The sequence below is a fragment of the Malania oleifera genome, chromosome 12 (assembly GCF_029873635.1).
Source record: "Malania oleifera isolate guangnan ecotype guangnan chromosome 12, ASM2987363v1, whole genome shotgun sequence".
Taxonomy (NCBI): Eukaryota; Viridiplantae; Streptophyta; class Magnoliopsida; order Santalales; family Ximeniaceae; genus Malania; species Malania oleifera.
The window spans coordinates 63,653,782-63,725,870 of NC_080428.1; the positions used below are offsets into that span (position 1 = coordinate 63,653,782).

At 36.2% G+C, this 72,089-nt stretch overlaps 3 protein-coding genes across 6 annotated transcripts; 1 reads left to right on the plus strand and 2 right to left on the minus strand.

The window, feature by feature from the left end:
- Positions 1-1,582: 1,582 nt before the first annotated feature.
- On the minus strand, positions 1,583-2,963 carry LOC131145083 (probable xyloglucan endotransglucosylase/hydrolase protein 23). The gene is made up of 3 exons (XM_058094152.1): positions 2,563-2,963; positions 2,266-2,459; positions 1,583-2,141 (listed from the first exon to the last, which is right to left on the minus strand). The coding sequence occupies exons 1-3, from the start codon at positions 2,857-2,859 to the stop codon at positions 1,739-1,741; spliced, it is 894 nt and encodes a 297-aa protein (XP_057950135.1). The 5' UTR covers positions 2,860-2,963; the 3' UTR covers positions 1,583-1,738.
- A 13,310-nt stretch (positions 2,964-16,273) lies between these two features.
- On the plus strand, positions 16,274-27,761 carry LOC131145070 (uncharacterized). Of its 3 annotated transcripts, none has more exons than XM_058094125.1 (6): positions 16,274-16,571; positions 16,678-16,750; positions 20,465-20,516; positions 20,610-20,679; positions 21,766-21,872; positions 27,567-27,761. In XM_058094125.1, the coding sequence occupies exons 1-5, from the start codon at positions 16,479-16,481 to the stop codon at positions 21,850-21,852; spliced, it is 375 nt and encodes a 124-aa protein (XP_057950108.1). In that variant the 5' UTR covers positions 16,274-16,478; the 3' UTR covers positions 21,853-21,872; positions 27,567-27,761. The 3 variants fall into 3 exon arrangements, with proteins under 3 accessions (XP_057950108.1, XP_057950109.1, XP_057950107.1); XM_058094126.1 differs by having other exon boundaries at positions 16,282-16,571; positions 16,684-16,750; XM_058094124.1 differs by lacking the exon at positions 27,567-27,761 and having other exon boundaries at positions 16,319-16,571; positions 16,684-16,750; positions 20,610-22,212.
- A 16,265-nt stretch (positions 27,762-44,026) lies between these two features.
- LOC131144286 (14-3-3-like protein GF14 iota) lies at positions 44,027-48,091 on the minus strand. 2 transcript variants are annotated; one of them, XM_058092837.1, is made up of 7 exons: positions 47,679-48,091; positions 46,171-46,477; positions 45,474-45,561; positions 45,238-45,347; positions 44,985-45,133; positions 44,447-44,493; positions 44,027-44,348 (listed from the first exon to the last, which is right to left on the minus strand). In XM_058092837.1, exons 1-7 carry the CDS (start codon positions 47,749-47,751, stop codon positions 44,343-44,345), a joined length of 780 nt encoding a protein of 259 aa, XP_057948820.1. In that variant the 5' UTR covers positions 47,752-48,091; the 3' UTR covers positions 44,027-44,342. The 2 variants fall into 2 exon arrangements, with proteins under 2 accessions (XP_057948820.1, XP_057948819.1); XM_058092836.1 differs by having other exon boundaries at positions 44,027-44,493; positions 47,679-48,076.
- Between the last annotated feature and the right edge of the window lie 23,998 nt (positions 48,092-72,089).

Here is a 72,089-nt window from a genome sequence, read left to right on the forward strand (position 1 = left end):
GAGGCCTGTAGAGGAATGTAGCTCCAGCGAGGGTATATGATTTAACGTCGGGAGATAGGGAGGTCATAGACGACATTGTGACAGGTTCCTGTACTACTTTATCATATCAAGTTATTGTTTTATTTGGTACAGGTGTCACCCACTCTTTTATGTTAGCGAGGTAAGTTAAATTGGCTGGTATGGAGACATAATTAATAGATGTTGAACTGTCAGTAGCAGCACCGAAGGGGTTAGTGATGAGGTGTTGTAGGGTGCTCAGGGGTTACCCAATAGAAATTCAATGGAAAGTATTACCAGCTGACCTAATTGTGTTACATTTACATGGATTCGATGTAATACTGGGTATGGACTGGTTGGCTACTAACCATGCAAGTATCGACTGTCATCTAAAAGGCGTGATTTTCAAACCACCAAAAAAGCTAGAATTTAGATTTTTGGGATCGCGGGTGCAATCCCCACCTCAGTCAATGTTAGTCATGCAGGTGAGAAGACTACTTCTTGATGGATGTTAGGGGTTTATGACTTATGTAAAGGAGGTGACAGAAAATGAATTGAAGCTTGTCAGTACACTAGTGGTTAAGAAGTTTCTAGACGTATTTCTAGAAGAATTATCTAGGTTGCCTCCCAACCGAGAGATAGATTTTACTATCGACTTACTTCCAAGGACAGCACTGATTTCCAAAGCTCCTTACCGAATGACTCCAATAAAATTGGGAGAATTAAAGGATTAGTTGCAGGATTTATTGATAAAGGGTTTATCAGACTTAGTGTATCGTCATAGGGAGCTCCAGTACTATTTATGAAAAAGAAGGACGAGTTTGTGAGGATGTGCATAGATTACAGAGTAATAAACAAAGTAACAATTGAATATGTATCCTCTACTCCATATTGACGACTTATTTGATTAGCTTCAGGGTACATGAGTCTATTCCAAGATTGACCTCAGGTCAGGTTATCATAAGGTGAAAATTAAAACTGAAGATATTTCAAAGACATGTTTTAGGATCAGGTATGGGCATTATGAATTTCTAGTTATGTCATTTGATCTGACGAATGCTCCTACTGTATTCATGAATTTGATGAATAGAATCTTTCACCAGTATTTAAACCAGTTCGTTGTGGTTTTCATTGATGACATACTAGTCTACTCGAGGAATTTTGAAGAGCATGAGACACACCTAAGGCTAATAATTCAGATGCTCTGGGAAAAGAAATTATATGTCAAGTTTAGTAAATTTGAATTCTAGTTGAAGAAAGTTGTGTTTTTGGGGCATGTTATATCAGGGGATGGAATTTCAATAGATCCCAATAAAATAGAGGCAGTAATGGGCTCGGTCAGGCCAAGGATAATATAGGAAGTCGAGAGTTTTTTGAGACTAGCGGGATATTATCGTCGGTTTGTAAAAGGCTTTTCAACATTTTCGGGCCATTGACATCACGTTGGATAATTTTGTAATATTTGCAGCTAATTGAAAGCATATTTCATTCGTACAAAACATTAGTCTATTAAATAATATAAATTCTATGGTGCCCAAAGTAAATAGCGACCAAAGGAAGCAAAATTTTTGCGTTGCACACCATGAAATGAAAAGAAATATTGTATTTGGATATTCCAAAAGCAAATCAATTAATAAGATGAAAGAATACAAAAGGCGAAACTAATGAATCAATGAATGAATGTATTGATAAAAAGGCAAAATGAAAAGAAATAATTGACTGATTAGCTAGTGTATTCCTTTTAAGACTTGTTGGTGAGAGTGCATTCTGCCGGGAAGCCCTGAGGAAATCGCTTTGTATCCGTGCAGTAATTATATATCATGTAATTTTGCTGAACCCATGTTAGCCTTCCTTGACTTGTATAATCCAACTCCTCGTTGAGCCATGAATTCGTAGAACTAGAAGAAGTTGAACTGCATGTTGATACTCCAGACGACATCACACAAGCATCAGCACTGTAATTCCTGTAGGAGGCTGTGAAGGGCGCTTGGGTCCAATCTGCCTTCACCAGCCCACCTCTCGTGGCCCAATCATCTGCATTCCAAAGGCTCGAGTATAATCTCATCAGCTGGTTCTTAGGGAACGGAACACCCATTGATTCCATGTTCTTGAATTCCCTAATAGGTATGCCATCCACAGAGAAGCTGAAATAGAGACGGTAAAAATGTCAAAAACATAAATGTGGTATGTGGAATTGGTTTAGCTTTCCAATTATGTTTGTCACTTAGGGAGTCATTTAATATTTTAGATAAGAAAAGAAATGCTTACATTATGGCTTGAGGATTCCAGAGGATGGAATAGGTGTGAAAGTCAGCAGTGGGATCAAACCACAAATAGAATTGCTGCTCCCGATTGCCTTTGCCTTGGCTGAAAACATTAGTATGAAGAATGTAGGGATCTCCGCTCAAGTTCCCCAAGAATTCAAAATCAATCTCATCGTGAGCAGACCCTTGCGAGGACAGCTGTCAAGCATAAGACACTCATTAGTTGAAATATAGTTAATTTTTATTCCCAAATGTTAGTTAAAATGCTGATTATATTTAACAATGAGGTAGGACTACTTACATAGTAGGCAGTAACAGTGCCGGCGGAGTTGCCGGGGACGAGCTTCAGCTGCATGTCGATTTTGCCAAAGAGGTACTCCTGCTTGGATTGAAAACCAGAGCCGGAGGCTCTGTCAAGGGAAAGAGTGAGGAGGTCGCCGTTGTTGAGAATTTTAGCACGGCCGTCTCCCCAAGTGATGTCGAAGTTCTCGTAGAAATTGCTGCTTGCGTACGAGGGTAGTGCTATTAAAGAAGTAACCATAAGAGAGAATAGCAGCATCTTCACAACATGTGAAGGAGAAAGCAGAGACGAAGCCATATGTATTATTCTGAGCACAAGGAGATCGAGAACGGCAGAGAAGGAGGGATCGAGGTCGTTGGTGTTGTGCTGGGGATGGGAATTTGGGCTTTTATAGTGCAGAGAGAAGTGGGAAGGAAGGTGAAAATGAAGTTTCTGGTTTATTGGTTTAGAGCTGGGGACAGTTGGCATGGAAGCAATGGGAAGTAGCTGTCAAACTCGAGGCCATACACATACACCTGCTCGATCGCTGCATTCCCCTCATATATGATATAGCCCCCAGCACAGCCGTGGGCCATGGGGCATGGGCCATGGGCCCATGGCCCACTCGCGATCGCGTTCATCCAAAAGCAAAGAAATTAAAACCTTGATTCAGGACAGCTGGCCGCCTGGCCGGGTTCTAGTTGTTTTGAGGAATCCAGGTTGTCACAGGCTCTGGTGGTCAGCGCGCCTTTTCTTAATTGTGCTTGTTGGGCGGGTTTGTGTTTTGACTGTCTATATATAATTGCTTCTTAAATTATAAATATATTAAGAATTTTTCTTTTTATATGTTTTATATTAACAGATATAAGAATTAATTTATCACACATTTAGTATTTAAAATTTGACGCATAAAGGGACAAGTTTTCCATTGTGAGTGTCTAGGATACATTCCAAATAGTCGGGCAAGAATTATATCCGTAACATACAGTATATGATCATATATTTATTAATATCATTTATGTAAAAAGAAAGATATATTTCTAATATATTTAAATTTTTAAAAAATAGGCACAACAACGTGTCGAGTGTTACTTGTATAATTTTCCCAAAATGGCTATAATTCTCCAATTAGTCATGGTTGAAAATAAATAAAAGCTTATTGAGACTTTTATAGTCACGATCTCAAACATCTTGAAATTGATTAGTTAGGAATAAAAAGGTGTAACGCCCTGAATGTAGTAACTCGGAAAAAAAAATATTAATTAATTAATTAATTAGTTATTTCTTAAAAAAAACGAATTAATTAAATGAGTAGAATGATGTGTATATATATATATATAATGCTAATATATTATTATTATTATTATTATTAAGTTATATATATATATATATATATATATATATAAAGGAAACTTTCTGTTGGAATTAGTGTATTCCCAAGAGGGGGGTGAATTAGAATTTTAAAATTTATTCCTAGGTATGTCCAAATATCGGTAATACACAACCTATGGTCTTTGTAATTATATACCAATTGCGCAGATAATGATATGCAAAAATTAAATCATGCGCAACATTCATAATCTAATGAAAATAACGTACATGTGTCGTAAATAAATTGCAGTATTATAAAGTAGACACACAATATATAATCAAGACTTTGTCAATACTACCTACGTCCCCGCCTCAGCTCGCAAGCCCGAGAATTACCACTATTACTCACTTAACGGATGGAGCGGGCACCGGTTATAATTAGGTCAAATTCTCAGGGCTGACTTTAACATTTACAAGTTCTCCTTACAGGGGGAAGAAGGCCCTATCGATCCTTACGGGCTGGATCAATGCCCTCTTAGGCCATGCCTGGAATACAATTAGATAAACTTTTTACTTCTAACACAAACAGATTTATATAACAATTCAGCGTAGTATAATCAATGCACACCAATCATGTAAAAACAATAAACTCAGTGTTTTAAGTGTGCAATCAACACTCAAAGTAATGTCTATATTCAATCAAGTACAATGAGTGTATCAACAAGCTAATCTTTGAAACTAGGTAAGATGTATATCTCAATCACAGTTTAGGTTTTTAAAGATTTTCATCAAGTGTAATCAAAATATTTTAAAAATATTTTCTTAATATTCAAGCACAAAGATATATTCAAAAGTAAGCTTGTGAAGAAATTTTTGCACATTCAAAAATACAAGTTCAATGAGTCTTGCAATGAAGATGCAAAGAATCACTAACTATAAGATTTTTCCCACACATAGATTTATTAAATAAAATCGGGGAAAAAATCTTTGCTCAACTCTCAATATGAAAATCAAACAATAACAATGCAATGAGAGTTTCTAGCAATGCATAATCACTCAAATAATTCTCACGAGATTTGGTTTAACAGAGGAATGAGTGTATGAGAGAGTATAGGCTTTTATGAAAAATAGGTGTTGGCTCTATGAGTCCAATCTTGTTTTGATAATGACAAATCACTTGGTATTTGATATTTACATTGAGATTGTGAATAGGAACAATATTTAGCATCCACGGAAGGTTAGAAAGTCATGGAAGCCATGAGAATTAAAGTATATACAACTTGACACAATCCATAGAACTAAAAGAGTAGAAAAATGAAGATGCAAGCATCAAGTTTAAGATCGTCATGAGAATGAATATTTAGTGTAATAACCTGAAAAAAAAAAAGAATTAATTAAAATTATTAATCAATTAATTAGTTAAACATTATTAAATTAATTTATTAAATAAACAAATAAAAATAGTATGAAAAAAATAAAATAAAATAATTATTATTAACTAATTAATTATTATTATTAAATTAAATTAATTAACTAATTAAACAAATAAAAGGTATAGTGTGGAAAAGAAAAAAATTGAAATAAAGATATATATAAATACAAATATAAGGTTATTATATAATATAAGTTAAAGTATATATTAAATGTAATTGGATGGATTGAATTTCAATTTGAAATCCAATCCATCTTCTTCAAAGCCACCTCTCTGCATCTCTCTTAGCTTCTCTGTGTCTGTCCACTCCTCCGTTTCCGTCTCTCTCTCTCCTCAATTTCGTCGACCTAATGAGCATCGATCGAAAAACAAAAGGTACTGTTGGGTTCCTAACTCCGTCACCAACATTTCTATTGGAGGGGATTTATTGTGGGAGCAGTGTAGGCACCACTCCTGGGGAAAGATATATTTCCACTAAATCCTTAATTTCTCCTTAAATCTACCGTTAAATCGACGATCAGGCACCACCACGGGGTCCTAGTCGTGATCGTCGTCATTTTGGTTGGAGTAAATTTCCAATTGGGGTTTTCTAGACCCCACTCCAAAGCAAGAGTAAAATTTGAAAAAAATTAGTAAATTGGCTATATTTAAGGGTATAATTATTTATTTGGAATTTATGAGCTTAGAAAATATTAAAATAATATTTTATTTAGGGTTGATTTAATGGAACTAGGATTTAATGGAATTAGCACACTGAGGCACGAAGAAGCTAAGGAGGGGCATCTCTCCCAGACCCAAACCTGTAGTAAGCATAGTGGGCCAGATATCTCCCGCCTCAACAAGTGTGCGGCGCGGCACATCTCCTTATACAGCCATGCCAAAGTCACGGACCCCCAACTGTACGACCGAATCTACATGAGGTCCTTTAGAAGTGGAAGGAACATTAGATGCACAAAATTCCCCAATAGGTCACGAAACAACATCCCACATATTAAGCGTAAAATGTGGGCTCATGCGTGGCATGCTACAGTATCCACATCTACATTTGCTCATAGTTGATGAAAATGCCCCTCGAGAAACTACATACGGATGCGGGCACCCACCAACTCGATGTCAAGTGGCATGACCCCTAACAAACGCTCGCATATACAGCACAGTTCGAGTCCTCCCTGACGGTCTACAAAACTGTCTACTGGTCTAGCAGTACGACCAGTGACGAGCCCCCCATCAATGGGCAGCCCGAAAAAAATTGCAACATCATGGAGTGTGATAGTTGCCACCCGTTATGGTAGGTGGAACGTATGCATCTCTAGTCTCCATCGATCCATGAAAGCGGTCACCAAATGTCAATCCAACTGGATATGGGCAATCCGATATATCTTGTATAATCCTGCATCACGGATCTATTTGCTTTACTGTGATCCCAAGAGGGGGGGTGAATAGGTATTTTTAAATTTAATCCCTAGGTGAATGTTCTAACACTAGTATGTTCACAACCTTAAGGACAATCTAGTGCAAGTAAAGTAAATATACCAGAATTTAATCAAAGCAATTTATTTAACGCCACATGCACCAGAAAGCACCAAAGTAAAAGTGACACACAGAGATGTTATTGAGGTTCGGCCAATTGCCTACGTTCCCGCCTTGGCTAACTAGCACAAGGATTACCACTATAACTTGCTCACTTAAACGGGTGGAGTGGCACCTATACAAACCAGGTCAATTCAAGGGTTGACCTCAACCAGTACATACAAACCTTACTGGGCTGGATCACCGCCCCTTCAGGCCATGCCTGCAAACACTTAGATTTTACAATCAAATGGTACAATAGATAAGTACTTTCACGTAAAGCAGATTTGTACCCAAATAATACACTCAATAAAATACGCATCAATAGCATGGATATAGTGTAGGCTCAGTGATGTAAGATTTGTTCTATCAATACTTAACACAGTATAGTCAATATAAAGCTCAAGAGTATTCAACACAATATGATCAGTATGCTGCTCAAGAATAATCAACACAAGCAGTGACTTGGAATCTAAACAGAATATTTCAACAAAACATCAATATTCCAAGTATACTAGCTAGATAATCAAACTAGTTTTAGAATGGTTTTCTTCAGTGAAATAAGCACAAAGCTAGTTTGAAAAGATTGCTTGCTTGTTTGAAAATTTCTTTGCACACCAAAAACAAAGCTCTTGGACACTTGCAATGAAATGCAAATATCTTAAGCTTTCTTAGTTTAATCCCACACGAGATTTACAAAGGAGAGATTCGTGGGATAAACCTAAGCTATGCTCCCAATAAAATGAATTTCAAGCACACACAATAATGGGAGTATTAGCACAGAGCAACAATCACATAAATAAAGATGGAACTCTCACACTCTCGGATTTTATCAAAGGGATGCAAGTTTGAAAGTGTTAGGGCACAAAATGGATTTTCAAGAGAGAGAAAATTTTTACTAATCACTTTTCTAAATCATGTGTTAATTGAGCAAATGGACTCATATTTATAGCCAGGTAAAAAATTATTACCGTTTGGGATATAATGGGCATTATTAAAAAGTTTCAAAAGATTAAAATTCAATTAGCCCGAAATAACCCTGTTTTACCGCAGTTAATTTATTTTAACTGGCTGCAGTTCAGGTGGCTGAACCGAGGTTCGGTCGCCCAAACAAACACAGCGATAAAAGTATTCTAGGCTAATTCGGTCGCCCGTGTCTTGGTTCGACAGCCTGAACCAAAGTCAATAGCAAAGCTACGTAACTTCGGGTGCCCGGTCCTAGGTTCGGGTACCTAAACTCCTGTATTCGGTCACCCGGAACTGATTTGAATTGAAATCCTCGGTTTCCCGAGTTGGTGAACAGTCCCTTTTCAAAGGGTTCGGGCACCTGGAGAAGATACATGCATTTATGGTTTGGTCGTCCAAGGGCTGGTCAACTTGTTGACTTTGTCTAAGTTCGGGCGCCCGAGGAGTTTTGTACTCCAAAGGTTTGGTCGCTCGAGCCCTCTTAACTTGCTTAGATTTGTTTTATTCAGAGCACAATTAAGACACACTTATATATTTTATGCTATGTGTGTGAGTGTTGGAGACTAGGGTTTTGCTATGGTCTTAGTTGAGCTTACACTATATCTTATGTTCATGATGTGCATGTGATAAGTATACATCCACATGCCTAAGTTACTATTACAGACCCATATTATTACAGACCGATATGAATATGAATTTCAATTACAAGTTACAAATCTTCACGGTCTTCTTGTTTCCTTAAGTGTCCTTTATTGGAATATTAATTTGAACCTGCATGAGCACTTGTCAATCATCAAATATCAGTATTTGTCATTATCAAAACCGAGTGCAACCTATAAGGTCAACAAGATCCATTTAACGATGCAGTCGTTCACATCAAACTGGAACTCCACAAACTGCATGCCCCCTCAGCGTGACCATCAGCCCATGCTTGGCTGGACCTATGCTCATTAGCTATCGTTAACACAGTGCGATCAATTGGCCTTGGATCGATTCTGCAAAAGGTGCCAGTGAAATATAGTAAATATAAAAATGAAATTATATGTAGTAACAATCCTATAAGAGCATAATAAGTCAATGTGAAGGGCCAACTGCATCCCTAGGTTGCGTCCTTCTCGGACACCTTGTGCGGTTATATCCTTCTTGATGACATATATTGCACATGTTCTTATTCCTACCTTCCCTTGTGTCCATCTCATTTCATAGACGTAAGCTTCTAGGGTTACCTCTATGCTGAGCATATGCAGGATTTGCATGCAAAGTCAGCAATGAGGATGCTAGCCAATACGTCTCGTACCTAATCGGGTTAAAATTGACTACGTATGTCGCATAGTGCTCGACAGTGCTTCAGCATGACTCAACATACTTGATAGCATTCAGTCATATCTCAGCATATGCAGCGAGAAGGTGATAGTAGAGAAAGTGTAAAACTTGTCATTTCCCACATGAGTATTCGCATCCATTTATGATCAAAGTTTGGACATTGTTTCCTTTATGTGACCCTTGTTGCACGATTGTGATGCTAAAGGTACCATTGGACTGATTGAACATCATGACTCGATGTCTAGTCGCCTTGAGCCTCCCTTTTTCCATCGCTAGCAATATATTTGAAGTAAATGCATGCCCTCTAGCTATTGCCTTATGAGTAGCCTCCCGTCAGCAATTGAAATAATTTGCAATGTGATAGATTGTTAGTTGCACAAGAGCCGTTATTAGGAGTCTACGAGCACCTTTCAGGATGGCGTTGAAACATTCCACAAGGTTTGTGGTCATGTTCCCATACCTTTATCCACCGTCGTGACACTGAGTCCACATATGAGGAGGGATCTACTCGAAAAATGACTTTGCTGGTTCTCCGCCTTCATCAAATATCATCTCCATCCACTTGTCAAATTTTCTTACTTGATGCTCCCTTCCCGCTTGCTCAGCCATAGGCTTTAGATTGACACTTTGTACTTTAGTATTGAAGTTGTTGACCATGTATCGAAGGCAGAATCAGTGGTAGGCATGTGGTGGTTGCCAATTAGGATTTTGTTGCACTGTAGCAAGAATTCCTAGATGTCTATCTGATATCAGGCAAATGTTGTCTCTATCGGTGATGGAACAAAGACAACACAGAAACCAATTTCATGTGTCCAGGCTTTCCTCTTGAACAATAGCAAATGCAAAGGGAAAGATTTGCCTATTTGCATCCAGGCATGTTGCAATTAGGAGTTTACCTTTGTACTTACTGTACATATGTATCCCTTCTACACATATAACGAGAGGGAAATGAAAAAACCCTGAATGGATGCTGCAAACGACCAAAATAAAGATACAAACGTTACGGTGTTTTCGCATCCCAGAACAAGAGTCCACCTCCACTTGACTACAGTACCAAGATTGTATGCGCACATCGCTTCCATCCACTTCGACAAAATTTGATATGACTTCTCCCAATCTTCGAAGACTTGGGCAATTGCCTTCTGGTTTTCCAACTAGACCTTCTTATACGAGATCAAATAGCCGAAGCGACAATTTATGAGCTCTTTCAACGTGGCAATTAATGTAGATGCATCTCCCTTTATCATATTCATTATCTCCCCAACAATTAGGGACGATGTTATTTGGTTATGGTCTTATGAGAGAAGTTCATTCAAACACGTGTACGGACCACCATATTGGGGGATTTCGAGAAAATTGTGTTTCTTCTAAAACATTGCACGTACTCTCCAGTTGCAATCAAGATCCTTACACTTAACAACTCGTAACACTGGGTTAGACTGCATGACATAGAAGTCATGGTGGGTTCAAGCGTGATAAATTTGCACTGTCGCGATCAACTGATCCTTTAACCAAATAGCATCCACTTACCCAGCTCGGACAATTCATCCCAGCGAGTCGCTTATATAGGAAGCTCCTCTTCACATGACAAATTAGCAACTTCTACATCAAATTGAGCATACATTGGAGGTTCGTTCATAAACTGGGCGTTGTAGGTGGCATCATTTGTTTCACGAGGGGTGGGTTCATATCATCGGTGAACTCATTTAATCCTTCACCGATTTCCTGCTCATATATTTCTTCATCTTCTAAATTAACATCGTTCGTAATATTCATCCCCTCGTCTAACGCAACGTTCGCAATGGCGAACAATGATCCTAGACCTTCAGCGGGAACTTCTTCCCAACCTCCCTATTTATCTGTGCGAAAAACAAGTATTTCATATGTTGGTGGCTCGAATGATGATCCCACACCTTCATTGAAATTCATAACAAGTGTCCCACCAACCTCCGCACTCATGTATGTTTCAATACCTTCGTCCATAGTAATTTCATAATGATGTGTTTGTTTAGTGTCTTCCTCCACTTCAATCATATGTTCGGCAGGCATACCTGTCTGCCTATGTGTGGCGACACCCATTTAAGGAATGGTTTCCACATATAACTCCACAGTTATATATGTTGGACCTATGCAGTGTGCATCCAACACAATGTGCAGACCATAATCATCTGTTACAGGAACAGTCTCATAGAGGACTGTATCATTAAACCCTCGTATAGGGTATCTTGCGATCACCCACAATGCATATTGGTTTGGATCAATATGCAAATATTTGTTTATCTTAGCATACAATTTAATTAATTTAGTCCTATAGCCAATTCGAATTGGTCAAACTGGTTTAGTACAATAACTAACACCTTCTACTCCGGTGATAATTCCTCCCCCCCCCCCCCCTCCCCTCCTCCTCCTCCCCCATATACAATAACACCATTACTGGAACACTGCTTGAGTTTCCTGCCATTTTAATCGATCCTCAAGAAATAGTAAAAACCTACGAAAAATAAAATTATATATATAAGCACGTGGCATAACACCTCTTTTCGAGATTTTAGAGATTCAAGGCTTTCTTCTTCTTCTTCAAAGAATCAAGGTTTGAATATAATTTTATTATAATTTAAAAAATCAAATTTAGTTTTCTAACAACACCGTTGCAAAAGAAATACTTTGAAATTTTAAGAAGTAAAACTACTGTGACAAGTAAAACTACTGCACTACTTAAATTTTAACATTTATGGCAACTTTGTTTTCAATCAATATTCTTACTTGATAATTCCAAAAATAATTTATTAACTCTATTATTTAATTTTTTAAAAAATCAAAGTCGTTCATTAGCATAAATTGTTGTTAGGATGACTCCGTGCTAATAGAGATTTTAATTTTTTACATGCTGCCATTGATTGTATTATTCGTCATAAAATTTGTAATTTTAATTCATAATTTATGACAAGTCCATCTATGTCACTCTAAAAATCTATTTACCATTCACATGCCCAAAGCCTCAAGCATTTTTCAATATTAAGAATATGATATTTGGAGCATAAATTTTATGGTTACCATTTAAATTCATATGGATTTTGAGGGAAAATACAAGCATGTATTAAGTATAAAATAAATATCTGTGTGAAAATTTCAATATATCCAAATTCAATATAAATCCAAATCCAATCCCTTTTCAAATATAAGGTGAATCTTTTTTCAAATCCAAAAATATTCATATTCAATGATTAACACAGTAAATTAGAGCATACATTAATTTTTTGTCAATAACAATTTTAAATACAATATACAAGGTGAATCTTTTTTCAAATTCGAAATATTCATATTCAACGATTACGGCATACCTTAATTTTTTTCATTAACAATTTTTTTTTCAATAGCAATTACATGTATAATATATATTAATTAAACAATTTTTTTTATTTCGATAACAATTACACATACACAATATAGTATAAAATACAGTACATACTAATTACAGCATACCTTAATTTTTTTTCAATAGCAGTTTTTTTTTTTCAATAACAATTACACATACAGTATATATTAATTAAACAATTTTTTTCTTACAATAACAAGTACACACACACAATACAATATAAAATAATTCTTTTACAATAACAATTACACATAAAGTATATACACATTTGCATGAAACACATTACAAGAAACACAATATCAAATTCAAGGAAATAAAATACAAAAATAGAATAACTCTAACCTCAATATTGGCGATTTCCAACAAATGCTTCCAAATCGGCAAATTAAATGTGTTATGTACTAATTTATTAAACACACTAACGAATATTTGGATCAAACAAACAAATCCTTCAACCAAACTAACAATTTTGAATTCAATAATATGGGCATAAGGTTAAAGAAGTTACATATCTCATCTCCCCCTTTTATACCTTCCTCCCCAATATTCGACGAGCAACGTTCGGCTCTCCTCTCCAACGGTCACCTGCTCAAGCGTCCAATCGTCAGCCCTTAGTCAGCAGCTATGCCCTCTGCTTTGCAACGCCGCCTCCTCTCTGCTCGGTCTGCAATTCGCGAGCAAATGAAGGAGGAAGAAGATTTTCAAAATTCGAGCAAAACTTGCTGAATGGTTCAACGAGATTTAAGTGTCACGCGTTAATACACGAATGGCCCTGCCGTTCAAAACTTGTTAGATAGACCAACGAGTTTTTCTTAAAATCTCGCTAGACCGTGCAACGAGACTTGGGATGCATCAAATTGGGAAAATTTGTTCCAATCAAACTGTTTTTTAATATTTTATTTAAAAATAAAATTGAAAATGAAAAAAAAACTCCACAAGTACGGGTAATATTTTTCCATTTTTAAACCACTTTAGTAACAAATCTATGATTGGTTGAGTTTTGTTAATGATAGACGGTGGGTTTATGTTGAACTCATTGAACACCTGTCACATGAGCCCATATCACCCATTGCATGCATGGCATAGCACTACTTAAGCATAAACTCTTTCTTAGCTATTAGTAGTAAGCACGTGGTGGAGAAATTTTTATTTTTATTTTATATGAAAATAAAAATAAAAATAATATTGATATATATAACCTAAATTTAATATTATTATAAAAAGAATCATATTCCTTACAAACTATCTAATATTATTATTAGCACAAGGTGCAAAATTTATCTATCATTGTAAGTTATAAAATAAAATTATACAAATATGTATTTGGCAAAAACATTGCCTCACTTTATTTACCAGAAAGTGAAAAACCCAGCACCGCCCGCCGGGTCGTAGATCCTAATTGGTGGGTAATGAGTATGTCTGGGTCTATTCAAACTTGAGCACAAATCAAGATTAAGTACGTGCTCTTTATTTATTTTGACTCTACCAACTATTGTGCTGCTCATTTTATTTTATTTTTAGATTTTAGGGTTTACTGACCTGTACTTAAATCCAAGTGGGTTCATTTTTAAAGGTCCATCCTTTTACAAATGAGAAAGGCTAGTAATGATTTCAATGTAAGATTTAGAACTCTCTAATGACAAGATATTATATTAATGTATGGATCCGTTAAAGTGATTTTAAGTCCACATTATCCAAATAATGTTTCTTACTTATATGAGTTTAAATACTAACATGACATTTTATGGTTGGAGGATTTCAAATCCTATAGGAAGGATCGAGTCCATTCGAGGGAATACTGTATACGGGACCTACAACATGTAATGTGTCCGTTTCTTAAATCTTACACATGTTAAAAAAGAATTTTCCTTTTATATGTATGATGTTAATGACTATAGGACTTATTTATCACATGTTTAATATTTAAAATATAAATGTATAGACACATAAAAAGGTAGGTCCTCAATATAATTTTTCCGTTTCAAGTATTCCTCTTTAATGATATCATATTTTGCTTTCAAGAAATCAATATACATGATTAAATTATGGGCGTGGTTAGCGGTTTCAAAACTTTTATTTTAAAATATTTAAGGAAATTGTATAATTTTTTTTTTATTTTATACCTTTTATTTTACAAAAAAAAAAAAAAATGATTAGTTCAAAAAGCATTTTTAAGTAACTTGAAAAATCAAGATTAATGATCAAGAATCGTCACAATTGTTAAATGAAAAATGCCCTCCCGATAGTAGCACATAATTATCATTTAATAACTTGTTATTTATGTAAATATTCTTCCAAGTATTATATCTATAGACCATATAATACCTTTAACTCTATTTTAACATAACATTTTCAAGTCAATAAGTCTCGTGCAACTCCTTAATATACTAGTACAGAGGACGTTTATTGTACGTGGTGCCATGTTTTAGGTTCTACCTTCTACTAAGCACACAAAACCAATTCAAACTCATGAAAAAAAAAAAACTTATAATTTTATTTTCCTAATAAAATTTATGAATTAAGTTAACATATATTCCATATATAATTTCAATTTCAAATAAAAACAGTATATGATAGAAAGTATTATTCCAACATAGGACAAGCAGTTTTGTTTTCATTCTTATTTGATTCCTTTCAGGTGGTCATGATCGAATGACGTTTCAATAACAACTATTCAATTCTTGACAGCAACAAGTCCAATGAATTGGATGAAAAATTTTCTCTCTTAAGCAGTAGATGAAGCTTAGATTTAGTGAGTCAGATTAGCAGTAATTAATTGATCTTAATTAAATTGGCTGATTTTGCACATCATATTTCCATCAAATATCCACAACTCTTCATAGACCATTTAAAAGGATTTATTCAATGATGCAAAGAATACAGAATACAGAATTGGAACCGCATATATATATATATGGACCAAACTTAAGCATTAGAAACTCAAATTTGCAATTTACGCTTAGTCATTGTGCCTCCTAAAGTTTGGAACATACCTTATCTGAAAAGTACACGATAAAGTTTAGCATGTTTAGATTTCAAATTTAAAAATACTCAATATTTATTAATATGCATTGGCAAGAACTCTAAATTTGTTCCAAAACACTATTAAGAAACCTTTATTATCATAAAACCAACAAACCACTAAATTATAAGCAAGAAAATTCCTATCCATTAAAATAGAAAATTTGCAACAATATATCTAAATCAAAATGACCTTTAAAGCAATTCTATGATCTTTAAAGCAATCATGTGAGCACAACTTGTCTCCATCTTAAGACTAAAAGCATGACCCAGTCCCAATAGATGATCAACAAATTTTCTATAGTTACCTTGACTTGTCTAATTAAATATGGGAGGAAGAGACATAGTGAAACTTCCATTTAGTAGACTTAATTGACATTAATTCAAATATTAAATAGTTGTCTTTTGTTAGTAAATAGCATCTGCAAGTTGTATATTATTGGTATTATTTTGCTACATTGTCTAATATGTATGTTAAAAGAAAAAATGCTAATGTATATCAGATTTCTGTTATGAAGCTTCATTGGAAGCTATTTAAAGAAAAAAAAAATAAGATGTCTTAAATCACGTAGCTCTAACTAAATAGCGTACGAAAATCTATGATTTCAGTTCGGTTTCAGTCCGATTTTCGATTTTTGGATAATTTTTGTATACTACTATTTGGGAGATCTAAAAGAGTCATTAATTGGGCCACCGGTAGGCCCACATAGCGAAGAAGAAAGGAAGTTGTAAAAATGGTGAGTTCAGTTTACTGGCCCAAAAGCCCAACAGCACAAAAACCTTGGGTCGGGGTCACCCCAAGGATCAAAGGCTGAAACCCTAGCGAAACGAAATGCTTTTTTTCTATCATATCGAATGAGTTTGACAAATTTTTGCCGAACGCATTGAAGCGCAGAAGAAGAAAACGGGCAGAGAAAGGATTTGGAAACGACATAAGAGATGAATGGTGCAGGCAAGGAAGAGGAGCAGGACGGCATGTCCGTGCATTCTCCATGCAAGGCTCCCCCTTCTTCAGCTTCTTCTCTCCCCAAGGTCTCTCTCTCTCTCTCTCTCTATATATATATATATATTGTAATTTAATGTGAGAGAGTAAAATTGCGTCATTTTATCGGGTTTTCACGCTTTCTGTTTGCTTTAGGAGCAGTCGCAGGTTGAATTGGAGCTTAGATTGTTGGAAGCCCTTGAAATTTATCCTCCAATCAAATTACGAGGTAAGTTTGTCGGTTACAGTAGAATTTCATTTTTGTTTGTGTGCGTTTGTTGCACATAGAGTCTCCATTTCTTCTACTCCTTGTTATTTGTTTCCCGTGTGAACTCGCGGATTCTTCAATGTCTTGTATATTTATGTATATATATTCTTATGTATTCGCATGTTTACTTATTGATTTTTTATTCACAAATTTATTCATTATTTAAAAAAAAAAAAATAGTATTGAATTTGTGGGATAAGGACTTTATAGAATAATATGGGGAGAAAGGTAGAAGGAAATCTGCGTCAGCTTTTTTTTTTGAAACTGCCTCAGCTTTCGTTTTATAATAGTAGGTATGAATAGATATACAGGCTTGAATGTGTGAATTTGTTTATGTGAGCACATTCAAAAAAAGGAAAGGATATTTGACAAGAAGCCTCTCTTATCTTATTGAGGAATTGGAAAGTTTTAGTTAGAACAATGCCCTCCGTTAATGATAGATATTTTAGCAATGTCCTTCCCAGATTCAAAATTTTGCTGGAAATTGCATAATGCCACACCATGTCTGACTGGAAATTGCTTTCATGTGAGGCTAATTATGCCTGTTAATGGTGCAGGCTGATTTTAGACAATTTTGTTCAAACTCAGCCCAAATAAGAAAAGATCAAACTCAAGATCACTCATTGTTCATGAATGAATTCAGGCCGAGTTTGAGCTGCTCAAAATTAACAATATAATGGGCGTATAATTGAGTAAAAACCTATCTCAAGCTTAATTTAAAAGTACATATTAGATATGTCAGAGAAGAGAACCAATGATATCGAGAATTTGAATTAAGATGTTAACTAGATTATTAATTGTCTGAGCTTTATTTATTAAAACAGCTTTTGTAAATATATTACACACGTATAAAACATATTCATATAATGCTTTGCCCATGCTTGAGCTTGGGGTCATATTTTTGTCCAAGCTCATAATGTTTCAGGCTGAATAGACTGGCTTTCTGGTAGCTTAACCCAATTACCAGTCCTAAGAATAATGCATTAAAGGACCAAAATGCCACTGTAACACATGAGATGCATTTTTTATGTCATCTCGTTTTTAGGTTTTAAATGTTGAAGGCATGAATTTTAGATTTTGTTTAGTTTGTTTTTGCATTTTAAAGCCAATTTATAAGCCACATTTTGGTTACTTCGTTCTATTATTTTTGTTTTAAAACAATTTTTGGATTGACAGTGCAACTTTTGGTGGCTTTTGAATCTAGGGGAATTTGTTCTAGCAAGAATTATAATGGGTAACATTATTCCAAATAAAATGTGTGGTTTTTTTTTTTTCTTTTGCATTTGAAAATTCCCAATAGAATAAAATGAATTTTTTAAAAAACTGGGCCTTTTGACACAAAGTTTCCAGTATGTTATCAGGGAATTGTGAAAAAGGACCTTATGTCTTAATATGAACAATATCCCCATCCCCCCAAATTTCTGTTGGAGCAATGCTTCCCTTGAATCAAAAAGTTTCTGGCTCATGATGTATATGTCATGTGATGTGCATAAGATTTGTGTATGTTGCATCTGTTGCCCTATCTCCAGTCAACAATGTGTTTTGGTAAGAGCGATAAATTGCAGTGACCAAAGAGCCCGTACAAGAGAGCCTTAAAAGGCCTCCTCTCTCTCTCTCTCTCTCAGTCATGGTGTAAATACAATAGTTCTTTCCACTACAGAAAAGACAAAGTTTCCATTCTCTGTAGCAGCAGTCCCCTCTCTGTCCATATTAGAGGAGCAGATTCCCTCTCTCCTTTACCTAATTGCTCTAGGGTGTTGTCTATTTGCTTGCAGTTTTTTGCCCAACAAAACTAGGCCAAATCAAATTTATGTAGAAATCAAACCAGAATTTTGTTATTTGATTTGGCTTGGTTTCAGCTTGTGCAAAAATATGAAGTAGATTAAAAAAAACAAAAACTTATACAGAAACAGGCAGCAAAAATATTATTTATGTATTTTATACATAATAAAAATATAAAATTTGTAATTTGTTTTTTATCTTTTTTTGGTTGAAATAATCAAACTGAACCAATCCAAATTGTGTTTCAAATCTTACTAAACTAAGGACTTTGGTTTGGCTTCAGTTGGTGAAAAAAATAGTGTTTGCAAAAAGAAATTATATAGGACTAGAGGGCAAAAATATTATTTGTAAACTTTATATGTGATAAAAATATATTACATCTACACATAATACAATTTGTGATTTGGTTTGATTTGTTCATGTAATTAAACTAAGCCAAACCAAATTTTGTTACAAACCCAACCAAATTAAATTCTCCAATCAGACAAGGGTAGCTTCTTGTCAAAGGACCTATTGATAAATAAAAGAATTTAACTATTAAAAAGAAAAAGAAAAGGTAAAACTCTATGCATCTAACAATGAAACAAATAGTAAAAAATAAATAAGTCAAATAACATTGTTTTTGTGGTTGGTAATTTAAGAGCAATTGCATATTGCGTGTCATGTATAGAACAGTGGCTTAAATGCCAGTTTAACTGGTGGGCATCAATCTAATATTGCAATATATGGCATATCTTAAGGATATTTCATTTCATGCAGTAGTGTTGAATCAAATGTATGTTGAAGAATATGTGGATCTATCTTTCCAAACATGGATTGATGTAGCATGTGAAAATGCTCTGTAATTGGCATGTGATGGATTACTTTCTCACCCCCTTATCGGAATATTATCCTATTATCTTGTTTGAAATTGTTTGCAAATGTAAGAAGAAAGTGGTTAATTAAGGTGAAATATTGGCCAGTTGGAACTCAAAATCACTTTTTAATTAAACTATAACTCATCATAAATGGAAGAAAAAAAATTCATTTGAAGAATGCAATATTAATCTGCAAATTTCTTTTATATGGAAATTAGTTGAATGAGAAAAACATGGTGACATACTGGTTAAATAGAGTTTGTTATTTTAAGTGTTAACAAATTTCAAAGATTACTAGCCATGTTGAAGTTTCTGTACTACAAATTGAATTAAATTGGAAAAAAAATAAAGTGAAAAGATGTTATATAGTCTTCCTAATTTGTTTCCTTTTCATGTCAAGCCGTAAAATGCTCCATCTGCACTGTACACATCTTTATTGTGCTCCAGTGATATGGGATGTATTCTTCTAATTTGCATAGAAATGATGTGGCATGGAAATGGTCTTCCATAAGGTATTTAGTATTCAAAAGCAGTATTGAGAAATTGATTGATACATACATATGATTATGTATGTTAGTTTTATAGGTCATATTTGCTTCATAACAAATTGGTCCTGATTGCCAAAAGCAGTTTTGAGAAATTGATTGATACATACATATGATTATGTATGTTAGTTTTATAGGTCGTATTTGCTTCATAACAAATTGGCCCTGATTGCATTTATGAGTTTTTACCCACTAGAACAATATTAATGTCTTGCATCAAAGAAGTCACTAGTTGAGATGTTCCATTAAATGTTGTCAACAAGAACTCTGCTGTGGCTTAATGCTGGTAAAAACAACATGAGCCTTTGTTTCCTTTTGTCCAAGTCCAATTTCATACAGGAACCGCCAATTATCAATTTACATTAATACATGGATTATCTCATTGCTCAAATCTTGACATATGGAGCAATTGTAAGCACTAAAGTCTCTAAAATGAATGTTGATATCTTTCATTGGCAAGGAGAGTTAATCAAAAATTTGTTTACCTGCAGGTATACATCGCCACTTTGTGCTTTATGGTCTAATGGAATTTTTGCGTAGAAGGTTTACTTTGTCTTTTGCTTTTGTCTTTTACCACCAGTTTCACCAAGTTAAATAAAACCTTAAATATTGTTACATATTTACTTCTTGTGACAGCTTTGATCGGCACTTCTCTCCTGATGAGGTTTTGCAGTTGCTGGATCGATTCTACAACTTGGAAATGCTGGTATGTAATTACACTAAATCATGTGTTATTGTCGTCGCTTGTAGACTTGTAGTTGTGGTGAACCATGGAGACACCACCATAATCACCAATGAAGTGGGAAGTATTTGATTTGACATGAAATGCTCAGAAAAGCAGCATGGCTTGCTGATTGTTATTAAGAGTACAGCAGATTCTTTTCCCATGCTAATTAAAGCAGACTCGATTCCCATTTATTTGATGAATGTCCCTATTAACTTGGTGGCAACTACATTTGATCACAGAGTTCTTAAAGTTAATTTCTCATTTCATAAAAATATGAACTTATAATCTCCTGGTACGGCGGGAACTGCATCCAAATTTTTTGGGTATATTATATGTGGTATTGCATAATTTTGGGTATGTATGTGTGTGTGCACTCTCATGCCATTGCAAACTTGCAATATTAGGTGATCAATAATTTGTTTAGTATAGCTGATATATGAATATTGCAATTCATAGCTGGAAAGGGTAATAAAAAACATGATGGAAAATGAGTACATTTAGTAAAACCTAGTTGTGGCTGTGGTTCATTGATTATAAGACATTGTGACCTGGTAATGTAGGAAGAATGCCAAATGAACTGGTGAAATAATGAAAATTGATTCGATTATAAGGTTGTCGATTTGTCATATGAAGACTAAAATAGCTAGTAAAGAGATTGTGTGCAAGTGTTTTCATTTATGAAAAATAGTGTGTATTACTTCTTTTTCCTCTGCATCAGATTGTTTTGAATGTTTCATCTAGTTTTACCACTTGAGCATAGAGAATACTGTCTATGTTATTTCAATTGATTGCTCATGCTCCAATGCTCGTTAGTTTTGAAAGTGTATTGCTTAATTTTCCACTGTATCATATTGGTTAAATGTTATGTTTGGTTTCCAAAATAGAATGGGATGGAAATAGAATGGTATGAAAATTTGAATGGGGAAGTTGAAGAAATCACATCATAAATTCAATTCAATTCCATTCCACTCGATTTCATTCTATTCTCATGCGCCAAACCAGTTGTAAATGTTTATCCTCTTTTAACACTAATGGGTGCCCTGCTGATGTTTTGGTAAATTTCAGAAACCAGATCACGAGGAGACAGAATTCTTGAATCAAGAGGAAGAGTTCTGCTTGCCCCAAAGTTACTTTGTGAAGGAAGAATCATAAATCTAACCAAGTGAATTCAGGTGTACAGAAATATCTTCGTTGTGACTTTTTTTGTTCATTTGCATATAATAGTCACCCTTGGTATTATGCTTTTAGGATTGTTCTGTTTCTATTACACATTTTATCATAGTTAAGAAAATTTCAGTTGTATACACGAGGGAAGTGTTACTACATCATCTCTGGAAGAAGCTAGTCTTAAGCAATCCTTTTAACTGATGTTCTGTGGTTTTCCTCATGTTTATCTTCTATCAACACACGCATGCATATAGAAAAAGGATTTTCCAGCTTAGTGGACACTTTATTACTGTGCAAGAATTTTTGTAAATCCATGATATGCAATATACAAGGAATTCATTGAAAGAGTGTCTATTTCTATTCTATTTCACTGGTGGTTTTTTCGGATTGAGGATTTTGTTTAGGGAAAGGAGAGGAAAGAAAAATAAGAATGAAATTTGTTTTCCATTTTATTTTTTCTCTATAACAAATGCTATTAAAAATTGTTCCACTATGAGTAAAAATTAAGAAAAATCAAATGTTAATGATGTCTAAAACTAGATTTTTGTTTGGTATGGCTTTTTTTTTAATTTTCCCCTTGATAATTGAACATGAAAAAATTGACTCTTGTATTTTTCTCCTCTTAATATTTTTCAAGTTTCAAAGGAAGCCTAGAAGAATATATATTTTTATTCTATTTTATGTTGGATGGAATATCATAAACATGGGTGACTTTTTTTCTTTCATTTCTTTTTTTTTTTTGGGGGGGGGGGGGGGTTGTGGGGGTGTTGGTTTGGTTAGAGAATAAATGGCATATATTACTAAAATTTTGGGAATGTACAAATAAGTACAAGAGAAAATGGCAAAGTAACCAAACCAGTTGAAATTAGCCTATGAAATCAAAACCTTACAAATTTAGGCATCTTGTTTTTACATCTTTGAAAGCTTGCTGAGAAGTCTGCTCCAAATTAGCATTAGCATCCTTAAACATTACTGTATTACTCACTTTCCAGATATGGTAAACTGCAGCAGACCTGCCAATCTAACATCTTTTTTAAAAATAAAAAAAAAGGTTTTCCAAGTCCAGATAACCAATCTAGATTTATGCTCCAATCCACTTAATATCCTTTGCACCTTGAATTCAAAACAAATTCTATTATAGATTTGTTGGGTGACATTGCAATTAAAGAAAAAGTAGCTTCTAGTTTCAATAGCAGAATCACACAATCTGCAAATAGGATTATTTACTTTCTTCCATGTCATGGCTTATCAATTGTAGATAGCCTATCTTGAATGCCTAACCAGCAAATAAAAGAGTGCCTTGGTATAGAATATTTTGTCCAAATCAAATTTGCCCAGGTAACAGTGTAGTTGTGTAAAACCTCCAAATATGCACAGCAGAATATATATATTTGTGTAAAAAATCAAATACGCAATGTAGCAATCTAAATGGTGAATATAGAATAATTTCACAACCACAACAAGTAAATAAAGTAATAACAATAACAATGACACCACGAATTACGTGACTCGGCGATGCCTACATCCATGGGAGCAAATGGTAAGGATTCATTATCTTCTTGTTCAAATTACAATAACAATACAAAAATCCCCTCAATAATACTTTTAACCACACTTGACTCACCATATACAACGTATACTATGTATATATAAGCCTCCTTGGAGGTTTTCCCCCGGAATTCAACCGTATTAACGTCCATTTATTCAAAATTTGAAATCTGCATTGGGCATCATAAGTTAAACCATCAATGGTCTTAGGCAAAATAGAACATTGCCCCTAAACTGTCAACGGTTACAAGGAAATCGTTGACAGTTTGCCTTGCTGCATTGCTACACCCTGATTTCCTTCATGCTTTCCTTTATAATGTAAGTCATATTTCACAACAATCTCCACCTAGGCGAACATACGCCCCTTAAGAGAAACCGAAAATATGAACTCGCTGCTCCACCTTGAACTTGAGACATTAGGTTAGGACTGCCTCCTATCTAACAACTGGAGACAAACACCAAGTCCAAGCATGTAACGACTCGAAGAATAATGGTATTTAAATAATAAAGATGGAGAGAAATAGAAACAGGAACAAAAGGAGGCAGCAGACGAAGCGTTCATCAACGACGTTGCATTTTGAATGTGATAATCCCAAGAAATTTTCCAAACCTCGTCGATAAACACAAGGGTTTCGTCAACGAGGGTTCTTCAGGATCTCGTCGATGAGGTCTCATCTCGTCAACGAGAAGATACTGAGAAAGGATTTTTGGAAAGTCTGAAATTCGTCAACGAGGGTGCAGGTTTGCCAACGAACCTTCTACAGGACTCGTCGACAAGGTGACGTGGTTCGTCAACAAATCCCACAGTATAAATAGCCTAAATCTGAATTAAATGCATAATTTTCAACGAAATTCTCTCATTTTCTCTTTCCTACGACCTCTCCCTTCTCTCTCTTCGATTTCGGCCCTATTAGTCGCCGGATCGACGATCTGAGGCCACCACGACGCTCCTAGGGAAGTTCTCTCCAAGTCTGCTGGAGCAGATCGTCGGAGGGACGAAGTTGTATTTCATCCTAGATTCAGGGTAAGGTCTTTTGTTAAAATTTGGTTTTTCAGTAGTTGTAGGAAATGCAATAGACGTAGAAATAATGATGTTTCGTTCTGAGATATTTGATTTTCAAGGTGTTGAGTGGAGAACCCTGCGGGTGTAGGACCCATCATAGTAGGGGATCTTTAACAGAAAATAGTTCAGGGAAATATGCTATACTAGACAGTTTTAAAATGATTTTCAATATGAAATGTATATTTTTACTAGATTAATATTGACAGCAGAACTTTATACAGTTTATCAATTATGAATAATATGTTTTAAATTACTATGTGACTTAAGAATATGGATATAGTATAGAAATATGTTTTACAGTATTTTTCAGAGATATGTTTTACAGAATATACAGACAGTGAATATGTTTTATAGCAATTACAGAATACCATGATTATACAGTTTACAGTACCATGACATACAGTTTTACAGTTCATTTCAGAAATACAGTTGATACAGATACAGTTTATCATAGCGTCATGGTTAATACAATTATTACGGAATCATGGTAAAACAGATAATTATATACAGAAATGTATTATATAGTATCAGACCCTGTTGGACCATTACTGTAACAACTTGCTATTTAACTAGGTTTTTTTTTATATACACTATAACATTTATAATACTCTGATACCAAACTGAATTAAACCCAACCATCAACCTAAGTAGCAAGAAGCGAAAATCAAATGAACATAACCATATATAATTATATAAAATACCAGAGTGCTAAAATGTTTCCCAAAATATACATATATGACTGTTTCCCAAAAAATACCCTCAACTGGCTAGGGCTATGCAAAATACTCCCAAAAATACTCACTCTATTATCAGGGCAATACTGATGCCCCTCTATCTGCGAGCCTGGTTTGCTCGCCTACCTGGATTACCTGAAAAATGTTAAAGTCATGGAGTGAGTCAACGCTCAGTAAGACGAAATATGCTATTGCTAGTATGTGACAATTGAACTACAATACTGTGAAAATCTATAACTATATAATCATGTATTACAGAATCTGTAAAAATAATACCAGTAATATAAACCAACACCTTTTCCCGGCTGTTTATCATATATGTACTTTAGGTTTCTACTCAAAATACTTCTAATATATATATATATTTTCTATCTCTGTAAATCTGTATAAACATAGTAATAACTGAAAACTTCCCTATGGATAACTGTGTATCATGATTTAACCCCTCATGATAAGGTTGTGCGGCCCATAGGGGGGATCTACCCTGGCTGGCCAACCAGGAATAAATCACTATACTCTAAAGGTCTAATCGGCCATTCTCAACCCATATCTGATGGGGAGTCTGTCCACTCGTGAGCTCTATACGATCGACCTTTATACCACGTATTATCTGAATAAGTGGTTGCACTCTATATACTGTATGTAGCTACAGTACCGTGCTCTGTAAACTGTAACGGTCCAACAGGGTCTGATACTATATAATACATTTCTATATACAACTATCTATTTTACCATGATTTTGTAATAACTGTATAAATCATGACGTTGTAGAAAACTGTATCTATATCAACTGTGTTTATATAATTAACTGTAAATCTGTATGTCATGGTACTATAAAACTGTATAATCATGGTATTTCTGTAATTGCTGTAAAATATATTCACTGTCTCTATATTTTATAAAACATATCTCTAAAAAAAACTGTAAAGCATGTCTCTGTACTTTATTTATATTTTCAAGCCACACAGTAATTTAAAACATATTATACATAATGGATAAACTGTAAAACTGTATTAATGTCTGCTGTGAATAATAATCTGGTATTAATATATATACTATACTGAAAATCATACTAAATTTGCCTAGCATAGCATATTTTCCTTACCTGACTATTAAAAGCTCTTATCGTATACTAGTCCTACCCCTGCAGGGCTCTCCACTCAACACCCTGAAAATAACATTCGCCGGAACAAAATATCAATATTTCTTTACTTACATCATTTCCTACAACTGACAGAAGGCCAAAAATTGACTAAAAGGTCTTATCCTGATTCTAGAAAGAAATTCAACTTGATCCCACTGACGATCCGCCCCAGTAGACTTGAAGAGAACTTCGCCAGGAGCGTCATGGTGGCCTCAGATTATCGTTCTGGCGAATGACGGGGCCGGAATCGAAGAGAGAAGAGGGAGAGGCCGTAGGAGAGAAGAGAGAGAGAGTATGTGCTGAAATTCTGGGTAAAAACTGAGTTTAAACACTATTTATACTGCGGGATTCGTCGATAAGCCACGTCACCTCGTCGACGAGTCTTGTAGAAAGTTCGTCAATGAACCTGCATCCTCATTGATGAATTCCAGACTTTTCAAAGTCCTCTCTCGGTATCTTCTCGTCCACGAAATCCTAAAAAAACCTCGTCGACGAAACCCCTATGTTTGTCGACGAGGCTTGGGAAATTTTCTTGGAATTATCACCTCCAAAATGCAATGTCGTCGATGAACCCAAAGCATTCGTCGACGAAGTCGGCTGCCTCCTTCTGTTACTGATTCCATTTCCCTCCCTCTTTATTATTTAAATACCATTATTTTCGGGTCGTTACAATTACAGTTTACAGAGTACGGTACCGTAGTTACATATAGTATAGAGTGCAACCACCTATTCAGATAATACGTGGTATATAAATCAATCATATAGAGTCCACGAGTGGATAGGCTCCCCATCATATATGGGTTGAGGAGGGCTAATCGGACTGATGGAGTATAGTGGTTTATCCTGGTCGGCCAACCAAGATAGATCCCACCTACGAGCCGCATAATCCTATCATGAGGGGTTAAATCATGACATACAGTTATCCACAAAGAAGTTTTCAGTTATTATTATGTATATACAGATTTACAGAGACAGAAAATATACTTATATATATTAGAAGTATTTTGAGTAGAAACCTAAAATACATATATGTTAAGCAACAGGAAAAAGGTGATGGTTTATATTACTGGTATTGTATTTACAGATTCAGTGATACTTGATTATATAGTAATAGATTTTCATAGTATTGTAACTCATTTGCCACACACTAGTAATAGCATATTTCATATTACTGAGCGTTGACTCATCCCATTACTTTAATATTTTTTAGGTGATCCAACTAGGCGAGCAGATCAGGCTCGAAGATAAAGAGATTTCTTGATAACCCTGGTTTTAAGGTGAGTTTGTGACGGAGTTTTGTATTTTTGGGATAGGTGATACTGGAGGGAGTTGTTTTATATGACTATGGTTTGAATGTATTGAACTCTGGTATTGTATAGTATGTATGGATGTATGGTTTATGTTTCCACTGCGTAGGTATGAATATTGTATATAGGCCTAAGTTTAATAGCAGAGGATATCAGAATAGTTAATGTATATATAATACGAAGAAAGGAAAAAAATAAAATATAAATTTTAAGGTGGTTACAAAGCAACTCTGCGTGAACTTGCATATGACAGCTTCGACTTCTATCATCAACCCCAATTCAGTTGTAGATGCAACAATCTAAGACTTCGCCCTAGGCTTCGTACAAGGCCTTCCCACAATAGTAAATACAAACGTTGTTGCAGGTTTTCTATCACCAAAGCCCTCTGCATAGTATTCAACAAATCTCACAACTGACGATCCACTCTGTTGTCTGCCGAAACACCTCATTACACCATCATGGGGAACCATTGACATACTTCGAACATCACAACCCGTCCTTGGGTACCGAGCGGTAGACATTCCATGGCGATTCTCCATGAAACCCTCTTGAGATGACAAACGAAGTCTCCCTACAGTTCTGTTCACAAAGTTACCCTAAGATAACACCAATCTCCTTGCAACTCTGACCATGCGAATCATTCAACCAAGACCCTTCTTGGTCATACCCAACACATTCCTGCCAAAAACTTTCAATAGAGTTCCCAATTGATAAGCCTCAGTCAAAGCCTTTCCAGTCAATAATATATCATTCACACACAACAAATTATCGTCTTCTTCCACACTGGAAGCCTCACCAACTCCCACACCTGGTTCTTATGCAATACCTTCATTTCATCCACCACTTGAAAAATAGTAGAAACGTTGCTGCTAATAGTAATAAATGCATATAACACCTGAATGTCATATTTATACCTAAATGGTGGTTTGATAGTTGCACATGAGCCCACGTGATCCTTCTGGTCTCTCGAGCTGAAACTCTCTGCAATATGAATAACATCATCTCTGCCTTGAGTTTGTAGCTCCACCTGCATCATATACTCATTCATACTGTGATACTATTGACCTGAGATAGAACTCGTTGCATTTTTGCCTTGAGAGTATTTAACTCCACCTAAATTACATGTTTACTGTTGCCGCGGTTTTCTGGAATTTGTTTCTTTTCCTTTACCTGAGTACGTTGCCTCATGGCTGGCTTTATTACCAATAGTCATGTCCTCGATCACTCCTTTGTTTGTCACAGGATCACTCAGATTGCACCCACCTTTCTTATACTCCAGAAAGATATACTGTTCAAACATAACACCAAGCCTTGATCTTTCATCACTAGAATAGTGCACTAGTGGACATTCACCCATACCCAAGTAGTCTACTGCAAAACCTACCCACAATTGACATACAACTCTCCCATTTAGTGATACCTTTAGCAATCAATCACATGAGAAATGCATTATACTCACTAACTTCACCAAGAATTACCCTACAAACCTTGCATATAACATGCTGTGCTCACAAAATTTTTTGAATAAAATCAACGTACTTATTCCCAATGTCTAACCTGAGGGTCTCTCTCTCGGACTGGTTCTCCACGTCAACCACAAGTTAAACTTGGTAAACACCTTAGGCTTGTGCCACATAAAATAAACCAAGACCTTGCATGATACACCAACGAAAAACATTTGTCTGCCCCGTGATACTATCCTCACCGGTCCCCAAACATGTGAATACATGTAGTCACCATATGTCTTAACCGCATATGCCACAGAACATCTAACTCAGATTCTACAGCTATAGCTCCACCTACAACTATTATACCTACAATGCATAGATATTTCCCGCTACCTTTTCTCCTTTCATCACTATCGAGTCGCCTTCACACACTTTTATTTCCCCACTTTCAGACTTGTAACTATATCTGTTACAATTTAAAGTTCCAAATGAAATAACATTCTTCCTTAGACCCGGTACATACCTTACATCACATATGGTTCTTACAACACCATCATACATTTAGATTTTAACATTTTCAATACCAAGTATTTTGCATGAAATATCATTTCCCATCAAAACACAACTAGTATTAACTGACCTGTAGATGTCAAACTATTTTCTATTTGTTATCATGTGATAAAAGCATCCGGTATATAGGATCCAAGAATCATCCGTGAGGCACTCCAAACCCGATGAAACACATAGCATATCACCATCACTACTCCCTGAGTCTCCTTCCACTGCATTTGCAGATTTTGACGAACCCTTAGACATATATCGGCTTTCCAGTTTTTGCCAAACTAATGCCGGAGAATCCTCATCCACGACGTGATACAACATGTCATTAGTCAAACAAAGTCGGATGGTTAATACTATCGTTGCCCCCAATTCATTCCAAGTTGTTTCATCCATGTGTTTCGGTTGAATTTTGTATAAGGCCTTCACAATGCCTTGCTGCGCCAAAAGATTTTTCACTCTTCTCTGCTACAAACTAAAATTCCCGGTTCCATCAAACTTGACAATGTCAAATTTTGTAGATGAAGATCCAAAAGTCATTAAAACAATGCTCTGATACCAATTGTTGTGCAAAACCCCCAAATGTACACAGCGGAATATATGCTTTTGTGTAAAGAATCAAACATACAATGCAACAATCTAAATGGTGAATATAGAACAATTCCACAACCACAACAAGTAAATAATGCAATAACAATAACAATGACCCCAGGAATTACATGGTTCGGCAATGCCCTACATTCACGAGAGCAAACGACAAAAATTCACTATCTTCTTGTCCAAATTATAAGAACAATATAAGAACTCTCTCAATAATACTCTTAACCACACTTGACTCACCATAGACAACGTATACTATGTATATATAAGCCTCATCGGAGGTTTTCCCCCGAAACCCCATCATATTAACATCCATTTATTCAAAATTTGAAATCTGTGTTGGGCATCCCGAGTCAAACCTTTGACGGTTACAGGGAAACCATCGATGGTTTTCCCTACTGCACCCTAATTTCCTTCATGCTTTCCTTTAGAATGTGAGTCATATTTCACAACAGGTATGAATTTTGTCTCTTAGTGGTTCCCAAACTAAAGATCTTGACACAATCTGTCAATAAATTTTTAGTCCCATTTAGTGATGTCATCCTTTCTAGCACTTGGAACAAAAATTGTGGTATTCTTTATTGACAGCACATATGAGATGGGCTTCTAAGGCCAAGTCTATTCCTGATTGTTGATTAATACTTCAGCAAATTTTGTAATGATCAGTTCTATCTGCAAATGAGGACCATAATGATCTAACAGGAGACTAAATGGGTGTCAATTATCATGTAGTATGCATATATTCTTTCCATTACCAACTATAAACATAATGAAAGAGTAAGCCAAAGGTATAATTTTCAAAATCTTCCTTCAATTCAAGAGACGATGTTTGATTTACTCAATGCCCAGAAGTTATTTTCTTTTATTTTGTAAGAATGAATTCAAATAACCCATAAGAATTCCTTTGAAGTGAACAACTACCAAATTAGCTCTACAACAACATTGTTGCATTATGAAAGAAGTTTAATCCCAAGACCACCTTCTTTGACTAGTTTATATACTACCACTTTAATTTGCAACAATTTGTAATCCATTCATTGCCTTTTCAAAGAAAACACTTGAATTTTCTTTCTAGATCATGAATGACTGCTTGAGAAGAAAAATTGAAGAAGCCCAATAAGCTTGAATGTTGTGTAGAATAGACTTAATTAACTGCCATCTCTTAGCATAGGAATAATTTCGTGAGTGCATGCGTTGATTCTCAATGATATTTTCTCCAACTGCATTTCACAATCCATTTTCCTAAGCCTCTTCGATACCAGGGGAAGCTAAAGATACTTAATAGGAAGTTTTCCAACTGAGAACCCTAAAATCTAAAGCAATTTGATTTGCTTTGTCCAATGAAAGGCCATAATAAAATAATTCAGGTTTGGCAGGATTACATGTTAGACCCGTCACCTTGTGTTTGGTTTCTGAGATCATTAGCAAAACAAACAATCAATAGATTTAGATAAGCAAACTTTCCTTCCAAAGCTAGAGCTTTTTTAGAAGCATGGCTTCGTCATCCTAACAAAGATAAAGGGTGACAGAGGATCCCCGTCTTATATTATATACCTTTTTCCCGTTGGAAAAACTTGTAATGTGCTTTTTAACCCATCCAATAATGTTCATTGGAGTGCCAATGCATTCTAATTATTGAAAATTTGCATCCCAATGAATAAGGTCAAAAATCTTCTTCAAATCTACGGTTAAAGCAATCATTGAGGGCTTGCTATTTAAGTGATATTTTTTTAGAAGCACTTTAGCAAGCGAAAAACTGTCTTGTATACTCCTTTCTTTTATGAATGTTGTTTGATTATGATTATTTTTTTAGTCTATTTGCAACTGTCTATTTGTAAATTATATTACAACATGCAATTGGTCTGAAATTCTTTGCATGATCAATATTCTTAGTCTTGGAAATTAGTGTAAGGAAAGCAACATTTACCTGCTTTAGCAATTTGGTATCTTTAAAGAAGGAAAGAACAACTGCTATAATGTCGTCGCTTATGATACTATGTCGGCACATCATATTGTCCATGATAACATAAAGAAATTCAAAATAAAAATTCCAATTAGAAAAAAAAAATACAAAATGAAATGGAAATCATACAAAAAATTTTGGAACATGGGCTCACATGTTGCACATGACTTCCCATGCACAAGCATGCGTGCACACATTCTTGACAAAATGATATTGTTTTGAAATAGAGAAAAGTCAAATAATAATAGGCGCGTGGATGCACATGCTCATTTACAAGCTAGCCTACATTTCTGTGGATGCATGGTGAGAGTGTAAGCATCTTGTTGTAGGAAATGCATGAGCATGTATGTGTATATCTGTAAGCATATTTAGATGAAAGTATGCATGTGTATATATGCATAGATGCATGAATAAGCATGTTTACATGCATGTCTGGATCTATGTATAGGGGTATGCATTATAGGCGGAGTATTTCAGACCTTGTGATGGGTTGTGTGGTACTAGTTAAAGCATTCTTGCTTAACTAGTCAGCCAAAGATTACTATGCTTTACCACAAAAACACATTCACATTAGTTGAATGAAAAGTAAGTAGAAGTAATAAGCAATTCCTGAAACAAATGGTAAGTAAGTGGTAAACATTGAAGCAACTTAATTCATTATTAACATCACTATAAGAAATGTGTGTTTAGCAAGGGAAGCAAGTAGATTAAACACAATTAACAAATTCTAGTGAGTTTTACAAAATTGATTAACATTCACCTTTCCTTAAAGAGTTTTATATACTATTTAACTATGACACTAGGAAATATCAAATTATTCAATGAGTCACACTCTCACTATACCAAAAAACAAAACAAAACAACAAACCATAAGCCCCACTAGGTGGGATTGGCTACATGAATCCTTTTCCCCCAATTCATTTGATTGGGAGTGTTTTCCTCTATTAGATTAAGGGCTATTAAATCCTTCCTTACTCCCTCATTCCATGTTATTTTAGATATACCCCTATCGCTTTTTTATGTTAGAAATAATAACTAACTTCTCCTTACAAGTATTTTATTAGGTCTGTGTTTCAAATGTCCAAACCATTTAAGTCACGCATCTCTTATCTTATTATCAACATGTGTTATACCTAAATTATTGTGTTTATACTCATTTCTTACTTTATCTTTTAATGTTAAACCACTCAACCACCTTAACACTTGCCTTTCAGCAACTGTAACTTTTTGTACAAGTTGTTGCTTAATTATTCAACATTCTAATTCATAAGGCATAATTGACCTTATAGCCATCTTATAAATTCCTTTTAATTTTAAGGGTATTTTATGATCACACAATACACCCGACACACTCCTCCATTCCACCCAACCTGTTTAATTCTATGTACTACATTTTCTTCAATTTCTTTTTCAACTTGCATAATAGATCCAAGATATCTAAATTTATTAGTGTTATTAATCTCTTGATTATCAAGTTTAATCTTCTCTCTGTTGCTACTCCTTACATTATTAAAATTACATTTTATATATTCTATCTTATTTTTACTTATTCTAAACCCTTTAGACTCTAATGTGGCTCTCCGAAATTTTAGCTTAAATTCCACTCCGCTCCTACCATCACTCATCAACACAATATCATTTACAAACAACGTACACCAAGAGATCTTATTTTGGATATTCCTAGTAGCTTCATCAATCATTAAAGCAAAAAGGTAAGGACTCAAAATAGAACCTTGATGTACACCTATTGTGATAGGAAAATCTCCAAATTCTCTTCTTACAATCCTAACGCTAGTCATTGCTCTATCATACATATCCTTAATGACCTCAACATATCTATTGCAAACGCCTTTCTTTTTTTAAGACCCACCAAAGGACTTCTTTAGGTACTTTATCATATGCTTTCTCTGTCAATAAAAATCATATGCAAATTCCTATTCTTTTTTTCTAAACTTTTTCATTGAACTTCTTAAAAAATAAATAGTTTCTGTTGTTGATCTCCTAAGCATAAAACCAAATTGATTATCTGAAATCTTCGTTTCTAGTCTTACTATATGCTCAATTACCCTTTCTCATAATTTTATCGTATGACTCATAATTTTAATTCCAGGATACTTATTACAATTTTGAATTTCGCCTTTGTTTTTATACAAAGGTACTAACATATTTTTCCTCTATTCTTCTGACTTTTTTTTTTTTTTGGTTTTTATACTAGTGTTGAATAGATTAGTTTACCAAATGATTCCTTTATTCTCTAAACATTTCCAAACTTCAATTTGGTCCTATAGATTTCTCACTTTTCATCTTTTTCTAATGTCATTTTAACTTCAAGAATTCTAATTTTGCAAATAAATCTCCTATTTTTAATCTTCTCCACATTTGTCACTTCCAAGTTCAATCTCTCATTTTGATTTTCATTAAACAACTTATCAAAGTATCTTTGCCACTTTTCATTTATATCTTCTTCTTTAATCAAGACATTATCATTCTCGTTCTTTACACATTTTACATCACTTAAATCTTTACATTTTCTTTCTCTAACTCTAACAAGTTTATAAATGTCTCTTTCTCCTTCTTTTGTATCTAGTTTAGCATATAAAGTATCATAAGCTCTATGTTTAGCTTCACTAATAGTCTTTTTAATATTTTTTTCAGTTGTGTTTTGGAAAAGTAATGTTTTTTTTGCATAAAATTTTGCATCATCTTTTAAGACCCATACGCATGACTTGTATTTAAAAAAAATATTTTTCTTAAGGTTTCATATGGATATTAATGTGCAGTCTTGCATGCTCTTACTTTTCATGAAATCCATGCATCGTTTTAATCCTTATATTTACTTTTACATTTTTCCTTTCTTTAGACCATTTTTTAAGAAAATGGATTAATTTGCTTTGAAAGAATTTGCAACCTCTTTGAAATCAAGGGTTTTCCTTTCAAACAAATCCAAATCATATTTCCTTATTGGTATGGCTAATCCAAAATCGACACGATTGGTTTCAATTGTTAAGGAAGTAACGGGATCCTCATGGGATTGATTTCCCCACATAGGTCTCACGAAATCTCCTGAATTCATTCCCTTGATTTCAAAATTGGAAAATTTTCGTACTACTTTTTTAGGAAATTTCCTATTGTCAAGGAACTAATGGGGCTCTTGTGGGATTAGTTTTCCCACATAGATCCCATGAAATCCTCCGAATTCGTTCCCTTGATTTCAAAATTATAAATTTTGGCACCATTTTTTTAATAAATTTCCTATTGTTGACTAAGTAATGGGACCCTCCTAGGATTAATTTTCCCGCATAGGTCCCACAAAATCCCCCAAATTCTTTTCCCTAATTTCGAAATTGAAAATTTTGGTACCATTTTTAAGAAATTTTATATTGTCAAGGAAGTAATGGGGCCCTCGTAAGATTAATTTCCCACGCATAGGTCCTACGAAATCCCCCGAATTCATTCCCCTAGTTTTAAAATTGAAAATTTTGGTACCACTTTTTTTTAAGTAGTTTCCTATTGTTGAGGAAGTAATGGGGCCCGGTGGGATTAATTTCCCCACATGGGTCCTAAAAATCCCTCGAATTCATTCCTCTAATTTCAAAATTAAAAAATATGGTACCATTTTTTAAGAAGTTTCCTATTGTCGATGAAGTAATGAGACTCCGTTGGGATTGATTTCCCTGCATATGGATCCCCACGAAATCCTCCAAACTCATTCCTGAGTCCTTTTTGAAATAAAAAAAGAGTATCGTTTCTAAAAAATTTGTCCTTGAGGAAGTAATGGAAACCCTATGGAATTTTTTTCCCTGCATGGGCCCTATGGATCAATTTTTGCCTCATTGGTGAAAACAAATCTTTGTTTTGTTTCCCCAAGATTGGATTTCATCCCAAAATGCTCTTTTGACTTTGAAAGCCTTTTGGATTCTCCCAATTGGGTTTTCTCAAATTATTTCAAAAAAATGAGGTTATCCCCTTTCCTTTAAAATAAAATAAAAATAAAAATAAAAATAAAAGTAAAAACCCAATGTCATTTCCTAATTTTCAAAGATCTATTTTAGGGATGGCCACCCTGACTTCAAAATCCCGGATTTCTCTCACCTTTTAAAATTTATTGTTTCTCTTTTCAAATATTAACCCTTATGGGGGGAATTCCTTTCAAAATAACCAAACTCAACTTTTTCTTGAACTACATCAGCTTGATCCCAGACATCAGGTACGTCGGGTATGTAGGTAGCTTACCCCCCAAAAGGGTTAGGTTTAGGCCAAATTTTTTCTTTCCCTTTTTTTTGAAATCATTTTTTTTTAGGACAAGTAATGGAGCTTCCATGAGGTTCAGTCCTCCATATAGATTTCACCAAATGTCAACTTTTTGGGATACACACTGATATACCCCAAATATATCACTTACCATAAATCCAAAGGAGACTAGAGTCCTGCATTGATGAGGGAAATTACCACCTAAGTCAACTGCTCAGGCAGAGCAATTGACGTCAGCTCCATGATGACTAGAGCAATCTACGCGAACGTTATAAAAACCGAAGCGATTCACGTTTGCGCCATAATTCGCTAATAAATGGCACATCACCCTTGGGTCAAACTCCATCACTATAAATGGGGATTCAGAGAAGAGGCTAAGGTATCTCATTCTAAACTCTACTTTACTGTTGCATAAAAAACCTCTCAAGTCAATCCCTGACTTAGGCATCAGAGTGATCCCCCGGAGTACACCCCGGGTCCTCCAAGCCTTGCTTATTTATCTCTTTTCAGGTGGTCGTGATCAGGGATCGTGAAGGTCGTTCAATTTTTGGCTGCAACAGTTGGCGCCGTCTGTGGGAACTTCTTGAGAGGTTTTCTCTTTCAATCCTTGATCATGACTACATCTAATAATTGAAGGTCAATGCATTGGCTCAATTAAGATTGTCCGAAATACCACCGTCCGACACCTAGACGTACTCGATGCCGTCTGATCCATCACCAATTGGGACCCTACCTAGTGCAAACTCTTCATTCACGGAATTGGATGGGACACTACCATCAAGAACCTCCACAATCTCTTCTCCACCTATGGTGACCTCGAAGAAGCCATCGTGATACTTGGCAAGGTCACCGGGAAAAGTAAAGGCTACGGGTTTATTACGTTCAAGCTCATCAATGACGCTTTACTTGCATTGAAAAAGTCAAGTAATAAAATTAACAGACGAATAACCGGGACCCAGCTTGCGATATTAGGAAATTCTAGATCTAATACGAATCCGACTACAATTGATGTTTCTATGCGCAAGATTTATGTAGCCAACGTGCCTATTCTCAAGGTACGATTTTTTCTCCATCATACAATAATAATTCTTAAAAAAAAAAAAACAAATAGATGTCATAGTTTCAACCCTTGAAAAGCTCCATCTTAATGGCTAATAATAATTAATAGGATGTTCAAGTTATTTAATTATTTGAACAATGACCTATGCACCAAATGCATAGTGGGGTCATGATAGCTGCACTGCAAGTCAAATAAACAAAGCCAAACTTTGAAATTCCAATGGGTTGGCCGAATGCACCATGGGTTTGGCAATAATGACTTTTGCACATTTATGTGCGTTGAACAGTGCTCTGAATAGTGAATTTGAAATTACTATTGGGAATTTGAGTTGAAATTACAACGCACATTGAAATTGCACAATTGTAGCAACTACAATCGGCAAAACCTCAAACAGAAAAATCAAGCTCCTTAGTGACATTCAATCGAGCACCTGGAACCCAATCAGCTGAACAATCCACACCATAATCAAAACAAACAGTAACAAAATCACCATCATCAATGGTAGATATCTCGCAGATCTCAATCTCAAACTTCAATCTACCATTGCACTCACAACCCCATCCAACATGGGACTCACGAATCAACTGGGATACAATTGAATAATCTGAGTTTATAGACCCCACATATGACACAGACAACACAAAAATAGTCTGCGAAATCTATAACATTGTATGCTTACTTGCAGTTCCCTTTGCCATAAATGATCGAACACTTGGTGCATACACATCCAAACCCTTTGAAACAAATCCATCTCGAACCGATTAAGAATCCTAACTGATATTGAAAATACCATAACTCACATCTTTAACCCCAATGAAATCAAAACTGCAAAAACGTGTTGAATTGAACAACCATCCCAGCATCATAAATTATCAAAATGTTACTGAAGATATAACCCAAAAAATGAGCACAGCTCATTAGGTAAGGAAGAATCGGCCCAACTGATAAGCAACGCTCGTGAGGCCAGAAGACTGCCCAAAAAATGAGCACGACTCATTAGGCAAAGAAGAATCAGCCCAACTGATGAGCAACGCTTGTGAGGCTAGAAGACTGCCCAAAAAATGAGCACGACTCATTAGGCAAAGAAGAATCGGCCCAACTGACGAGCAACGCTCGTGAGGCCAGAAGACTGCCCAAAAATTGAGGACAACTCATTAGGCAAAGAAGAATCGGCCCAACTGACGAGCAACGCTCCTGAGGCCTAAAAACAGCCCAAAATATGAGCACAACTCATTAGGCCATAAATGACAAAGAAGAAGAGCACGACTCATGAAACCACAAGCAGCCCAAAATGCCTCAAGAAGAGTTGCTCGATTAAAAAAAAAAAATACAACTTTCAAACTTTGGAAGTCAGCTTCAAAAATTCGAAATTGAAGGGGGGACAACTGATATACCCCAAATATATCACTTACCATAAATCCAAAGGAGACTAGAGTCCTGCATTGATGAGGGAAATTACCACCTAAGTCAACTGCTCAGGCAGAGCAATTGACGTCAGCTCCATGATGACTAGAGCAATCTACGCCAACGTTATAAAAACCGGAGCGATTCACGTTTGCGCCATAATTCGCTAATAAATGGCACATCACCCTTGGGTCAAACTCCATCACTATAAATGGGGATTCAGAGAAGAGGCTAAGGTATCTCATTCTAAACTCTACTTTACTGTTGCATAAAAAACCTTTCAAGTCAATCCCTGACTTAGGCATCGGAGTGATCCCCCGGAGTACACCCCAGTTCCTCCAAGCCTTGCTTATTTATCTCTTTTCAGGTGGTCGTGATCAGGGATCGTGAAGGTCGTTCAATTTTTGGCTGCAACACACACATATAATTTCGGTAACCATTCCTCAAAAGGATGCCGATTGGCGTGCCAAAAGGCTAATCATCATTGAGGTGGTTAGTTGATCACCTTTCCTATACATAAATCTACTCCCAAACTCAAAAATATGGTTTTCGCAAACCTCTTTTTTTAGGGTCTTTATTTTCCTAAGGTGGCGACTATGTATCTTGTGACTCACCCTTTTTCATTGAAGCTTTTTCCTTCTCATTTGGAGGCCCCTTTTCCCTCTTGTTGGCACCCCGGACCGAGTCCGGCGTCGACAATTTGTATGAGTGCGAGTGAATGTATGTGTGTCTTCTCATATGAATGAATATGTGAGTAGTGTGTGTATGCATGGGTTATAGATGTGCAAGTTAGTTTGCATATATGTGTAAGTTCACATGTATATGCTTGATGTGAATGCATGAATCTGTAGGTATATATGTGTGAGGGCGAGTATGTATGAGGGTAGGTCAGTATGTGTAAATTTATGCATGTCGGAGGGTATGTATATGCATGTGCATACATATGTATATGTTTTGATTAGCAGTGTATTCGAGTCAAGTCGAGCCGATATAGTAAAATACTCAAATCAGCTCGATTCAAACTTGTTAAGCTCAAAATTCGACTAGAATTCGATCGATTTCATAATTGTTAAACTCAAACTTGACTCAACTATAAGTTCATGGAACTCGAATTTGACTCGCTTATAGAATACATACATAAATTTATATAATGTACATATAATGTTAAATATATTTATAAAATATATATTATATGATATATGTGTGTTTATATATATATAATATAAAAATAATGAAATTAAGAAACTCAATTAGGCTCGAAACTCGACTCAAGTACTATTATTGAGCTCGAACTCGACTCGTTAAAATGTACTCAAGTATCTCAAACTCGAGTAGAATCTAGTCGAGTCGAGTCGAGTTAGCGGACGAGTCAAGTCCAAGTAGCTCGCGAATAAATTTGATTTACTTACACCCCTAGTTGTGGTGCATGTGAAATGCTAGCATGTGCCTGTGTAAAATTGTCATTATCCAAAAGTATTTGTTATTACTATTTTGTCATTGTTAGTGTTATATTTTTAAATAAAAAAAAAAAAAAAACCCCTTTAAAATGCTAAAAAAAATCTCTAGAAAGACAATTTCAAAAAAATAAAAAAGAGGTTAAGTTCTATGATTTGTATGCTTGTATCATCCTTGCATTTGCAAGTGCATGTTTATGTGCTTATTCGTGTAAACTCCTACGAAAAAAAATTTAGATAGAAAAATGGCGTCTCTCTTGAAAATCTAGGAGGCAAGGTGCCTATTTCTGTCACCTCAAACCGATTTGGTGATTGCATTAGACACTTTGACACACCACACACTTGTCTATTACATTTTTGCTTAAAATTGTCACAAAATTGAATCTGACTACAAAATTAGAAAGTAAGGCAATAGTATCCTTTCAAAAGGTTAGAGTTGAGAATAGCCTTCATAGTCGTAAGACTATTTAATATTTAAAAGTTGCTAAGTTGAACAAAGTGAAAAAGACACGAGTCTTGATTGATTAAGCTGAAAAAGATAATCATGGGTTAATCAAGTATCCTTTATTGAACGGATGTATGGAAGGCGCTGATACATTCCCCTCGCATACGTATACTCTTATAGCTATTTTTTATTATGCAATTTGAGATTGCAAGTTCCATAAACTTAACCTAACTTAGAGACTAAGAAATAGGTAGTGATTTGGTAATTCAACCATACTTAGGTAAAATAGCAAGTTGTGTGACAATTACATTAAGCTTAAAGACTCATAATCTCATCAAGTACTCACCATCCCAACTAAGGTGGTTCCCCCAATCCAAACATATTGACAACCAATAATTATTTAGAAAAAAAAGACACTTTATTTTTAAATTTTCTAAATTTGTATAGTAAAATTGGAAAGCATCTCTTATTTTTTGTCAGATGTAATTTTTTATGTAATTTTTGAAAACTAGAAAACAAGATTTTATTTTGGTAATTGTTTAGAAATTTATATATGAAAGATAAAAAAAACTAGACAATCCTCTTATTTTTCATTTTTTTAATTCAAATATTATAAGTTTAAAAAATAAGCTAATATTTTTATATTTCTTTGAAAAATCAAAATGCTTTTACACAACTAAACGGTTTTGCACCTGACTTTGTAAATTCCTTATAAGGCTAGTATATGTAAGATTTTATTTTGATTTAGCATCTTTTTTTTTCTTTTTTTTTTTGTAAAATATCCTCATAAATATTCATTGAATAATTAAGTCAATCATAATACGAAAAAAATTTAAATCTCTTATAATTGACCGATAATTACTCATTTTTCGTATGAATATTTTTATAATTCCTAAACAACCCATAATCAAATGTTTACTTTTCCTTGTCTATTTTTTCAACATTAAAACATGTTATTATATAAAATTTTTTTTTTTAATAAAAATTCATCTTAACTTAATCATATTTGCCCTTATAGGAAGTCTTACTAGGTTAGACTGCAAGAGAATAAATGTGAGATATAGAAAATTTTAGTTAACTCACACAATAAAGATAACAAAAAATCACTTACCAAATTAGGAGTCAAGAGTCCATTTACTAGAATGGATGCATTGTGAAATTAAATAAATATATATTCTTTATTTGGGTGAACCAATAAAATGACTTTTCAAAAAAAAATTCCAAATTATTTATTTAAAATTAATTTTAAATATTTAAATTTCAAATTCATACTATTATATTTATTCAATTTATTTTATATAACACAAACTATTTGAATATAATAACATGAAATATATATAGCATAAAATAATTATTAACTATATGTTAAATAATAATAAAATAACAATTATAATCACTTCTTATATTTGATTGACTCCCATTTTTGTTGGAACTGCCCTACAACTATATTATTGCTATCATTTTCTCAAAACTTATGTCGATATATTCTATGGCGATGAATAAAATTCTGGTAACAAGCAATACAATTAAAACCGACATGAAAATCAAACACTTATAAATTATAAAAACATAGTATGATGAAAATCTATTCGTTGTCACTAAAATACACTATTTAGTTTTAAAATACCCCAATTGGATAAATAATTTCCCTCACCCTCCCAAATTGGGTTAAAAAATTCTGTAAGAGGTGCTACACCAAAGATCCTAGTCCCTTGAAATGGACGTAGAAACCAGTGCATAATTTTTTATTTTTTTATTTTTGGAATATACATCAGGTATCCACGCTTCTGTTTTACGGTCCACATGACTAATCCTGCACCCCTTAAAGTTGACCCCACAACTCCAAAGGGAGGGTAAATTCAAGAGTTCAGAGACGGAAACAAGTCCAAGAGGATTTAAACACCTGATCTCGTGAAAGACACTCGTGCAACCCGCACTATCACCTGAATCACACCCTGTGGGGGTGAAACCAGTGCATAATTGTCCTTAGCCAAAAGGGTATTGTTTTGGAGTGTGGGCCTTCTTGGCGTATTCATAAAGTAGTTCCTTGCTGTCTCATTTTTGGTGGCAAAAAGTAGGAACACAGTTAGGCTCCACATGTAGAGACATATCTACTCTAGATTTTATTTTATTTTTTTGAAGGGGATCTAGTGCCCCTAGGCTGGCTAGGCTGCCCTTTTTGGTACATGTTAAAAAATTTTTGGTATGCCAAGGTTTGTCCCGCATCCATAAAAGGGGTTTGGTCCGCATCCATAAAAGGGGTTTGGTGGTAAGTTATTAAGTGTGAGGGAAAACTTCAAACCATGAGCTAGCTTTTGGGTTGAGAAAGTCCAAGACTACCCAACACTAATATCAAAGGCCATGATTTCTCCCTAGGACGCTACCAATTTTGTGAGCCCAATTCGCGTAGAGTTTGAAGCTCAATCCTAGTTCGTGAAGAGTTCGTAACCCGATATGTGAATAGAAAATTATTGGGACTTGTCCCACATGGATTGTGAAAGGGGCTTGATGATTAATTATTAAGTATGAAAGAAAGTCTCATTCCATGAGTTAACTTTTGAAATTAAGAAAACTCAAAACCACCCAACAAGTGGTCTTGATGCCTATTCAACAAATCAATTTCAAAGTGTGAATGAATGGCACCAAAAAAAGAAAGCGTATGAGATATCGACTGAATAAATGACACCAACACGCCGAAGGATTTGACTTTTCTAAATTTGAAGCACAGTAAATAAAAATGGGCTAAAATTCAATGACTTGGAATAGGAGTTTGTATGGTTGGTACACACCCCCTTTGAGGCATGTAACATACGAATTTTTAAAATAGCTGAAGGTCGAGTAACCAAGATAACGTTAGGGTAACCACATGATCAACGAAAAATCCAATCTTTGCTTGAGAAATGAATATTTTTTTAGGATAAAATTAAGGGTGGGGTGATTATCACATACGGATTACCAAAGCACTAGGTGCGCAACCACATGGAAGAGCAAGTTCCCTATCGTTTCTTTCTGCACCCCCTCCCCCGGTAAACAATTCCAATGTAGATAATTTTAAGGTATGGGCATAACCCCATTTGATCACAATTTATGGTCCACCCTGAACAGCTTTCCAAACAGGTTATAATGGAAAATGTGAAGTTGAAAGGGATGATGTAAAGATAAACAGAACGGAGCGACTCATTACAACATTAAAAAAGTGAACGTAATATAGAAAGATATCCATTGGTTTGGATGAGTTTGTGTTGGAAGAACAAGAGGCAAAGAAATGGGAAAACAATAGAAACAAACTAAAACAGAAACCAGAAAAACAAAAATAAGGCAGCTGGATTGAACAATCTTATCTTCTTGCTTCTAACGGAACAGGGAAAGACCAATTCATTGAAAAATGCTTGAACTTTTCCATCCAATCTCCTCATGAGAAAACCTGGGAAAAATGTCACCTCACGAAGCAGTGTTACATCAGAAATGCCGTATGAAGAAATTTCGGGCACCCCAGTCAGTGCTGCAAACAAAGTGTAGTTTAATATTTCATAAAATAGCAGAACAAAAGAAGAAAGATAAAAGAGGGGCAACTTAGCAGAGAAGATGTTAAAATATTACCTCGGTCTCGGGAGCTTTGGATTCTTCAGCTTTGAAGTTGTCTTCACCTGCATCCAAGCATTAATGTTAGAAATGCTTCCAGAAGTATATTTTTTAAAACATTTAAATATCCTTAAGAAAATGAATGACAGATCTCTTATTATCTTCTATTTTGCCAAGGGTGAGGAAATTTAAACGATTCACCATTGTTGGTGCCATGATATGAGAAACATTACAGAAAATGTTAGGGTCATCTACCACTGGCAACCTTTGTTGACTCAAAGTGGACCTAAGATTTCCCCACATTTAAATATACTAAAAGTAAAAATGAACAAAACAGCTTTTATATCACGCCAGAAGGGGGCAAATTTGAAAGATCCCCTTTATTGACGCCAAAAGTGTCAAGAAAATAGTGAATCCTCTACCTGCAAATGCACAGTCCTAGCATTGACTTGAAAAGCATCTAATGTTTCCATTCTTAATCATGTGTTTCAAATATTTACCGACCATTTTACAGATCTCCATTACACCTAATTTATTACTTCAGGCTGTACAATACCTCCATCTTCAGGCAAATCCGAGGTCCAGAGAGTGAGGTTGTCTCTCAATAACTGCATGATCAGGGTGCTGTCCTTGTATGACTCCTCGCTCAAGGTGTCCAACTCTGCAATTGCCTCATCAAAAGCTTGTTTAGCCAGATGGCAGGCCCTGCAAGTTTGAAAAACCAAATTTAAGATCCAAGAAGTCCAGAAAACTAGAATGAGAATATTTCAAACCATTTAAGCAGAACCCAGTCGAAATATAGGGATTACCTTTCAGGGGAGTTCATTATCTCATAGTAGAAGACAGAGAAATTGAGAGCAAGACCAAGACGGATTGGGTGGGTTGATGGGAGATCTGTGTTTGCAGTGGCTGATGCAGCCTAAAGAAATATGGGAACAGAATGGCACATCAAGCAAAAGAAAAAGCCAAGTATTGTACACAAATGAACATTGTTTCAACATGTGTAATGCATCAGCATGAACAAGAACTCGGGAAAGATGAACACCTCATAGCCTTTCAAAGACTGTTCTGCTGCTTCTTTCCTCTCCTGGTCAGTCTTAAACTCAGCGAGATACCGATAATAATCACCTTTCCTGAACTCGCAGAAAACAAAACAAGTGAAATAACTTAAACTTCTTAGAAAAAGAAACATATAAGCAATAATGTGTTTTTTTTTTGTTTATTGAAGGCCCAAATTGGGTCTAGGCCACACAATAGAAGATAACTCATCCCTCATGTCATACCCCTTCCAAGTTTCAAACCTAAATCTCAAGCTTTATCCACTGAGATGTGTCCTAGGAGACATCTCACCAATAAATAATTGAAGAGTAGGTGGGAAACATCTTTGATATTGCTGACAGGCCATGGATAAAAAAGCAAAAGTTCACTTAAGATGGATCGTAACTCAGCCACACAATTAGCCTACCTCTTAGATGTGCAATGCTTGCATAACAGGTGCAAAAAAATTAACTAATCATCATATCTAGACATGATAATTATCTCGTATGATACCCTTCAAATGTCATATCTAGACATGATAATTATCTCATATGATACCTTCAATTTAAGATCAATAAGTATGTTCTTGCTGATAAAAGGCTGAGGATGAGTATTATCAATCCAGTCAATGCGGAGAGGACTGCTGAAAATTTATAAAATCAAACAATAAGGAAAATTAAATGAAATATTGAGACACAACTCACATCTTGTAGTAGAAAACAGTTGCTTCCCCTGACTTGGAAGAGGGGATCAGGTGCTGGTCTATGATAGTCAAAATATCATTGCAAATCTTTGTGAGCTCCTCCTCTACTTTTTGACGGTAACCCTTGATAAGTTTGACATTCTGCTCATTGCCTTTCGACTCTTCCTTCTGTTCAATGGAAGACATAATGCGCCAAGAGGCACGGCGAGCACCTATAACATTTTTGTAGCCCACAGAGAGCAAGTTCCTCTCCTCCACACTCAGTTCAACATCCAGTTTCGCAACACTTTTCATACTCTCAACCATTTCTGTAATGATCACTTGATTATAAATTTCAAAGAGAATTTTGATTTTAATATATACTTGCTAATATGCATCATCATTAAAAATAAATAAATAAAAAATAAACATTGCAACAAATCACATAGCTCTCGGTAGCCGACCCCATTTAGTGGGACTAAGGCTTGGTTTTGTTGTTGTTGTTGTTAACAAATCACATAGCTCTCAGTACTTAATTTTGATCTCAAAGATGCACATTTCATTCCTCTAGGGCCACTCATGGTTCCAAACTGACCCTCCAAACTGAAATATTAACATGAAGTTTGAAGTTCTCAGTGACATAAAAATCAAGCTGATTATCAAGAAGTAATTTGATTTCAAGGTTTGCCACAAGTCACAATCTTTGCACGGCCAACCCACTAATGAACCAACAACCAAGTAATCAAGTCCAATAATGTATGAAGATTCTTTTCAAGAATTTTACTGATATATATACATTGAAAACAATCCAAAAGTGCAAAGGTAGTGACATGAACATAATGAAACTCTAACATCAACAGGCAACATACAACCCCAAATATTACATTCCATAGAGTCCTCAGAATCAAAAGAACAAAACAGAAGTTAAAAGACACTACAAATGCATAGGGAAATAAATTTCTCGGACTCTTTTCTTTTACTCTTCTTGGTTCTTTTCTTCCCCTAAAATTCATATAGAGCCTCTGAAGGTATTATCAGTAGAAAACGAAGACAAAAATTCATCAGAAAACAGATAACAGAAGATAAACACAGCAACACCGCCCATATTAATGCCAAAACATCATAAGTCTGCTGGAATCACATTCTATTAGATTTTCCAACATACACACCATAATTATAACCCCATTAACACCGCATCTCTCCAATGTCAAAATCATCTAACCCCAAGGAATATGATTACTCCCGTTAATCTTCAACACTGCGAATCAAACTAATATTTACCCACATTTCCATGCGATACAAGAAAACCATCAAAAAAACCAAATCACGAAAAATCAGACCAAACCATCTACGTGCTTTCAATCAACCAACAAAGGCTCAGAAAATAAACAAATAAATAACTGTATAAATAAGACCGATCCAGATCAAGATAAACTCAACTTGTACGGAGAAAACCCTCAAAGACGGAGGAAAATAAAAGGGAAAAAGTACGAAAGAATAAGAAACAAAAGAAAAGGATTAAAGGGTAACCTTCGTATCGCTCGGCCTGCTCGGCGAGCTTTGCCAGGTAAACATGGGTCTCTCTTTCCTTCTCCGTCGACATTGTTGAGTGGGAGACAGAGATCGAAGAAATCAAGAACAAGGGGAGGGAGAAGTTGAGCAGATTTCAGAGAGAGATGGGTGGGGGGGGGGGGGGGAGCGAGAGGCGTGATGAGGGAACGAAGGGGAAGATAAATAGGGAAGGTGGGGATTAAAGATCGAGCAAGTCTGGTGGGGCGGAGTAGACCGGATCTGGACCGTTGGTTGGGTGGAGTTTGAAAGATAGCCGCGCAAATCGTGATTGGAGCCAAAGCCTAACGTAACGTGTCTGTTCTCACGTGTTGGATTCGTTCAATCCCTTCTGTCGGAGGAGCCCTTTCTCATTTTCCCTTGCACCAATGCCTTTCTTCCACATCCCTAAAATTAATATATATAGTGTTCCGAAATATGAATTTCATAATGTAAGTGACAATTTTTTTAAAAAAAAAACACACACACAGTAAAAATTTACATTGATTTATATTCAATCTTTAAAATTCCTATATTGATAGGTAGAAACCACCGCTTACATTATTAATACAGTTATTTGGGTTCATTCCTAAAATGTCAAAGTGGACATCTGGGATTAGTTTTTTCTTAATTATCTGTTTGGTGTCAATTAAGAAGTGGACCCTATGATCTTGACACAATAGCCCATAATCATTTAAAAGTTTTTGGGCATTTTTCTTTATTTGATTTTTCTCTCCGTTATTTCATGATGTGATGACAATTACTAATTCAGATTATAGTCATTCGAATATTTTTTGGTTCGTTTTATCTTGTTTGATTTCTCTCTCCATCATTTCTTAAGGTACTAATTATTGCTAATTTAAGAGAGCAGTTGCACTCGTAATAATATATAAAGTTTTTCTTTTCCTTATAATAAATTGATGTTTTTTTTTCTACTGTGAATCTTCAATTTTATATGTTTATGAATCGGGGGCTAGTTATACCTAAGATCTATTTTTGGGAGTCCACTTCTATGTTTTGTCAAAGTAAGTTAGCTCATTTTCATGTTTTGTCAATAAAAGTTTGGCATGTGGGGTCATGTTTAAATTCCAATGAAATACAATGACTCTTTGGCTCTAAGGAAGATTTGCAGAGCATCACAATTTATTGTTTTATTAGTTCTATTATTTTATATGATGTCATAGAGATTTATAGAAAAAAAAAAAAAAAAGCAAAATGTATGAATTAAGTTGGAACATTAATATTGTTTATTCTCAATTTTATCTTTTTAATCTAAAATATTAATTATCACAATTAATGAAATATCAAAAGATACTTAAAGATGAGTAAAGTAATGTAATCCTCTATTTCTATTATGTAAAAAAATAAAAAAAAATAAAAAAAACAAAAAAAATAAAACAAAAAAAAAACAAAAGAAATATTCCTAATAAGCACAAAAGTAAGTCCCCACATGTGTTGGTTTTTGAATCCAATAAATTCTTGACAATCTTTAAATTCTTATTTGATTGATTGTTTATATCAAACATAAATCAAGCACATTAAAAGTAAATCAACATAAGTTCGACGCTAACTAGATCTTTATGGATTGAATTTTATTATTGCACTAATTCAAAAGATTTTTCTATCTTTGCACGGGCATTAATCAAACTTTGGCTTTATAAGTGGCACTAATTGTCAAAATGATATTTCCAATATATCTATTTTCCCCTTTGTATCTTCCAAAAATAATAATAATAATAATAATAATAATAATAATAACTTGGTTTCTTGCTTTTCATATATAATAGATTGTGGTAGCTTAAGACACTTGCTCACAAATAGCACGGAGTTTTGTTTGAACCTAAGGAACCAATTCAATCAAATTCATCTTCCTAACTATAAATGCTTCTTTAAATGCTTACAGAAGAAGCAATTTTAAAGCAAATATCCTTAAAATCTTGTAACCAAAGTAAAGATAGTTTCTAATTTCAACATGGTCATTATAATGAATCCATGTAAAAGAAACTGATTGGCGTAACAACATATCCAAAATTAGCAATCTATCCAACATAATAATCCAACCAGTAAAAACTTTGCTTTGGGATGTTGAGCGTAAACCAAATAGAAGAATAGATTTAACGAGTTGCAACCTACTTGCACAAGTCCAGAATTTATGGGTCCAAGATTAAATTTTATGGGAAATCCTTGAATTATAGTGTTTGCTTAGTTACCTAAGGGAGCCCAAAATATTTTACAAGAAGATTATCTTTGCTATACTCAAAATCTTAAAGACATCACATTTAATTGTGTTAGAATCCCATTATACAACATTACAAGTTTTTAAAGGATTTGATTTTAGCCAATATATAACACAAAATGACCATCAAAACTAGGGGTACGCATAATTTAGTTAAAACCGAATTAACCAAATAACTTTGGTTGGTTTGATTCGGTTAAAAAATTTATTCAGCTTGATTCGGTTTTCATTTTCGTTGAATTTCAGTTTTTGATTTTTAGTTCAATTTTTGGGTTTGGTTAATTCGATTAACCAAATTAACTGAATAGTATAAATTAATAATAAATAATTATTTATATTATATATTAAAATATTTTTTTATATATTAATTGTATTATATATATTTTATATATATTAAATATCTATATTTTATAAATATATTAAAATATTAAATCGATTTACCGATTTAATCGAAATTCGGTTCGGTCGATTTTGAGTTCGGTTAAATATGGAATTTTTGTCAGTTCGATTAATGAGATTTTTTAACCAAAATTTTTCGGTTAATTTGGTTAATTAACCGAACCGACCGAATGCTCACCCCTAGTCAAAACAATCAAATGATCATCAACAAAACAAAGATTGGTTATTTGCATTATGTTGCATTTATGACATTTACAATATCTATGAGAAGAGAAATTATTGGGTTAGACCGTCCAATCACATTATATTTTAGATAATAAATCATATTATTAGATTTTGAATGGTTTTGAGTAATTTTAGAAAGTTTTAAATTAATTAATTAATTTTTAATTCAAAATCATGTAAAATCCAATTATATGATAGGTTGTCTACAATATGATGCAGTCAAGTTGTCTAATGTAATAATTTATGAGAAGTAACCTTTTCTAAAAGCTTAGTAAGATCTTTCATTTTCATGATAAACAAATGAGGAATATAGGATCGCATTGCCTTAAATATATTTTCTTTTACCTTTACACTAACCTTCCAAAGAATAAAGGTGTAGGGGAACATAGCCAGTCATGTAGCTAAGGCTATAGATGTTCAATAAATTGATCAAATGTATATGTTCAATAAATTGATCGAATGTAGAATAATTTTATCCTAATGGGTTGTTTATGCGTCCCTTTTTTTTTTTTTTTCAGTCTCAACAAAAAAGAAACAAAGTCAAGTATTGCCAGCAAACCTTAGTCCATTTTCAAAAATCCATCCTCATATTCAAAACTTGAATTTGAAGATGTGTGACTTCAAGTGCAAGAGTAGATTTAATAAGTTCTAATTTTTTCAAAATATATTTTCTGTAATATTATTCACACAAAAATACTACAAGAGATTTGCCCAAAAACTGATTAACAAATGCTTTTTTCAGATCTAATTCTGAGTATCTCTTTCGAAAAGAACTGCAATTTCTAAATCATGCTTTAATAATCCTTTAAAAAAAAATCATGTAACACACATATAACTGCCTGGTTTTTCATAGTATTAGGGGAAGCACCAAAACCATCCTTCATTGACAAATAACATCACAAATGACGATAAAAATAAAACAAAAATCATCTAAAAAATACTTGTAAATTCCACAAAATAATGAAATCGATTGAATCAAACAAACAACCCAACTTAACAAATTGGACAATTGTTATTTTGTGCATGTTAGATCAAGTTTGCTTACATGTAACGAAAACAATATTGAATTTTCTTCAAGAACATAACCTTATTTCAACACTAGTATTATTTATTTACTTATTAATAAAAATAGTAGTGTATATAGAAATTGGGTGGCAAGGTAAACATAAAGTGAGGGATGACCCCCCTCTATTCCATTTCAGAGTTGGACAAGCCTTCCCTCTATGAACTCCCAAACCCCCATTTCTTTGTTTTCAAACACTCAGTTGGGCCCATTTTTTGAGTTTATTTCTTTGTTTTCAAACACTCACTTGGGCCATTTTGTGAGTCCATCTTTGCAGCCCATTTTTGACAGGGCGAAAATTGTAAAGGCACAAAGCACAATCTAAAATATTAAACACTGAATGTAATGTAAAGGCACAATCTAAATATTAAACACTGCATGTTGCATATCCTATATAACCAAAATTATGGCTCCTTTAGTACTTGAAAATACTAAAGAAAAAAAATATAAAAGAATTTTTTTTTTTATGTTTAATTAGCAAGAAAAATAAATAAATAAATAAATAAATATCAAATTAATTAACAAAATTTTAATTTTATGCATCATTAAAATAAATTTTTATTTGATAATAATATTTGAAATAAAGAGAAAATACAATAAAAAATAATTTATTTTTTGATTTTACTTTTTTTCTTTCTTTCTCCAACTAAAATACAATGCACACATTGCTGCCTTGTCCCGCGTAGAGGAATAGGCATGCTTGTGGGGATCGAGGGGGCAAACAATAGAGAAAAGAGAGTATTGGACAAGTTTCTTCTGTCATAGTATCAATCTTCATTTTCCTTTGCCCATACACCCTACTTCTCACTCTCTCTCATCCTTGTTTTATTCTCCCATCTTCGCTCATGAATTGACTTATTTCATTTGTATTTTCCCACTGCATTTATTTGGTTTCCTTTCTAGGTCAGTGTTGTAAATATTTTTTCTTCAAATTATGTGTTTTGTTAGTGTAACTTTATGAAATGCATGGATCTCTGTGTAAATATTAATGTTTCTTTCATTGAATTGTTTATGTTGCTCTAAAGTTGTATTAATCTGCAAATTAATGTTTCAGCGTTTGCATGAATATGTTTGTGAGAATATGCAAAATGAGTTAGCGTAGGAATGTGTTTTAATATAATAGTGAAAGCATGATAGGAGCAAGAATTTGTTTATCTTTATTAGTATTTTTCACGTTTGCATGTTCCAAATATTGTATTTGATATGCCCCAAACATATCAGCCTTAAAAACAGTCCATCTATCATAAAAAGCATTAAGGAGCAGCCACAATTAGGGCCATTATCGCTCAAGGGTAGCTGTTATGGAGGAGTCAACCCCATGCACACCCAAGCGGTCCGCACCTACACCATCGACAGTTGTCCTCGACTCCATAAAGGCCAGAGCGATTTGCGTCCGCACCACAACTAGCCAATAAATGACCATACGCCCCCGGGTAAACTTCAGCCACTATAAGAAGTGAGGCGAAGAAAAGGCCAAGGTAAGTCATTCAACACTCACTCTTACTGTTGCATTTAACCTCTTTGAAGCATTCACCTTACTTAGGCATCGGAGTTGTTGACTTTTTGAGTCTAATCCCTAGTTTTGATAATGACAAACTGTAAGGTTCTTATGTGTGTATCCTGTGTTTAAGCAGACTTGATATGTTAGCGCACACATAAGGAGACTGAAAATGGAAGTCAGAAGAAACTCGAAAGACATGTACATCAGCTGGCGTATTCCAAGGAAGTCACAAGAGTAAAGAAGATTGAAGACATTTAAATTTCGATTGTATTGCATTTAGTCTTTATATTTGGTATGTAATAGTAAATAGGAAATGATTTGTAATAATTAATGCATTGCATGCATGATATGGATAAAAGCTCAGTGATGACCATAGACTGACCATAGGGGCCCACAAAACCTTAGGGATTTTGGTCGACCGACATCAAATCTTTGGGGTTAATTCTCAAATGTCTTAAATTGACCTTAGGACCTACAAATTTGCATGAAAAAGTTCCCTATTGCAGTAAAAATAAACATCATATGAATAGGATTAATATATAAAGGGATTAGGACTGATATGCATAAAAAATGCATGTTTGGACGATCGAACCTGAATGCTTGAAAAGCATTCGGTTGACCGAACTAGGAAGTGGTCAACAGTTTGACCATGGCTCGGTCGACCGAACCAAACCAGTTCAATTATGCTGGTCAACTGAACTATTCTGAGGTAAACATTTTGACCCTTTGGTCAACCGACCCAAAATGTGTTGCAACGCTATGGTCGACCGAAGTTCCTCGGGAGATGTCCTAACTACCTAGTCAACCGAACTTCATAGTTCAAAGTGTCTCGGTGGACCGAACCTCGCTAAATTGGAAAATCACTTTCAAATCTTCTGAGACGGTCGACCAACAACTTAGTTCATTTTTCTCCACGGTCAATCGAACTTGGACACTTGGTCAACTGAACCTTAAGTTTGGTTAACCGGTGCTCTCGGGTTGGCGAGAATTACTAAGGTTAAAACACAGTTAAAATTTTATTAACCTCATTTAAACTTTTTTAAAAATACTCAGCATGTCCCTAACTGTAACAACTTGCTATTTAAATGGGGTTTTTTTTTTTTTTATACTATGACATTTAACATGCTCTGATACCATAATAGATTAAACCCAATTATCAACCTAAGCAGCGAGAAGCAGAAATCAAATAAATATAACCATATATAATTATATACAATACCAGAGTGCTAAATTGTTTTACAAAATATACATATAAAACTATTCCCCAGAAATATCCTCAACTGGCTGGGGTTATACAAAATACTCTCAAAAATGCTCACTCTAATATCAGGACAATATTGAGGCCCCTCTATCTGCGAGCTTGATCTGCTCGCCTACCTAGGTCACCTGAAAGATGTTAAAGTAATTGGAATGAGCCAACGCTCAGTAAGACCGAATATGCTATTGCTAGTGTGTGGCAGATGAGTTACAATATTATGAAAATATGTTTCTATAAAATCATGTATAACTGGATCTGTAAATACAGTACAAGTAATAGAAACCATCACCATTTCCATGTTGCTTAACATATCAGTATTTTAGGTTACTATTTAAAATACTTCTAATGTACGTAAGTATATTCTCTATCTCTGTAAATCTGTATATACATAATAATAACTTAAAATTTCCCTGTGGATAACTGTGTGTCATGATTTAACCCCTCATGACAGGGTTGTGCGGCCCATAGGCGGGATCTACCCTGGCTGGCCAACTAGGGTAAACCACTATACTCCCTCAGTCTGATCTGGCCTTCTCAACCCATATCTGATGGGGAGCCTGTCCACATTAGGGCATTATACGATCGACCTACTATCACGTATTATCTGAATAGGTGGTTGCACTCTGTAAACTGTATGTAGCTACGGTACCGTGCTCTGTTGTATGGTCCAACAGGGTCTGATACTATATAATATATTTATATATACAACTAACTGTTTTACCATGATTCTGTAATAACTGTATTAACCATGACACTGTAATAAGTAACTGTATCATCTGTATTTTTGAACTGAATTGTAATCTGTAAGTCATGGTACTGAAAACTGTATAATCATGGTACTGTAAACTGTATAATCATGGTACTGAAAATTGTATAATCATGGTATTCTGTAATTACTATAAAACATAACCACTGGCTATATATTCTAAAAATACTGTAAAATATGTTTCTTTACTATACTCATATTCTCAAGCCACATAGAAATTTTAAACATATTATATATAAATGATAAACTGTATAAATTTCTAACATGAATAATCATTTGATAAAAACGTATAGTTTATACTGAAACATAGTGAAACTGTCTAGCATAACATATTTCCCTTACCTGACTCCTACTAAAATCCCCTACTGAGACGGGTCCTACACCCTCAGGGTTTCCTACTTAACACCCTGAAAATAATTTTTGCAAGAACAAAATGTCACTATTTCTACGTCTACAATATTTTCTACAACTGCTAGAAATCCAAATTCCAAATAAAAGACTTTACCCTGGATTTGGGATGAATTCCAACTTCGTCCCACTGACGATTCGCTCTGGCAAACTTGCAAAGAACTCCACTAGTAACGTCGTGGTGGCCTCAGATCGTCGATTCGGCGACTGACGGGGCCGAAATGGAAGGAAGAAAAGGGAGGAGCTATAGGGGTAGAGAGAGAAAGAGAGACTACGGCAAATTTTTGCGATTAAAATCAGTTTAGGGCTATTTATACTGCGAGCTTCGTCGACGAGCCACATTATCTCGTCAATGAGTCCTTAAGTAATTTCGTCGACAAACCTTACCCTTCGTCGAAGAAATTCAGAGTAGCCCAAATTCTTCTCTCGGTATCTTCTCAGCAAAGAGTCGTAGCTTCGTCTACGAGGTCCCCTTATGCACTCGTCGACAAACTACCCTTATGCACTCGTCGACGAACTCCCTGTGTTCGTCGATGAGGCCCTGTGGGAAAATCTTTCAGGTTATTCCATCCAAAATGCAATGTCATCGACGAACGTGAAGTCGGCTGCCTCCTTCTGTTACTGTTTCCATTTCTCTCCGTCGTTATTATTTAAATACTATTATAATTCGGGTCACTACACTAACGGTTATAATTTTTCCAACTTCTATATATAGCCATCATTTGCAAAGATTAGCAAGAGATTAGGGTTTATGACTAAGAAAAATCCTTAGAAAATATTTTTGGCCAAAATCCTCATACTCCTATAATCCTTCAAATCTATTGCTAAAGTTCTACCTCTTGTGTTCATCTATCTACTTAACTTGAAAGGTAGTATTTCTTATATCTCTTTCATAGGTTATTCTCTCCCTTGTTTCAAATTGTTTCATGTATTGATTTTTGGAGAGATACCTAAGGTTTTTCCCATTATGTTTCACTCATAAATATTTGATTGGGAAAAACCCTTGAGTGGCTGGGAGCCTTGCATCTTCATTGCAAGTGTTCATAAGCTTGATTTGTGCTTTGATGAAAATCTTTTGAGCAAGCTTAAAAGCCCTATTATCCACTATGCTTATTACTTGAGAAATATTATTTAAGATATGTGTTAGGGTTATTAAGAGCTTTTGATTAATCACATCACAAGCATATTGGCTTGACATCAAAAGCCTCACTCTCATACACATACATTGATATACATTTGATTGAGAGTTAACACTTAAGTTAACAAAATCTCACTTGAGCTTAATATCCTATCATCTGTGAGTGCATTATTTAGTAGAGCATATTGGTACATATTTGCTTAGTGTAAGAAACACTTTATTTGCATGCAAATTTCTATATCATTTGTATTCCATGCGTGGGCCTGAAGAGAGAGACTAGCCCGGTCAAATAGTCCCGGACTGGCTTAGACCCGATTAGGAAAGTTAAGTGTGCCATCCTGGTAAAGCATGTTGGTTGAGGTCAACCCTTTTAATTGACCTGGTTGTAACTAGTGTCGCTCCATCCTTTAAGTGAGCTTATAGTGGTAATCCTTGTGTTGGAAAGCCAAGTCAAGGATGTAGGCACAGTTGGCCAAACCCCGATAACATTTCGTGCGTGTTCTTTACATTTTTGCAATTTACATTTCTGTACGTATATGTTATAGTGTGAATGAAGCGATGATTTAATTTACGTTCCTTATATCTATCTGCACATTTGGGATTGTATAGAAAGACCCTAGGTTGCCAAATCATATTGACATCTAACTTGACCTAAGAGAAAAGTTTAAAATTCCAATTCACCAGCCTCTTAGGAATACACCAAGGCTAACAGGAGTGATCCCTCAAAGTACACCCCGGGTCCTCCAAGCCTTTTTGCTTTTGCCCTTTTTTAGGTCAATGGAGGTCTGAGAGCAGTCTTGCTAGTCATTGCCAATTTTATCTCACAATAGTTGGCGCCGTCTGTGGGAATTGCTTTAAAGAGGCACTCGTCTTGCGCTTGACCTCCGGCTTTTAAAAAATGACAACCACACACAGCTCTAGCTCCGGAACTGCCACTTAAAAAATGTAAGAACCCGATCCATGAGATATGGAATAAATAAGTGAAAAAAGGGTAAAACAGTAAATTGAGCAAGCTTCGTCGATGAAGTTAGAGTTCGTTGATGAAGACCCTTCTATTGTTTGGAGACGAAATGTAAAGGCTCGTCAATGAGAAGAAGTTGAGAGGTTTTGGGAAATCCAAAAATCTCAGGCTCGTTGACAAGGCCACTGCCACACCAACGAACTCCCTTTGTTGACTCTTCGATGAAGACACCACCTTGTCGATGAAAACGCCGCCTCATCGACAAAGTTAGCTGAGTCAAAGGTGCTATAAATATATTTTTGGGTTGCTTAGAAGCTAAGTTATCAAAATCCTCTCTCTCTCTAGAATTCGGAGCATCTGACATTCTCTCTAGATTTCTTTGTCGTTCGTTGTTAGAATCGACAAACCAACATTATTGCGAGGATCAGGGAAGAAATCTCTACATCTTCTGTGGAACGGATCTTCATTTTGAGGTCTTTCAGGTTTTAACCCAAAAATCGAGGTAGGGTTCGATTTTTATTTCCGTTTCAGTAGAATTGTAGAGAGAAATATTGTGAGTAATTATTATATTGTTGTCTATAGGTTTGGGAACTCAGTTTGCTGTTTAGGAGTCGTAGACTTCGGGGTGGATTTTCGGGGAAAGGTAATGGGATTTTGTTTATCTTGATTATTTTTGAAATCAGATTCGGTAGAACTGTGGTTCATGGTCCTGTATATGTCTTGGCTACTTATTTGGGGAAATCTAATGGGTGAAAATTACGAAGTTTTCATATTACAGTTTTGGGAAAAGGGAGCATCGGGTTGCATCTCTAGTTTCATTGGAAAACCATGGATATATTGTGTTATGGAGATGGTTGTGTCTTGACTTGTTTTAAACTGTATTTTGAAAATCATGATTTTGAGACTACCAAAGGAGTGTGGAACATGCATTGAGTTATGATTTTCTGAAATGAGATATAAGAACATGAGTTCCAAATTGTTCCAGGTTATGAAAGAGTGTCCGGTTCTATATCCAAGGGTGTGAAATACCACTTGCCAGTGGCAAAAGTGTCCAGCTCTATATCCGAGGGCATGAAATATCACCTTTTACCGGCTGATCACTGAAGGGTGTGGACACTAGTTGTATCGATACGACAAAATGGGAGCCTGGGGCTACGCCATGTGCCCGAGACGCCATGTAATGCAGGCTAACTTCATGCCGAAGGGTGTGACGACACCAGATTACTTGATCGTGTGTATGTGTGTTGAGAACTATACTAGAACTATGATTGCTTTATGTCATGATAACACTAATATGCCACACTCCGATATAACCCGATTCTTCCTTACTAAGAGGTGTCTCACCCCTATCGTACATATATGTTTTCAGGTCCTTCGAGTAACCAGAACTAACGTCCTTGTGTTGGGAGCATGGTGGTTGGGTTACTGCGTAGAGTACTAGTGTAAGTACTTGGATTGTAATAGGGTTGTCTTTTTGGGTATTTTCTAGAACTCTGGGTTATGTTTTGTATTATGGAGCATAAACTCTATTTGTATAGACTCTAGTATGGTACTATCTATGTATAGAATGAACTTTTTTGCTGCGTATATATCGTGTATGTGAATGTGTATAGGGTGTACGGGAACCCCATGGGATCGGACCCTTATTCATTTTAGTATCATTGGTGTTTTGTATGATATAGGGACAGGTTAGGTTACTACACCACACCCTGGGTCCCATTATCGGGTTCGGGGCGTGACAGCTTGGTATCAAAACTAACAAAGTTGCTAGGTCTTATAGACTTGGTTAGGTGTAGCTATGTGTACATGCCAAAGTATAGGAGGTAGGAAATGGGTAGGGTAGGTCGTAGGTCAAGGGTTGTGTTGTTACTAGACAAGGGCTCGTCGGTAGTGTTTTGTGTTTTCCCTAGAATGACGATTTCAAAAAAATCACGGCAAACCATTAATGGTTTCGTGTCGGTGTGATAGGACAGACCTGGATCGGTGAGATTGGTAGTTAACATGGTTAGATGTCAATGATTGTGTAAGCTGTATATGTCGTAGGAATTCTAACCGATTCCTATTCTATTTTTCATAATGGAGCCCAAGAATAACAACTTGGATAGTGGCTCCGAGGAGACTGCGAGCAATGAGTCTCCTTCTGTGCCTCTAGGGTTGATAAGGTAGGTTATATGGGAAATCGGGCAGAATGTTAGGAGACATGAACATTCTCCTACTACTGCGGGGTGTGCCATTGAGAGGTTCACACGTATGCACCCTCTGACATTTTTAGAAGGGCTCAATCTGATGATAGCAGAGGACTAGTTCGAGAATACCGAAAGGATTCTGGAACTCCTACACTGAACAGATAAGTAGAGAATCCTTTAAGCTGCCTTCCAGCTGTCTTGGGAGGCTGCCCAGTGGAAATTTAGGAAAAGCTACTACCGACGAATCTTGTGATGTATGACATGTCTAGTTTTGACGTCATACTAGGGATGGATTGGTTATCCTCTAGTTATGGTGTGATCGAATGTCGTGGAAAGGTGGTAGTGTTTAGACCTCCTGGGGAGCAGGAGTGTGAATTTATAGGATCGTGTTTGCGTTCGATGCCACAGGTTCTATCGGCATTACGGGCAAGGAGGTTACTGTTGGACGGATGTCAAGGGTACTTAACTTGCATGAGGGGACCACCGCGGGATGAGTTGAACCTTGAGGATATTTGAGTGCTTAATGGGTTCCCAGATGTGTTTCCCAAAGATTTACCCGGTTTTCCTCTGGATCGTGAGGTGGAGTTTGCAATAAAGTTGCTGCTTGGTAAGGCACCGATCTCTAAGGCTCCGTACCAGATGGCTCCAACAGAACTTCAGGAGTTGAAGGAGCAGTTGCAGGAATTACTGGACAAAGGCTTTATCCGACCTAGTGTTTCACCCTGGGGAGCTCCAGTTTTTTTTGTGAAGAAGAAGGATGGGTCGATGTGCATGTGCATTGATTATCGTGAGATCAACAAGGTGACTGTGAAGAACCATTACCCGTTGCCTCGTATCGATGATCTCTTTGACCAACTGTAGGGGACGCGGGTCTTTTCGAAGATTGACCTACGGTCAGTGTATCATCAGGTAAGGCTTCGATCTGAAGATGTTGCGAAGACTGCTTTCCGAACCAAATACGACCACTATGAGTTCTTAGTCATGCCTTTTGGGTTGACGAATGCTCTGGTAGTGTTCATGGATTTGATGAACATGGTTTTCCATGAGTACCTGGACCAGGTTGTAGTGGTGTTTATCGATGACATTTTGGTATATTCGAGGAGTTTGGAAAAGCATGAAAACCATATGAGGTTGGTAGTATAAATTCTATGGGAGAGGAAGTTGTATGCCAAACTGAAGAAGTGTGAGTTCTGGTTGAATCAGGTTGCATTTTTAGGCCATGTGGTGTCTAAAGGCGGTATCTCAGTTAATCCTAACAAGATTGAAGTCGTGGTCGACTGGGTGAGACTGAAGAGTGTGCAGAAGGTTCGAAGTTTCCTAAGACTGGTGGGTTATTATCGTTGGTTCGTGGAGGGATTCTCTAAGTTGACTGGGCCTTTGACACGATTGACCCGGAAGGGGGTGAAGTTTGATTGGATCGAAGATTGCGAGCAATGTTTCCAGGAGTTGAAACAACGATTGGTTACTGCTTTGGTCTTGACCATTCCTTCTGAGGATGGCGGTTTTGTGATCTATAGCAACACGTCTCTGAAGGGTTTGGGATGTGTGCTTATGCAATAAGGTAAGGTAATAGCTTATGCTTCTCGGTAACTCAAGGAATACGAGAAGAATTACCCTACGCATGATCTGGAATTGGTTGTTGTAGTTTATGCACTGAAGATCTGGCGACACTACCTGTTTGGTGTTCAGTGTGAGATTTTCACTAACCACAAAAGCCTTGGGTACTTTTTCACGTAGAAGAAGTTAAACATAATGCAGAAATGATGGCTTGAGCTTATCAAAGACTACAATTGCACCATCAGTTATCACCTGAGGAAAGTTAACATGGTAGCGGATGTGTTGAGTTGGAAGTCGGGGTATGTAGCAGTATCTGCAGTTGTGGCTCAGCATCATATTAGATGAGATCTGGAAGGCCTTGGTATAGAGTTGGTGATCGATGATCATCAAGCTTTCATTGCTAGTTTGGTGATCCAGACGACTTTGTTTGAGTGTATTAAAGCCATACAGGCTAGTGATGCGGAGTTAGTTGAGACTGTGGGGAAAGTGCAGCAAGGGTTGGCTGCAGATTTTAAAATCTCCGAGGGGGGTGTGTTGAGGTTTAGAATCAGGCTATGTGTTCCAAATGACGACGAGATCAGAAGGACGATTTTGGAGGAAGTGCATCGTTCTTTGTATACGGTACATCCTGGTAGCATGAAGATGTATCGGGATTTGCACGAGACCTACTGGTGGAGTGGTATGAAAAGGGAGATTACTCAGTTCGTGAAGCAGTGTCTAACATGTCTGTAGGTGAAAGCTGAACATCAGAGGCCGACAGGGCCATTACAGCCTTTAGCTATTCTAGAATGGAAATGGGAGCATATTTCCATGGACTTTATGACCGGATTGCAGCCAATGCTTCACGGGCAGAATGCCATCTAGGTAATCGTGGATAGGTTGACGAAATTTACTCACTTCATACCAAGGAAGGTTAACTACTCCTTGAGTAGGCTAGCAGACCTATATGTGCATGAGATAGTTAGAATGCACGGGGTGTAACGACCCGAAGAATAATGGTATTTAGATAATAAAAAGAAAGGAAAATGGAAACAGGAAAAGAAGGAGGCAGCCGACAAAGCGTTCGTCAACAACGTTGCATTTTGGATGGGATAATCCTAAGAAATTTTTCAGGCCTTATCGACAAGGGTTCTTTAGGATCTCATCGATGAAATTCCGTCTCATCGACGAAAAGATTCTGAGAGAGGATTTTTAGAAATCTAAAATTCATCGACGAGGGTTCAGGTTCGTCGGTGAACTTTCTACAAAACTCATCACTAGGTGACATGGCTCGTCGATGAATCCCGTAGTATAAATAGTGCTAAACGTGATTTTTCAACCCATTTGTGCGCAGAAACCTCTTTCTCTCATCCTTCGGTTTCTCCACCTTCTTTCTAAGTTTTTGGGCCAGATTTCCGCCAGTTCGACGATCTGAAGCCACCACGACGCTCTTGGGAAAGTTTTCTACAAATCTGCCGGAGCAGATCGTCAGTGGGGTTGAGTTGGAAACTATCCCAAATCCAGGGTAAGGCTTCCTACTCAGTATTTGGTTATTTGACAGTTGTAGAAAGTGTAATACGCGTAGTAATACTGAACTTTAGTTCTGAGAAATGCGTTTTCAGGGTGTTGAACGGGGAACCCTGCGGGAGCGGGGCTGTTTGTTTTAAGGGCTTTTTAGGACTCAGGTAAGAGGATAAACTAAGTTAGTATTTTATGAAAAGTATGTATAATATTATAGCATTTGATTTCAAGGAAATAAATATATTTATATATGATTTATATTTGGAAAATATTGTTGAAAATGATGGTATGTTAGATATATGAAAAACCTATTTCGTGTGGCATGAGTAGGAATTACAATGAAAAACTGTTTTCTGGGAATGTGTTAATGATACGAATTTTTATAAAGGAAAATCGGCATATGGGCCGAGATTTTGATATATTTGCCGGCATATGGGTCGAGCTATGTGTATGATTTGTCAGCGTATGGGTTAAGTTATGGATATATTTTCCTGGTTTACGGGTCGTGCTATGTATATGATTTTCCAGCGTACGGGCTGAGTTATGTATATGATTTGCCAGCGTACAGTCTGAGCTATGTATATGATTTTTCGGCGTACGGACCGAGTTATGGATATGATTTGCCAACGTACGAGTTATGCTATGGATATGATTTGTCGGCGTACGGGCCGAACTATGGTGAAATGTGAAATACCAGCGTACGGGCCGATGATTTTCATGATATACGTATATATGCAAAATGATATGATTGATTTGATAATTAATGATATGAAATATCCATGTATCACAGCTTCAGTATAGGTTATATGATATCAGAACCTAGTTGGCTTGGTCTAGGCTAGTACTTGCACGGTACCACTGCTATGTGTCCATGGTCATCATGATCATGATATCTATGTTAACGCCACTATACGGAGTGGTGTGAGATTGGATGGCCGATGTAGTTTTTAAGAAGTGTGTGAGCACCCCTGGTGTACGGACCAGGTCTGGCAGACCCATCAGACTTACATACTGTACTTTTGACTTGGCAGTGATCAGCCAACCATTGTCAGGTCCCGCCTTTGGGTCACACAACCCCGTCATGTGAGGGTAATACATGACAACAACCAGCTAACCTACTAGGATTGTTTTCATATTATGTTATAAGAGATGAATTATATTTATGAAAATCATGTATATTCTGTAATGATTTGAAAATATATGTTTCCTAGATATGATACAAATAGTTATACTGATATGTTTATGTATGCTTTTATATAGAACACGGAAATACTCATGTTGCCACACACTAGTGTTAGTTTATTTCTCTTACTGAGAGGTGTCTCACCCCTAAATTTATAAACATTTCAAGAGCCCTTGATAGAAGAGCGGGTAAAGCCCCGCTGATCTAGTACTGTTGATCTGCCCTTCCAGAAGAGTAAGTGTTTTGATGGGGTCGGATGTATTTTGTGAGATAACCCTAAGATATCTTTTTGGGTTGTGTACTGTGTGTATATAAATATAGTGGTTGTAGTAACTCTGGTATTTTGATGGATGATTCTGTATTTATGATATAATGATTGCATGTTTCCTACTGCTTTGGCTTCCATTATATGTTCTGTTGTATCCCTAGTACCCACGGGTCCAAGTGGATTATGATCTGCTGAGTTTTCTGATATTGATTTTATTATATTATAGAAAAAATGTGAAAACTAAGCAGGTGGTCACACAGGGTACCAGTGTCCATTGTGTTAAATCACCCGAGGTTTACCTCTCGTTTCTGGAAGAGCTTATAAGAAGCACTGGGGATGAAGCTTACTTTTAGTATAGCGTTCCACCCCCAGACTAATGGACAGTCAGAGAGAACAATACAGATCTTGGAGGATATGTTATGGGCGTGCATGTTAGACTTCGGTGGTGGTTGGATGTAGTTTCTACCACTAGTAGAGTTTGCCTATAACAATAGCTTCCAGGCCAGTATAGGGATGGCACCGTTCGAGGCTCTGTATGGTCAGAGGTATCGGTCTCCTCTGTGTTGGGATGAGGTGGATGAACGTCAAATGTTAGGACCTGAACTCGTGCAACAGGCGTCTAAGAAGGTGGGTTTGATCCGGGATAGGATTAAATTGGCTCAGAGTCGGCAGAAAAGTTACATGAATGTTCACCGCCGTGAGTTAGAGTTCAAGGTGGGGGGTAAGATATTATTGAGGATCGCTCTAATGAAAGGAGTGATGAGATTCGGGAAGAAGGACAAGTTGAGCCGAGGTATATCGGACCATTCGAGGTTCTTGAGCGAGTGGATCCGGTAGCCTACAGAATTACATTACCCCTATCGCTCTTGAGGATCCATGATGTGTTTCACGTATCCATGTTGAGGAGGTACGTGTTGGATCCTTCGCATGTTGTTACTTACGAGAACTTAGAAATTGGGGATACTTTAGCGTATGAGGAAGTACCCATTCATATTTTGAACCGTAAAGTTAAGAAGTTACGTACCAAGGATATACCGTTAGTGAAGGTATTGTGGCAGAATCACGAGGTTGAGGAAGCTTCTTGGGAGTTGGAAACGGAGATATGCCGGAAGTATCTACAGTTGTTCTGAAAGGTAGCTTGGGTAATTGAGTTAGTTAAGTACGTGTATGTAATGCTGCTATTGTATTGTGATTGGTGGTTAGTCTTTGGGAGTGTGTGATATTGTGAACTTCTGAGACAGTTTATGAATGTAACCATGGTATTCCTCCGCCGTAAGTGAGAGTATGTATATATTGTGACGGGGCTGCGTTGTAGCAGTCGTCGGCTTTTTCTAGAGTTGGGTATGTATATTTGGTTTTGGATGAGTTCGTAAATGAGAGATTACAAATTTCGAGGATGAAATTTTTGTAAGGACAACATGTAATGCGGGTTGGCTTCATGCCGAAGGGTGTGACAACACCAGGTTACTTGATCATGTGTATGTGTGTGTTGAGAACTATATTGGAACTGTTTTTTGAAAATACTGGAACTGTATTCAACTGTGTATATTTTATGTCATGATAACACTAATATGCCACACACCGATATAACCTGATTCTTCCTTACTGAGAGGTGTCTCACCCCTATCATATGTACATGTTTTCAGGTTCTTCAAGTAACCAGAACTAACGTCCTTGTGTTGGGAGCGTGGTGGTCGGGTTACTGCGTAGAGTACTAGTGTAAGTACTTGGACTGTAACAAGGTTGTCATTTTGGGTATTTGTTGGCACCCTGGTTTATGTTTTGTATTATGGAGCTTAGACTTTATTTGTATAGACTCTGGTATGGTACCATGTATGTATATAAAGAACTTTTCTGCTATATATATGTCGTGTATGTGAATGTGTATAGGGTGTATGGGAACCCCACGAGGTCAGACCCTTATTCATTTTAGTATCATTTGGTGTTTTATATGATACAGGGACAAGTTATGTTACTACGCCACACCCTGGGTCCCATTGTCGGGTTCGGGGCGTGACAAAAAAAGTCAGCCCAGTCTATTCACTCCACACCCGCTGAACCATCAGGAGTCGCCAGGGAAGAATTCCTTGCCTTCTAAAAGAAAATGGAGGATATGTTCAACCTACTCTTACAGCAAAAGAGTGAGGAAGGGCATGTCCCCCACCAACAACAGGTGAGTCTTGATCCACCCAAGAAAATAAATAAACCAAAGGAAAGTGAGGAAAAAACCCACCTCAGTGAGAAGGCGAAAGACGCAAATAGCGTGGGTGTCAATGAGCAAAGATCCACCGAGTTGGAAGAAAGAATTAAGAAGATAGACCAAATTGAGTAGGTGATGTGTAAAAACCCGACCCTAGATAGGTATATTAAATAAATAAATAAAAAGAGAAGAAAAAATTTAAAAGGTAAAAATCAGCAGGGCTCATCAACGAGGCTTCCTTTATCATCGACGAAACCTCTTATTTAGTTCGGCAACGAGATTTAGTAGCTCGTCGACGAGGAGATACCGAGAGATTTTGGGAAATTCTAAAATCTCAGGCTCATCAATGAGGCCACCTTGGCGTCGACGAACATTCTTCTGCGGCCCGTCGACGAGGACTTCATCTCGTCGACGAGTCTGGCTGGGTCAAAGGTCTATAAGTTGAATTTTCTATTACTTCATGGTTAAGAAATCTAAATCATCTCTCTCTCTCTCTCTTGAACTCAAACTCTCTCTCTAGGATTTCGGGTCTTCTATTGCCAGAATCAATGATTCGATGTTGCTACATGAATCAGGAGGAGAATCTCTTCGAGGATAGCGAATCAAAATTTCGTTTTGAGAATTTTCGAGTTTTGACCCAAAACCGAGGTAAGGCTCTGAATCAATTTTCGTTTCAGTAGATATGTAGAAAATAGGATTGTAAGGAAGTATTGTTCTTTGTTGTTTAGGTTTTGGAAACTCGGTTCGTAGTTTTGGAGTCGTAGAGTTCGTGTTTTGGTTTTCAAGTTAAAGATAAAGGGATTCTATTTATATCAGTTATTTTTTAAATCGGAATCGATAAACATGTAGTTTACAATTGTATGTATTATTTGGCTACTTATTTGGGAAAATTTATCGAGTGAAAATGCGAGATTTTCGGGTTACTATTTTAGGAAAAGTTAGGGGTTCGGGTATCATCTCTATTTTTGTTGGAAAATCGTATGTTGTATAAAACTATGATATTGAGATGACCGTACCTATATTTATATTAAAATATATTCTTGAAATGAAAACGATATGATCTTTTGCACACCAAATAAGTGTGGAATGAACTATTGTATGTAAATGTTCTAAGTTTTGTAAAATAGTGGTGACGGCTAATTACCGTAAGCCGAGAGGTATAGGAACATGAGTTCTAAAATTGTTCCAGGTTTTGTGAAATTTTTCACGTATCGGCTAATTACTGTGGGCAAACGACATGTCTCGACTAAATGCCGTGGTCGAGAGTGTTCGACTCTATATCCGAGGGTGTGAAATATCGTCTGTTTGTTCTGGTTGGTCATCGATGGGTGTGAGTTGACACCGTATTAGCAATGATATCGCTATGGGGCTTTGGCTAATGCTAGGTTATCAGGTGCTTCGTGTAATGCGGTCGATTTCGGCCGAAGAGTGTGACAGTATGTTTTATATCATATGTAATGGAGCTGGATTGTAAAAATACTGGAACTGTATCGTGTTATGTTTTATGTTAAAATAACACTTGCATGCCACACACTGATATAACTTATTTTCTTCCTTACTGAGAGGTGTCTCACCCTAATTATACAAATATTTTTTAAATCCTTCGAGTAGCTAAAACTAGCGTCCTAGCATTCGGGAGTATGGTTGTCGGTTAGCTGCATATAGTATTTGTGTAAGTACTGATTTTGTAACCGGGTTGTCATTGTCAGGTTTTGTAGACACCCGGGGTACGTACTGTATTTTGGAGCATAGACTTTAATTATGTATAAACTATGGTATGGTATGTTGTATGTATTATAAAGAACATTTTCGCTGCGTATGTGATGTGTATGTATATGTATGTGTAGGGTGTACTTGTACCTCACGGGGTCAGACCCTCATTTGGTGTAGTATCATGTATGTTTTAATTTATACAGAGACTGGTTAGGTTACTAAATTCACACATGGGGCCCATCCGCGGGTTTGGGGCATGACAACTTGGTGTGAGAGCAAAACCAAGTTGTTAGGTCTTGTAAACTTGGTTAGGCGTGAATATGTGTATATACCAGAGTATAGGATGTAGGAAATGGGTAGAGTAGGTCGAGGGTTGTCTTGTAGCTAGACGAGGATTGATTGGTGGTGTTTTATGTTTTTCCTAGAATGATGATTTTGGTAAAATCATGGCAAACCATTAATAGTTTTGTGTCGGTGTGGTAGGACAGACCTGGACCTGTGAGAGCTGTAGTTAACATGATTAGCTTTCAATGATTGTGTTAACTGTGTATGATATATGAATTCTAACCGAATCCTATCTTACTTTCAGAATAGAGCCTAAGGGTAACAACTTGGATAGTGGTTCCGAGGGGACTGCGAGTGATGAGTCTCCTTTTGTGCCTCGGGGTTTGACGTGAGCATTCTCCTACTGCCACGGGTTGTACCATAGAGAGGTTCACCAGCATGCACCCTCCAACGTTTATAGGGGGACCCGATCCGATAGTAGCAGAGAATTGGATGCAGAAGACCGAGAAGATATTGGAAGTTCTGCACTGCACTAACCAGCAGAAGGTATCTATTTTACTTTCCAGCTGGCAGAAGATGCTAAAAGTTGGTGGACAAATGTGAGTCTACTGGAGAAATAGAGAGCTGGTCCATCTGGTATGACTTGGAGCTGCTTTAAGGAGGTATTTTTTGAGAGATACTTCCTGGCTTCCACTCATGATGTGAAGGCTAATGAATTTTCGAGCTTGACTCGGGGAACCCTGACGGTGTAGAGATACGCTATCAGATATATTGAGCTATCTCATTTCGTGCCATATTTGATCTTGAACGAGTATGAGAAGACTCGAAGGTTCAAGAAGGGTATGAGGAAGGACATTTGCAGGCTTATGAGTATACTTCAGATTTGAGAGTTCTCTGTTCTGGTGAATAAAGCCACCATAGTTGAGGTTGACCTCTAGGGGGATGAGGTGGAACAGGAATAGAAGCAGAGGCCAGAGGCCAGTATCTCTGTTCTCAAACTAGGCTTCGAGGGGACAAGTTATTATGTAAGGTTGCTACCAGGGCAGTAGTAGTGTAATGACAGGTTGGATTGGACGTCATACTGGGGTGGATTGGTTAGTCTCTAACTATGCGGTGATTAATTGTCGTAGGAAGTAAAGTAGGGTTCAAACCTCTTTGGTGAACAAGAGTCGAGTTCCGTGGATCGTTGTTGCGTTTCGACCCACAATTCTATCAGCTATAACATGCAAGAAGGTTCATTTTGGAGACTATCAAGGGTACCTAACTCGTGTCCAGGAACCACCACAGGATGAATCTGAACTTGAAAATATTCGAAGTGTCATAATTTTAGGGATATTCCAGAGACTTAACCGATGTCACCCTCCTGATCATGGGGTGGAGTTCACTATTGAATTGCTACCAGGAAAGGCACCAATTTCTAGAGCTCCATACTGGATGGCTCCAGCGGAACTTAAGGAGTTAAAAGAGCAGTTGTAGGAACTACTACACAATGGCTTTATCATACCTAGTGTTTTGCCCTAGGGAGCTCCAGTGTTGTTCGTGAAGAAGAAAGATGGGTCAATGCAAATGTGCATTAATTACCATAAGATTAACAAGGTAAGAGTGAAGAATCAATACTTGTTGCCTCATATAGATGATCTATTTGACCAACTGCAGGGAACATAGGTCTTTTCGAAGATCAATCTTCGGTCAGGGTATCATCAGGTGAAAGTTAGGACGGAGGATGTTACGAAGATTGCCTTTCGAACTAGATACAGTCACTACGTGTAAGAACCCGAACCATGATAGGTTGTTAATTTATAAGAGATGGTAAAACGGTAATGACACAGGCTCATGACGAAGCCAGAGTTCATCGACGAAGGCCTCATATTTTGCGTCAACGAAGAGCAAGTGTTCGTCGACGAGGAGAAGCCGAGGGGTTTCATAAAAATAGAAATCCCAAGCTCATCAACGAGGTCATGGTCTTGTCGATAAGAAGACTATAAGGTCTTGTCAACGAGGGCACAATTCATCGACGAGAACTGTTGAGTCAAGGGTACAATAAATATCCATTTTCATTACTTCTCAGCCAAGAAATCTCATTTTCTCTCTCTATCTCTCTATAAACTCTCCATACACTTCCTCTCTCTAGATTTCTTCACCGTTTATTGTCTAATTCGATGATCCGAAGTTACCACGAGGATCAATGAAGGATTCTCTACAAGTTCTGTAGATCAGAAACTCGTTTTGGAGATTTTTGGGTTTTGACGAAAAATCGAGGTAAGGATCGTTTTCTTTTCGGATCTGGTAGTTAGGTAGAGAATGAAGTCATGAGTATATTCTATACTACCTTACTGATATGTGTCTCACCCCTACTGTACGTACATTTTTACAGTTCCTTCAAGTAACCGAAACTAGCGTCCTTGTGTCGGAAGCGTAGTGGCTGGTGTACTGCGGGTAGCACTTGGGTAAGTGCTAGGACTTGTGTTTTGTGGGTTACGGGTTTTTGGGGATAATGGGGGGCATCCAGTTGTACAATGGATGAGGACCTTGTTATGCTCCTGTCTAGACTCTGGTAATGTACCATGGTATGTATAGAATGACCTTTTTCATGTGCCGTAATATTCCGGGTGTTTAGAATGTTATAGGGTGCCTGTAACCCCACGGGGTCGAACCCTCACTCCTTTTACTGGTATCTTTTGGATGTTTGGTTGGGATACAGAGACATGTTAGGTTACATTCTCACCCCTGGGTCCCATTTCCGGGTTCGGAGCATGACACTATGAGTTTCTAGTCATGCCTTTTGGGTTGACTAACACTTCGGCAGTATTTATGGACCTAATGAACAAGGTTTTCCATGAATACCTGGATCAGTTTGTAGTGGTGTTTATCGACGATATTCTAGTATATTCTAAGAGTTTAGAAGAGCACGAAAACCATCTGAGGTTGGTACTTCCTGTACTACGGGAAAATAAATTGTATGCCAAGTTGAAGAAATGTGAGTTCTGGTTGAAGCAGATCGCATTTCTTGGCCATGTGTGGTATCTTAGTTGATCCAGGTAAGATAGAAGCAGTGGTTGACTGGGTGAAACCGAAGAGCATGCAAAATGTTCGGAGTTTCCTAGGACTGGCTAGGTATTACCGGCGGTTTGCGTAGGGATTCTTTAAGTTATCTGGCCCTCTGACATGGTTGATGGGGAAGGGTGTGAGATTTGATTGGACTGACAAGTGCAAGTAGAGTTTCCAAGAGTTGAAACACCGACTGGTCACTGCTCCGGTTTTAACCACCCCACTTGGGGACAGTGGTTTTGTGATTTATAGCGACGCATCACTGAAGGGTTTTGGATGTGTACTGATGCAACAGGGGAAAGTAATTGCTTATGCTTCTCGGCAACTCAAGGAGTACGAGAAGAATTACGCTATGCATGATTTGGAGTTGGCGACACTAGTAAATGCTTGAAGATCTAAAGACACTACTTATATGGTGAACAGTGTGAGATCTTCACGGACCACAAAAGCCTCAAATATTTTTTTACACAAAAGGAGTTGCACGTGAGGTAGAGAAGG

Bases quoted from the DNA above. Each gene is read 5' to 3' on its own strand.
- LOC131144286 (XM_058092836.1), bottom strand. From the start codon at position 47,751: ATGTCGACGGAGAAGGAAAGAGAGACCCATGTTTACCTGGCAAAGCTC. The intron at 45,562-46,170 runs GTGAGTTGTGTC...CTGCGAGTTCAG, and splicing joins ACTGTTTTCTACTACAAGAT to GAAAGGTGATTATTATCGGT. The intron at 45,348-45,473 runs GTGTTCATCTTT...ATATTTCTTTAG, and splicing joins AGTCTTTGAAAGGCTATGAG to GCTGCATCAGCCACTGCAAA.
- LOC131145070 (XM_058094124.1), top strand. From the start codon at position 16,479: ATGAATGGTGCAGGCAAGGAAGAGGAGCAGGACGGCATGTCCGTGCAT. The intron at 16,572-16,683 runs GTCTCTCTCTCT...CTTTAGGAGCAG, and splicing joins CAGCTTCTTCTCTCCCCAAG to TCGCAGGTTGAATTGGAGCT. The intron at 20,517-20,609 runs GTTTACTTTGTC...TTCTTGTGACAG, and splicing joins ATGGAATTTTTGCGTAGAAG to CTTTGATCGGCACTTCTCTC.
- LOC131145083 (XM_058094152.1), bottom strand. From the start codon at position 2,859: ATGGCTTCGTCTCTGCTTTCTCCTTCACATGTTGTGAAGATGCTGCTA. The intron at 2,460-2,562 runs GTAAGTAGTCCT...TATGCTTGACAG, and splicing joins GCACTGTTACTGCCTACTAT to CTGTCCTCGCAAGGGTCTGC. The intron at 2,142-2,265 runs GTAAGCATTTCT...TCTCTATTTCAG, and splicing joins TGGAATCCTCAAGCCATAAT to CTTCTCTGTGGATGGCATAC.